The sequence below is a fragment of the Pelmatolapia mariae genome, linkage group LG15, assembly GCF_036321145.2.
Source record: "Pelmatolapia mariae isolate MD_Pm_ZW linkage group LG15, Pm_UMD_F_2, whole genome shotgun sequence".
In the NCBI taxonomy this organism is placed as follows: Eukaryota; Metazoa; Chordata; class Actinopteri; order Cichliformes; family Cichlidae; genus Pelmatolapia; species Pelmatolapia mariae.
The window spans coordinates 19,377,215-19,449,303 of NC_086240.1; the positions used below are offsets into that span (position 1 = coordinate 19,377,215).

The window sequence follows — 72,089 nt, forward strand, 5'->3', positions numbered from 1 at the left end:
AAATTGTCCTCACATTTATTTTGAGGCATCTGTGTCCAGAGAGCTTTGTGTTAGAATGAAAATGAGGAGACATATTTACTTGTGATGGGATCAATACAGAAATGTCTCAAAACAACAACAACAAAAACACCCACTTGACCTGCATTTTACCCAAACTGCCACATGAAGGATTCTCACACTTCTCAAAAAGACACTGTGACATTTTTACACTTCCACGTGTTATTTTTATTTTTTGTTGTCTGTTATCTGGGGGGCAAATCTTCCACTTTATTGGGGCTGGCATTCAACTACCCCCATGTTTACATGAGAGCCGGGGTGGTTACCATGGAGACGGAGTGCCCCTCTTAACTGGTGCACTCAGGAATAATGCATTGTTGAACAGTGCCTGAGGCTATCCACGCACACACCCATACACACACACTAATCCTTAACATCTGCTATAGCGTATGTGTGTGTGTGTATGTCTGTCTGTGCATATGTGTGTTTGTGCACATAAAATGCACATCAGTATTTCACTTGGCAAATTCATTGATAATCAGAGTTAAGGTGGACTCCATTAAGTTCAGTGTTGTTTTGCTACAGCTGTATGCACATATACTGTACACTATGCATGCGGCTGTGGGTGAAATGGACAAAGTCAAGGAGTGAGTGAGTGAGTGAGGACTGACATGTGTGAGTGTTTTCCACACTACTGCTGCTCCCTCTAGTGGACTGTGACCCTTACTGCTCACACACACGCACACACACACACACAAAATACACATACATGGGAACTGACACACAAAGGCAAAAAAAGAGCTAAAAAATGAAAATAGTGATGGGTAATTGGTGACAATTTAAAACGCACACAAACACATACTTAGACGGAGTAGTGACGATGATAAGTAAAGGAGATATAGCCACTGAGTGCCAGTTTGGAGAAGATCTCGGGATGGGCTTATTCAGGAGTCCAGACAGATCCTGTTGGGAATCAGGTCCTCGTCCTGAGGCACTGTACCTTCCATAATTACCCTGCCCTGGAAATAAGTTCATAAGGGACTTGCAGCCCAGCTACAAAAGGCACCCATAGTAAGGGGAGGCTCCAAGGACAGAACCAACCCCATTAGCAAGTTTCAACTCACTTCTGAGGAGACGAAGTTTATCTCCTCTGACTGCAGTGTTGGAGTCTGGAATGAGTCAAATATGAGAAATAAAAAGTCAGTTAAAGAATGGTGAGATGTTTTAAAAGTATAATTGGGTCATTTGGAATTATAAGTGTCTGAGGCGTGCATGGCAGAGGAAATTAAAAACCTGAGTCGACCTCAACTGATGGAATCAGACAAAAACAGAGAAAGATTCCTCCACAACAAAAGCTGTTTAACAAGGGTAATTGCTGCTTGAAATTTGCAAAAATCAAATATTTTATGCATGCAAGCTACATTTAGGTGATGCATTCCTTGTTTGCAACTTCCCAGAATCAACAAAACTATTTTCTTTTGTGTGTTGTTATTGCTTTGCCGACATTAGGTTGCTCCTTTCATGGCAATGAACCTTGTTTAAATTTGAATGTGAATTTGAATTTTAGAGGATAAATGAGGGAGGGGATGAGGGGTGAGAGAAAAAGAAAGTGGGGAGAGAGAGGGAGAAAGAGAGAGGTTGTCAGTTGCCTGTCTGTGTTTAATGGAGGTCCCTGGTGTCGCCCTCAGGCTCCTTCACTTCACAATTAATGGAGGATCTCTCAAGGGAAAGCCATGCTTCTCAATAACACCTCCACACACCCACACGCACACACACGCACACACACACACGCACACACACACGCACACGCACTCACTCACGTAGCAATAAACCTTCTGGTTTAGCTGAACTCTGCACTGGAGCGCTGCCTCAACGTGAGCCCCATCTCCAAGTTTGTGCTGTTGGTCCCGAGCACCACCCGCTGCCGGCTTGTCTTTTCAAACCTTGAACCGGGTCTGTTTGTGCCAGCCTCACCATCCGCTGTGTGAAGCTCCACACAACGGATGGAAGAGAGCACAGTGGTGGTAAAAGATAGTATGGAGATGAGAGGAGGTAAAGGAAGGACGGAAGGAAGGCTTTTTCCTCAGAACTCAGGATTCATTATATCATCGCTCTGATCTGCCCGCTTTGGTTTTTCTCCCACATCTGCAGCATGAGCATCTCCCAGTGTTGCTCTGTGTGTGTGTGATTATGTGTTTGAACTATTCAAAACACTAAAAACACTTTTATATCATAGTGTAATAGCAAGGCGCGATATTGCAGGGTTAGACATCCACTCATAAATATCTGTTAACGCATCCTCCATTAATGTAAGGAGGGTTAAAACCAACAAGAGGCTGAAGTTAATGCTGTATAAATATTACGCCCACAGCTGTCATCTTTGTCACTGCAGTTCATTAGAGTCAGTTTGATTTCTTCACTCTGTAAACAACCCCTTAGGACTTAAAATCTCTGTTAGTTTCATAGTTTATTGTTAGAGTGGAAACCCTAGAAAAACAGACCATCAAATTTAGTTCACTGTGCCATGAATAACAATTTATTTGATCCAAAATTATTTTTATAATCCTGGTTGCAAATAGTCTTCTTAGCAAGGTCCAGTTTGCTAACAGTCAAACTGAAGGCCCAGTATTTGAAAGGCATGTTTAAAGTGTCGCTAATGCCTCACAGAGGTTTTTGGGGGAGATTTTTAGGTTACTTACCAAGGGAAACGCTTTAGTGTTCAAATGTTCTAATATTTAAATGAGAATTCTTAACAAAATAATGGCACAAATACCTTTTTACTTATCGTTTAACTTCAAACGAATGCAAAGTGTCTTCTGTCTCTTAATATAATCCCACATGGACTCAGTGAGTTTGAGATCAGGGCTTTGCAGGGCCATAGTATCTGATGGAGGACTCCTTGTTCTTCATGCTTCTAAATATTGTAAGACTCTTTAACAGTGGATGTTTGGATTTCTTATTGTACTGCAGTGTAATGTAGCTTTTCATCAATCAGACACCCAAACGGTGGAATCTAAACCAGTGCTGATCTATCTTTAAACAGGCCAAGCCTCTTACTGACTGACAGGTGGCCATCTAAACTTTAATGTCTTGAAACAAAGTTCAAAATCTGTAAATAAAGGATAGCAGTGTTTTGAAGGTAGATTTGTTAAAAGACATGCATGTTTTCAAGCTTTTACTATATGCATTGGTTGTCTTAGTCAAAGGTAAAAAAAAAAAAAAAAGGATCCCATTACACAGCAGCACACATAGCAAAGTTAAGACTACTCCAAGAGAAGTGCAGATTAAGAGTCCAGATTAAGAAAAAATAGTTTAAATTAATGCAACAGAAATATTAAGAGTTTAAAGCACATTGTTTGTTTGTTGTTATAATTGTTATTGTAATCATAGTTGTATGATTCATCAGTCTGTGATTAAGTTTAAATGTAGTTTTATAAGCCTGTAGGAAGTTTGAATATCAAACTTTTATTTATAATCCATGGTTTGATGTCTGTTTTTCACCTTTTGATGGGATTAGATTAACTAAACTAAATAGCAGACTTAAATATGAAGAATGCTGATATGAGGTTTGCCAGATAGTTTAAATCTTTAAGGTCAAGGCAAGGAAGTGGTGTAAATTGTGATGTAAACATTAGTCTTCATCTAGATCTCAGTCTTTATGATTGTACGCATTAATTGCATTCATAATCATGACGAGTTCCCTTTGATGCCATGAGATGCCAGTCTGCCACGCCTGGACATCGAGTGCATGCGTCTCCGACTGGTGAGCTCTGGTTGATCACCTGGACACTGTCGCTTTTACTATTTACATATTCATCAGATGGCTCATGAATATTGATAGCCTGACTGCGGGCGCAGTGGGTGCCCAGTGGCTGCAGGGCATTGTGGGAAATTAGCCGCATCACTAATTGTGATCCACCGCCCCTCGAGCGTGTCAATCAAAATCAGGAAGGGTGATACTTTGGGGGCACCTGTAGCTCCAAATATGTATGCATGAAGGGACGGCGGGAGAAAGAGCGAACGTCTGCCTGTGTGTGAATGAGTGTGTGTGTGTACATCCAGGGCCACAAGACCACTCCGTTGCCATGGTAACCTCTACCATCAGAACACAGGAGGCTAAGGCCTGGGATCTCAGAGAGAGTGATGGAGTGAGACTGAGAAATGAAATGAGCTATGTGTCTGTCTGTGCATCTGTCTGTCTCATGGTGTACTGTGTTGCTCTAAATTAGAGACAGACTGTACGTGGAGAGGATGAGGAAGGATGCATACCTGTTTTATCATGTATACGCAAACATGATTTGCCTTTTTCAGGCAGTCAATGCAGCCCTTTGCCTTTAATGAAGGTTTCTTTTTGACCTTACCAAAAAGAAAACAGCCCAGCGTGAGGGTGAAGAAAGAGCCTTCACTGCTTCCCACCACAGACTGTGTTATGAAGCTGCCAACAGCTTCATTTCTCCGACATTCACTGGAGATCATCGGTACTTTGGTGATCTATATATGTTGATGCTGGCGTTTGAGGTCATGTTAAAACCAGAACTGTATCCAAATGATGGACTGTGACTTTACCTCTTAAGTTATGGACTAGCGTTTTGATCAAGTTTTAGCAGCGTGGCATCTTAGCCATGTTTCTGGAGACAGAAGTGACCATATTTGAATGAGAAGGGGAGTGGAATGGACAATTCTGAGTGTATAACAGCAAGCCTTTCTGGCAGACGGTATCTATAGACTGAATTGGTAACTCAGATTAGCTGAGGTGAAGCCTAACAGTTAGCTACCAGCCTAGTTGGTATTCACCTGTCATTCACAACAACCAAACCCCTAATGGCTCATTTTAAGGCTTAATAAAACTTAAATGGATCGGTTTAAAAAGTTAATCATCTGTTCAGTTGCCATTCAGTGAGAAATTGGCCACAGAGACCAAGATATATATATATTTTTGGTTCAGGGCCTTAAACGCATTTCTTTCTGCTTTAAAGTTGGGCATTTTAACTAGAAGCCTGTTGGGACTGATTTACTTTTGGAGCCAGTCTCAGGTGGCTTTTTGAGGACCTACATTTTTTTTTAACTCTGGAGGGCATGAGGTTACCTCTTGAGCAAAATAAAGCATATAATAATAAATATCTACAGATCTGAAGGATGTGATATCCTTCAGATCTGTAGGTTCCATGTTCCCAGTTCACAGAGCTTCTTTTTTTTAGAGTTATGTGTTTCTGCTGTTGGCCCAAAACTTTGAAAGTGGAGAATTTACTCCTGTTTGAGCAATATTTGCTGAAATACTGGTTGTTTTAGGGCCAGAGCAGAAAGTATACATAATACAGAATCATGTTGGGGTTGAAACTGAAGAATACGTGGTAAACTGTCATCACACATGAAAATAGAAGATATTTTAGACTTAGTCACATCTGCCCCCTGAGTTTTTTCACTCTATCCTCCTTAAACAGATTTGACATTTTGTTCTCAAGGTTAAACAGAGTTTATTTAGTAAAGACTTACTGCATTACAACAACAACTTCATAGTTTTCCCCACAGCTGTCATGTACGTTCTATTTATTCTTTTTTAGCCCCTCCCCCCAACCCACTGTGGTAGATGGCTGCTCTTCTGTGAGCCTGTTTGTGCCAAAGGTTTATTTCTCTTAAAAGGGAGTTTTTCCTTTCCACTGTCACCAACTGCTTGCTGCTAGAAGGTCTTATGATTGTTGGGGTTTTATCTCTATTATAGTACCATATTTACCTTACTGTAAAAAGTGCCTTGAGGCAACTGTTGTTATGATTTGGTGCGATATAAATAAAACTAGACTAAATTGAATATCTTCACTAGCTGGTGTTAATGTGGGGGTTTTTTTTAATCTTGAGTAAAGGATTTATTATGGATAAGTGGTCAGAAGCTTGACAAGTTGTAATGTTTGCAAATTGTTGCAGCTTGCATAAATACTGCAGTCATCATTTCTATCAAGGCCACAACTTGCTTTAATTTCCCCGTTGAAATTTGCACACTAGGCCAAAGTATACACAAGATACAGTCTGCTGCACTGAAATACAAGGATCTGTACTGAGACACAGAGTGAGCCTTAAAGGAGACATATCACACATATTTCCAAATCCCGTTTCTTATTCTTGGATTTTACTTAAGTAGATTTAGATTATTCACAATTTAAGACCACTCTTAGCCATCTTAGGGTCTAGGTGTGCCCATCTACCTAAAACAAACCTTTTCAGGTCCTCTTTTTTTATTTCATGCTACTTTAAAGCTTTAAACTCTCTTCTCACTGACTACCCTTTGGAAATAAAATATTCAAAGAGCAGTTTAGTATAGTTTCTGTTCTAACAGCCAGAGTTGTGGGTCTAGGATGAGTATTTTAAATATGGTTGTTTTTGCTGACATCATAAAGACCCAAGAACAGAAAAAAACTGTGTGAACTGAGAGTTCAGAGCAATGGTAAGGCTGAGCTTTTGGCTCATTCATATAAACTGACCTACATATTTGACATTTTAGCCATACTGTGTATGTGCATCCACACATACACCATGCACAATCCACATTGCAACAGTATGTGTATGAAATAAAACAAAGAAAATCGTCACAGGTCCCCTTAAAATAAAAGATTTATCCATAAAAAGTGTTAAATATTAAGCACCTGTTTATTCACCTTTAGTAGGAACAAACACACATAAGAGCCATGATGGGATTTGCTGACAGTTGCATAGTTACACCATTAATCTACTAAACTCAGTATTTTAAAAATATTTAATTTTAAACTTTGCTTAAATATGGATGAAACAAAAAACATATTGTTCTACCATCACCATTTATTACACATTTTATTCAGTAAGGACTCACTGTATTACTGATACCTCTTGTACTGACAGTGCACAAGAATTTATATGTGGGGCAGGAAGCAACATGTTAAGTGTAGACATGCTACAATAAACAGTGTGTTTAAATATGCATGGGATCATCCATTGCAGTGACTAAAAACACATTTCCATCGCATATTTATACATTATGTTTAACCATATCCCCATTCAGCTACACTTCACCTTTGTATTTCATTGCATGTGTAGACTTTACTGTAATTCCTCCTCCTGAGCACAAGCATACAGCACATTTGAGATTTCACCATCCTAAAATCGAATAAAAATATATATATTTGTCAAAGTGCTCAAAATCAGTATGACATGTGTTAAAGATATGCTAAAATTACACGCCATCTTGCATTTTTTACCACTTGATGTGACACTTTTTGACATGAGTACGTACGTTTGTGTGTGTGTGTGTGTGTGTGTGTGTGTGTGTGTGTGTGTGTGTGTGTGTGTGTGTGTGTGTGTGTGTGTGCGCGTGTTCGGGGACAAAGCATTCAGTGTTATTTCACCACATCTCTCTCTCTCTCTGAGTCTTCCTTTTTTTTTGAGTGGAAGTTTCCAGAACTACGTCTTGATGAATTGCATGGCCCGGTGTTGGAAGTGCAAGATACAACAGTGTATTGCAGGTGAGTGAAGTCATTAATATTTCCTCTGTATCAATATCACTGGTGGAATGGTGTGTGCAAAAATGTGTGTGCTCCAGATTGACAGGTGGATGATCTCAGTGAGTAGAGCACCCTGGGATCGACTGCATAATCAGGGAGACAAAGGAGCAGAGGAAGAGACGAAGAGAGAGAGAGAGAGAGAGAGAGAGAAATAGAGAGAGAGAGAGAGAGATGGTGTGTGAGAGAAAGAGAGAGAGGGATGAGAGAAACAGAGAAGTGCGGAATAGTAAAATTCCCAGAGGGGTGAAGGGGTTGTGTGCTCTCGTCTCTGTTTATTTCCCTGCATTCGTTTGAAATGGTTTGTGTGTGTGTGTGTATATATAAGTTTCTCTAGCTCTTTGTGTATGTGTATGTGTGCTGGTATATGTAAACCATCAGCCTCTGCGTGTGTGTGTGGCAGGTGTTTGATGGTTTGCAGCAGTAAATGGGTTCATTGTGAGAACAGCAAAGGTTCCACATCAGGAGACTTCCCTGATAATTATACAGAAGCAGTCAAGTAAAATGCACACACATTCGTTCCCCCTTATAGGCTCCTACCAGAGTTGTTGTGGTGTGTTTCTTGTGTATTGCGGCATGTGAGTGTGTAATGTGGGTGTTTGTCTGTGATCTCAGGTGCATTTGTATATGCTGCGGTTGACATCCACGCTGGTTGTTACACAGTAAACAGGATTTCCCTGGCAGCCGATGACTTAAGAAAACAGCGTAAAAGCTTATGGCCGACCAAAGGCTCAAAGCCGGCAGAGTCTTATAATTGACCACCTCTGCTTTCAAGTTTTCCACCATCTCTCTCAGTCCTCTCTGCTTACTTCTGGTACTGTTTTGTCTATTCCATTTTTTTTTTGTTTTGTTTTTTGTTCCAAATCGGCCTCTGTTACATTTAAGGATAAACAAAAACATCACAGGCCAAAAAATACAACACTGAGAAGCAGCTGAATTTGACACTGGGGGGAAGGAATCAATATCACTAAAGGCGGTTGGTCATGTTGCAAGAAAGAAGGTTCTTATTAGACATAAAACTCTAAATTGTGTTTATTTTTGTCACAAAATTGACTTGTTGCTGTACTATTTAGTGTAAAGTTTGTTTGGTTTTTACACTAGGATGTGTAGGATGTGATTGCAATGAAAGAGTGAAAACTTGAAATTATAATGTGTTTTTTTCCAGATTTGGTCACCATGAGGGAAAGTTGGAAACGCTTAACACACTTAACCCTAACACCAAGAGTTATAAATCTCAAATCTCAATGAGACTTTTCACCCGGATTAAAAAAAGGGTAATAATTATAGCAACAACAGTAACTGGAGATGAGAGCCTACATGCAACTCACTTTGCACTGGACAAAAAAACCCACTAACATATGGAAATTATTGCTACTGGAAAAGGCTAGCATACTGTATTTTGTTTGGAAAATGGTAAATACCTGCTATGAAAAAGTATTTGTCCTCTTCTTAATGTTTTGTATTTTTTGCACATCGGTTAAGTGTACATGTTTCACATACTCAAATAAATTCTTATATTAGACTAGGATGCAAGAAATATAGTTTTTAAGTGATGGTTTCATTTATTAGGGGAAACAAGCTTTCCAAACCTTCCTGGCCCTATGTGAAAGGGCAATTGCATCTAAATTTAATTTGGCCACATTTGAGGGGTTTATTTGTTTTGAGCATGAATGATCTGTTTAAGGTAATCTCAGTGTGATTTTTATACATTTTTGGAAGCAGAGTTCAGTTTCACCAACTACAGCCAGGCCTGATTACTATTACACCTGTTGAATCAAGAAATCACTCAAATAGCACCTGTTTGACAAAGTGAAGTAGGCTGAAAGATCTCAAAAGCAGATCATGCTATGATATGAAGAAAGTCATATCATGTGAAATGTATCAATTCAATTGTATTTACACAGCACCAAATCACAACAACAGTTGCCTCAAAGGGCTTTTGTTGTAACCCTACAATAATTGTCAGTATTGAATGGGTTACCAAACCAGGCTTTGGGACTCCAGTGAACCACAGTGAGAGTTATTATTCATAAATGGAGTAAACTTAGAACAGTGTTAAACCTTCCCAGGAGTTGCCAGCCTACCCAGACTGCACTGATGACTCTTCCAGGAGGTCATAAAAAGAACCCAGAACAATACTTAAAGAAGTGCAGGCCCCATTTGCCTCAGTTAAGGTCGGGGTTCATGATTCAACAATAAGAAAGAAAGTGGGCAAAAAGTCTCTTTGGAGAGTTCCAAGGTGAAAACCACTGATGACCAAAAACCACACAAAGACTTGGATGAAAAACTTCTTAAAAATTCTCAAGACTGTTGGGAAAATATTTTGTGGACCGATGAGACAAAAGTTGAACTTTTTGGAAGGTTTGAATGCTGTTACATGTGGTGTAAAACTAACATAGCTTTGCATAATATGGTAGTGTCATTATCTGGGGCTGATTTTCTATTTTAGGACCAAGGCGACTTGCCGTAATGGATGGAAGCATGAATTCTGCTCTATAGCAAAAACTCTTGAAGGAGAATTTCCATCTATCAGTTTGTACCATGAAGCTCAAGATCATGCAACAGGGCAATGACCCAAAACACACCAGCAAGTCCACCTCTGAATGGCTAATAAAAAAGAAGATTCTGCGGTGACCAAGGTGGTGCAACCAGTTAGAAGGTTTAGGTGCAATTACTTTTTCACACAGGTCCAGGTAGGTTTGGATTGCTTTTTTCCTTTAATAAATGAAATCATTTAAAACCTGAACTTTCTATTTACTCAGATCATCTTTGTTATCTATTAAACATGTGTTTGATAATCTTAAAAATGTAAATGTGCAAAGAATAAGAAATCAGTAAGTATGTACATTGTTTTTTCACAGCACTACGTTACGGTGATTTATTGAAATATGTGGAAACATACATGTAATTACAGTATATAAAGCCAAATGAATGTTTGTACAATTCTAACAAGGTTGAAAGTCAATATTTGGTACAACTACCTTTAGCCTGAACTCCCTTAGTCAATTTTCTGGTAATTTATTTAAGTATTCTTCAGGAAAAGTTCTGCAGACTTCTTGGAGGCTATTCAAAGTTCTTCATTGCATGTTGACTGTCTTGTGTTATGTTCTTTGTCAGGATGATCCCACATTGCTTCAATAACGCTGAGGTCTGGGCTCTGGGGAAGACAATCCATGACTGAGAGTGCTCCACTCTGTGTTTTTCTATCCAGGTGTTTATTTAGTGCATTAGCAGCATGTTTGGGATCATTCTTAGGCTGAAAAAGAAGGCAGTTCCAATCAGACACTTTCAATCTATTTTTCCGTATTTATAATTCCATCAGTGTTGAAAAGATGCCAGACACCACTGACTGAAATGCAGCCACAAATCGTAACAGAGCTTTAAACACTCATTGCTGTAACCTTCTCTGTGCATATTGATGATGAATTAAAACAAATATTTCACCATTTCTAATAAGACTTTCGCCCAAAGGGCCAGGTGCATTTCTCAGGTCCTGTGTGGGGTCTTTTCTTGATTTTTTTTTCCTATTTCTTAAGGAGATGACTTTCAGATACTGCTAATCTGCTGTAGATAGTTTTCAGGTCTGCAAGTTGTCTAGTTTCATCATTTTTTAAGGATACAGTGCATACCTTGATAAAGTATGCCAAAGGTGTGTAGCAGTTTGGGAATCACTTTGTTGGTGCGAAATACTATTTTATGCCTGTTAAACTGTGTTGCATTTGACATTTTTAAAATATTCAACTAAAGAAATGGAAGAAAAGTCCATGTTTTGTGACAGGCTGCTTGTAATGATACAATTTAAAATTGATTCTTTGCTAAGTTGTCGGTTATGTGCAGAAAACACCAGTTCATCATTTGAGTTTGGTGTCTTTTATGCTTGATTGCTTCATAGGCCAGTCTTAAGTGGCTTAACACACAAACAAACAAACAAACAAACAAAACGTCCCTCTGAAAATAATGTATATGCACAGATTTTAGTGAAAACTGGTATAAATGACACGTTTTTAATCTGAATCAAGGCTGAACTGTAAAAATGTTCATCTACAGTCCATCTATACACCAAATGCGGTCCAGCAGATATTCCACAAGCAACAAAATGAAAGTTTACACTGTTATTTTATTTATTTATTTTTGCAATGGTGACATTTGTTTGCTTGAAGCTGGATTTTGTTGTAGTCAAAGAAAAAAGGTTCATATTTAATGTACAGACATGAAAATTCACTTTTTTTCGCTCTAATCCATCTGTCTGGGAAGAAAATAACAAACACAACCAAAAAATGCTGAGCTATTTCTCTGAAATGTACAGTTCATGGACACTTTGGTAGCCCTGCTATATAACCACAGTTATGACTGATTTCTTGCTGAGGACATTTATTGTATGTTGTTCTTATGTCCACCTTTTTTTCCCTGTTGCTTCGAAATATCATCGTTAACTGTCAAACAAAGAAAATATGTCTTTAAATTGTATATGTAATACATATGAATGTTTATGGTTTGAATTTGACAAAATACAGTGACAGTTGTAGTTTGTCATCTTTAACTAATCTAATTTTTGTCTAATTATCGAAATGTCAACTTAAAACCTCTCAGTTCCCAAATATATTTATTTAATGTTATTTTTTTCTATATTATTTTTGTTCATGTGTTAGCTTGTGAAGATTCGATTGCATCCTTATTGCTTTTCTCTGCCCATTTTCTTGCGTGCCTAACCATCTTTTTGGTTTTTTCTCCTGTGATGGAGTTTGTTGAAATAAACATGAACAAAAAAAAACCCTCTGAATTATCTGCAGTCCAACTTTTCTGGAGTCTTGTATCCCATTGTTACAATCACAAGTCGTATAAAGTGACCAAATAAATCAAGAGCCCCTTTCCCTTTGCCCTTGTGTTCCTCTTGCTTTTACTTTACACTTCAAAGGAGGCAAAGAAGTCAGATTTCAATTAGTGTTTTTTTAATGAAATCTGATAGGTTTACCAGTGCAACCATGTCTCATACAGGACCAAATCTCTCTACAACAGCAAGTGTCACATACACAAACATCTATGCAATCATTACCTTGTTTACACCTAAATAAGTTCTAGCTGCCACTTCTTGGTCTGGAAAATGGTTCAGATCTTAGAGGTTTACCTATAGCATTACCTTAACTTCATACTGGAAATAACAACCTGAATCAACAGGTTTGGGCTGGCTTGAGCTCCCGATGTATGCAAATCCCCCCATAACAAAGAGAAAGACAACACATGAAATAAAAGCGGAAGTTCTTATGATTAGACTTTATTTGGGTGTATCCTATACAGAATATATTGGTTTTAATTTGCAGTAATTACAAGGAACAGTGACCAGCTGTGAAACATGAGTCAAATAATAAACAATACATCAACGATCAAAGTATGCTGCCCAAAAGCCTTTACAGTACTTTACAGTAAACACTGTCCTCCAGTTGAACGTGAACTTTTAAATACCTTAAGCGGACATCTTCAGATTTCATGTATCTGCTCATGAAATAGCTGCCCTGTTGCTCATTTCTCACAGATTCACATACAGAATAAAACTAAATATATTTGTCTGTATTTGTCTGTCAAACTGCACTGGATTGGAAAAACTGAAAGGGTGAGTGGCCAGATCATTTGATTCTTAAAGATTTTCTTTTAGAAGTAGCCTCGGCCTCCACTTCATCCTGTTAATTCAATGTACATCGAGCATGTCGTCTCTCACACATTCACACAAACACGCACACACACACAGCATATATTCAAACAGCTCTGCTTTAAAAAGATTACAGAGATTACACAGGAATTACACGATCAAAGTAATTGAACCTGCATCGCCCCCCTCCTTGCATGTGTACACTTATAGTAGCTTTGAAAATGAGTGAGGGTATGAATCAGTGTGTAAGAGTGAGCGAGTGTGTGTGCCCTCTCTTTTCTCAGAGTCCTGCAGGTTAATCTCCCCTCAGGCTGCACTGCCAAAGCAGCGCACTCTGCTGGCTGGGACATGAACAGCCAAAAGGGAAACACATCCATGCTTCTTGTTGCACAATAACAAAAACAAAAACACTTTGTGAAAACGCGTGCTTTGACATCACGCCTGGGATTATTGTTAAAATGCATGCCACAGACTGGCTGTAAATAAATTCAGGTGAGCTGATTCACTCTTAGTGAATATTTTGTTGCCCAGCTGCCCCAAAAGCACCAATGTTGTGCTGTTTTCAGCACGGTTTCTGGTAAGATCTACCAACAGGAACAGGATCTTGGCTTACAGTCAGTTCTTGTGAGTCGGAAAAGCACATTGAGTTTAAAGGTTATGGGGACTGAGAAATAAAGTATTGGAAATACTAAAGATTGAACAATACTAGAACAGAAGCAGGGAAAGGAAAAAGGTAAGGCAGTATAGATATATATTTTAAAAAGTAAATGCACACCATACTACTTTGGTTAAGGATAAAAGGGGTTAGGGTAATTGCAGTAACAGGAAAACGTGTTAATTTTAGTGATTTTTGTTCTTCAGGCTTAAAAATCACTAAATAAAATAAAGAAATGAGGATTTATTTAATCTATTCACAACCAGTACATTTAACCAGATGTAAACATCCCATTGTTTTAAGTGCTGAATGGACAGAAAGGTCAGTCATTTATGCCTTAGAGAACAACAAAAGGAATTTCTTGATATGATGTGAATTCAGTAGGTAGTATAAAGGGAAACAACTGCAGAAAGCTCAACATTAAATACCATAATCAAAAGGGCTGAAAACCTACATCTGCATGCAAGCTATAGGAATAAAAAGGCAGACCTATGATTTGTGTTTGCTGCATTTATGTGGCATTTGTATCTCATCTGCCAGCTGAGATTTTCCTCAAATCATTTTTGAAACAACACTTTGGATCCACAACAAGCAAGAAGCTGCATCCACTGCCAAATTCAACAAGATGTAGCAGCTGATGGTTGCTCAGTTTGACATCAACTGAAAATGATTGCAGTGAAAATAAAGTTAAAAGGTCAAAGACCCACTTGACTCTTGGCATTGAACTCACCATGCAGAAGAAAGCTTCTGTTGGAGCCTCGAGCCATATCTAAAGTAATAACCGCACATGCTTATTACCATTATTCTACTTTTTAACACTGGCGTGTAGTTGAGTAAATCTGAAACCCAGCAGACACAATTGAGATGCATCATCTATCAAAACAAATTGATTCATTTACTAATTTAAAGTCATAAAAGTCTGATTTTTTTTTCTTTGCCTGTTGCATCTCAAGCGCTGCAGGATCTTAAAAGAAAAGAAAAAACAGAGGAACGGGGGAAGAAGAGATGATGAAAATCTGAAAGTACGTTTTGCTCCTTCCTCCCATCCGTGAATTACAAAAAAAAAATGGATGGGAAAAGACTTTTAGCTTTCGTGTGATCTTCAGGAGCACTTCAGAAAACTCTTGAAAAGAGAAGTTAATGAACATCGATCGACGCGCACTGAAACACACAGAGAAACACACACACACATACACATATACACCAAGCTTACTAATCCAACAGCTGGTGAAGTTAAGTTTGAGAGATCAATTTTACAGCTTCGGTTATACACGGGTGATAGCTGTGATCGTTTATTAAAAATACAGTTAATCATTCACCGTATAAGACCATTAATTGATGGCCGGAAAAAAGAACCCTTCAACCGACGCTTTAACAGACCAACATTAACCGCTTGCTAGTTAAGTTGCTTTTGTGTGTGTGTGTGTGTGTGTGTGTGTGTGTGTGTGTGTGTGTGTGTGTGTGTGTGTGTGTGTGTGTGTGTGTGTGTGTCACTTTGAAAAACAAAAAGTCATAAAAGAATCCACAAATCAAAAGAAAAATCGACACTTTTCGATTTTAGCCACAGCAGACAGAACGGCCCGTGATCCCTTATAATTATTATTGCAATAGAGAAGTCTGAGGATTATATTTATCCAATATGTTGGTGAGTGACTGTCCGTTGGCAGCAGATTGTCCTTTTCTTTAGTTTTTCGTAGCAGCTGACACGTGTCTGACCTGAATTGAACTTCTTCAGGAGTAATTACGGTCACAAAGTACAATAATTAAACACGCAAACTAGCTACACAAATCGTGCTTACATCGCTATATGACAAGTAGGCAGAAGAACTCACGTTATTCCTGCGTTTAGGATTTTCCGAAGAACTGTAGTGTCCTTAAAGTAGCCCAAATGTCCTGCGGCTCTATGTGTGTGAGTGGGTGGGGTAAGTTTGAGGGTGTCACCCTGGGGCGATAATAATTATGATATATGCACTTGACAGGGTGTGGATGTATTTTATTATCTATTACATTTGTTTAAATCGCTGTTAAGGCAGATACATGCAATCTAGAGTAAATTTCGACCAGGCTGGACAAGATATACTGGTCTGTTTCTGCTGGACTGTCCTGTTAACAGCGACCACCTGCGTCTCGCCTCCTCTGCTCTGCTCACCTCACGCACTGCATGGGGAGAAATTAATTTCCTGCAGATCTCAAAAGCTTAAACAAGGCAGTGACGCCCCGGCCCCTCCCCTCCGCAAACCGACAAGTAAATCCCCACAATTAGCAGATCCATATTAGCATATTAACCTGTGCTTCCTTCCGAGGCGCATCCTTTATGTAGGTCAGACACCATTTTCTTAATTGCTTTTGCTGTTGACGGAGGACAAACGTCTTCTGGGCCGTTTGTTATTGTTGCGTTCATTATATTAGTGGTTATTTTAAGCTGGAAAGGTGCAAGCAGGCGCGTACACACACATATGTACACAGCTAAAGGGACCGAGTTAACGGACGTTCGCAGCCAGATGAAGCCGGTGTCAAACCGGTGCTGATTAAAAACCAAACAGACTCACAAACAAGGCCAGCACATGTGCGTATAGACTGCAAGCAGACAGCATTGTGAATTTTGAAAGTCCGTCTTTCAATCAAGAGCAGACTGTTTACACGAGTTTGCAAGTGTCCTGTCATTACATGTTTAAATACTACTTTTTTGTCACGCGTGGCTTGTAAAAAGTGGTACAAACATTAGCTTGTGTGGTCTGTAGGTCCTTTAAAACTCAGCATGGATCCCCATGAAATGCATCATCGCTTGCTGCAAGTGTTAGAATCTGACACAATATACTTAAAGTAGTGTTAAAGCCTATAAAGGGATTACTGCTTACACTGACAGCAATGGACTAAATGACTGCAGGCTATATAGTGATCTATTATGAATAAGTGTTGGCCCACTATTAACCCATTTAAACCGATCAGATCTGATACTAAATCAAAGAAGGACGAGCAGATAATGACATTTATATTTTAGGTTAAATGCAATATGATAAATTTAGCTATTTGATTAGATTTTTTTTGTTTAGTTTTAAATCTAAAACTGCACCGGAACAGTTAGTGACATAAAAATAACCATGAGACTTTTGCTTTTAGAAAAATTTAAATTTCCACAGCGGCCCTGTGAGCTCAATCCTAATCTTCTGCCTCTCCATGCTGTCTTATATGGCAACATGGCCCTCTGCTCTCAGCGGTCCATCTAGGAACCTTGGGGCTGATCTAAATTCTCGCCTCTGGGCTGTACTGTGCGGGGTTTCGGGCCTTTCCCTGCCTCGTCAGGCGGCAGATGGACTGGCTCCTGTCCGGAGATCAGTGCGCATCTGGTGCGGCGCTCCCAGCCCCCGGTAAAGCGGGGCCACTCGTCGGCATTAGTCCTATTAGGACTCTACCGTGCAACTGGTGCCTCGGGTTGGAGGCGACGGTGGCTGCACAACCTGCATACACATATATCTGTTCAGGCAACAGCGTTCACCATGACAGGAATAAAAATAAACCAGATCCATGGGCTCAGTGATCTGTTAGGATACTGGTCAATTTAGTGTGGAGATTTAGGGGCAAGCTGATTCCCATTTGAATGTAAAGAGTGTATTTGGCCTTAAAGCCATTTCTAAAACAAATCAGGCCAGCTGACTGAAATTCACAGACCTACACCTTCAGGTAAATTTATGTCTTGTCATCCAAGTTTTTCTAACGATGTAAGAGGAAACAGGTTAAGTTGCCATTCTAGTAATGTGTCAGCACGATTTGCTTCCCATAGTTTGATCAAGCTTGCCCCTCCACACTTTCTTTAAAAAAAAAAAAGAAATCAAAAGTGTGTACCCTCGTGGGGGCATTTTGTCACTGAATTCGGGTCAGTTTTTGTTGCTGTTTTCTGGCCGTAACAAGATAACGTCAGAAAATCCTGATCATATGATCAAATTTAGCATCGTTTAAGGTACTTTAATTGACACCACGGCTCTCTCTTGCTCCCTCCATCTCTTTTTGCCCGGTGGCCTTCCCATTCATCCCCCCTCCTCACCCTCCTCCTCCTCCTCTCCCACCCTCGGCCCCCCCACCCCTTTCTCTCTCCGTCTCTTTCGTTTTTTAATACCTGGCGTGCGACAACCGGCCTTCACCGATCTCGTCGTGCAGAGGTTTCACGTCGAGCCTCGAGGCAAAACAATCGCTATCGGTTAATTAAAATATAAAAGGCCTTGAGAACTTTTTAAAGGAGCTATTTAAGGCGGCCCCTGCACCGCCCGTGTCTCCGCCCGGGCCGTTTGTGTTTCTTATGAGGACTTTTTCAGACTTGACTACAAGAGTATAAGCTAAATAGTCTTGATCAAGGAAAAAGGGAAGCTCTTGTAGAATATTTTAGTTTTTCTGTCAGTGTGTAGGTTTTCCTTTCTTACTTTTCTTTCCTCTTTTTTTTTTTTTTTAGCCATGTCACCATATATGATGACTCTATTTCCAATATGAGAAAAGACACAATTTGAAGAAAAATCTGTAAGAACTAATGTAAAATTATTATTGTTATTGTTATTATTATTATTATTATTATTATTATTATTATTATTATTATTATTGGTGTTGTTGTTGTTGTTGCTGCTGCTGTTGTTACCGATTAGGACAGAGAAGGAGACGCATGTAGTAACAGATGGGAGGGGAAATAGTTGCTTAATTAAACTGCAGAGTCAATCTCGGCGTCCCAGCGTCTGCACGGTCACTGTCTGCACTTTAATAATATCAGGGAGTCGCTTTGGTTACAGTTACAGCTGAGTAGAAAAAAACCCCCCATCCAAAACAAGACTGATTAGGGCTTATCTCTGCTGTGGGTTGCAGCCCCCCTCTCCCTCTGTGTTGGCTGGTTTGTTTTGAATGGCAGGAAATCTGACAGACAGAATAATTCTCCTCTCCTTCTTTAGTTTTCCCCTCCTCTCTCTTTTATTTCCTTCTTTGCTCCTCTTCAGGTAGTGGCCACAAGCTTTGGCTTCTGCTCTCTCTCCCTCTCTCTCTCTCTCTCCTTTTTTTTTTTTTTTTAAGTCTTATACGTCTATTACTTCCCGGTTGGCCTAAGGGCAAGACAGCTATAGATTGCGTCTTTCTGTATATTTAAAGTCATTATAGCTTGGATTTTGATTCATGCGGCTCTGTACACCTGTTACTGTTTTATGCTTTGTTATCCTATAAAAGGTGCAACCTGCTTTAAAATTAGAGAAGGCAAAGAAGAGCTTTCACCTGATTACAGCGTCGATTTTTCCCCCCAATAAGCTTTTCATATAATTGTTTAAAAAAACAACAAAAAAAAAAAACATCTTCTGCCATCTTACTTTACAACACCATCACGGCTCCGTGCAGCTGGGCAGGACCACCCCGAGGGCGCCTGCTCAGGTGAGTTACAGCACGAGGAGAAAGGCAGAAAGAGAGAGAGAGAGGGGGAAAAGGGGAGAGAGAGGGGTCACGAGGCTGACCGACTGACCGAAAAAGACATAATAATAATAATAATAATAATAATAATAATAATAATAATAATAATAATGTACATGCACACACCTAACATTTATACAGTGCTAATATGAAAAACGTTGGTTTGTTATCACAAAGCAGACCCCCCCTCCCCCTAAAGAAAGAAAAGAAAAGATATGGAATGGGAATGAGACCCTTCAAAGGCAGTTTTTCATGCAAAAGCAAAAACAAAACAAAACAAAAAAATAAATGTAAATAATGATAATCATAATAATAATAACTAGACCTCCTCCTTCGATTTAATCCAGTCCTTAAGCACGTGAAAGTAAATAACTAAAGCGATAATTAGCAATAATGGAAAATATTTGAAATTGGTGTATACATTCAAAAAGTCTGTGAGAGCTTATTTCTCTCTGTGTGCATGAAATAAATCTGCACTGAAACCCGCATTTAAATTGTGCCATAAAAACAGCATGAGAGCAGCAAACGATAGTAATTCATCTAAAAACATTTGATGCATGCAGAAAGCGCCGAAAACCTGCCGATTCATAATTAACCCCCCCTGTTAAAGCTCGCAAAATTCATTACAAGTTTGCTGCAGGAACAGAAGAAAATCTCATATATTTTTTTCTACGTCCATTCCGTTCTTAAATCAAAATTAGCTTTAAAATATGTCAAAGCAAACTTACATTTCTGTTGAAAAATCCGCACATTTTTGTTTGTAAAATGACTTAGCCGATGTGGATAAAAAAATAATAATATTAAAAATAATAATAATAATAATAACCCGACGAAACCGAGCAGAAGACCTCGTGAAAACACAAACGGGTCAAAAAGGAAAATGTCCACAAAAAGCGTAGAAAATGTTGAAAGAAGCGCTTGGTTCCTTATTAAGGCGAAGATACAATATTTATTCCGTGTCTCCTGGGATGCTCCGCTCCGTCTATTGTCCTCCCATTCCTCAGTGCTGATGCTTAATTTTCAAAACTTCTATATTACCAAGGGACCTACGACATCAGCCGAGAAATACCCTGCAAGTACAAAATCCGTGAGCCAGCCCCGTCCGTGCAGAGGGGAGACGCTCGCGTTCCGCCAGCTTTCTACCGTTACCGAGAGCGCGCGAGGGGGGACTTTTCCATTTCTCTCGCTTTTTGGGGATTTTAAGGCATTTTTATTATTATTCGATCCGGCCAGAAAGGAGAGGAAAAAAATACGGGTTACTTTGGAGAAAGCACAATGTCAGCGACCTTCCCCGGACTTGTCCACGACGCAGAGGTAAGGCTCATTTATTTACTTTACAGATTTTAATTTGTGAAATTACAGCAGGTGTGTGGTGGAATAAGTACTGTTTGGTTTGAAGGGAGTTACAGAAGCATTTCGAGGTAGCGTCTGCTCGCAGGGAGTCTCTAAGTGGAATATAATTTATCGCAAGGATATTAAAGAGATAAAAGTATGCATGGAAGGAGAAATGAATCGGTGCAGCTCCCGGTAAAAACGAAGCTTGTTTTATTACTAGTGTGTGGAAGCAAAGGGGGCTCGTGTGTGTGAGCCGGTAACGGTGTGATTAGGACATTTTAGGGCGGAACACTCCGCTGTGTCTCACTCTGCTTACCTCCCATCCACAATGAGCGAGAGAGCTGGGACAGTAAATTTGCCAGCAGCTCGGTAATAATAATAATATATAACAGCACGCCTTTTAAAACGCTGCGAGGAGAGTGACAGGCATGCCAAAGGGAGGAGGAAAAAAATACCGATGGCTCCTGTTGCCGCGCGTTCGTTCCCCTCCCGGGCGTGTGGAAATGACATCTCCTTCAGGTGGTTTAAAGTGGGGGGGAAAAAAGCGCTTTGAGTGTGTGAGTTGTGTTTTTGAGTGTGTTTGGGAGGCAGAGAGAGGAGACACCGGCTGATGCTAAATGACACGGCTCATATATTTCCCCGTCTCTTTATTATCTTGTAGATACGTCACGACGGATCAAACAGCTACCGGCTCATGCAGCTCGGCTGCCTGGAGTCCGTGGCCAACTCCTCGGTCGCCTACTCCTCCTCCTCCCCGCTCACCTACCCGGCACCGGCGGGGACGGAGTTCGCCTCACCCTATTTCTCGGCCAACCACCAGTACACGCCCCTCCACCACCAGTCCTTCCACTACGAGTTCCAGCATTCCCACCCGGCCGTGGCCCCGGAGGCCTACGGCCTGAACTCGCTGCACTCGGGCCAGTACTACCAGCAGATCCACCACGGAGAGCCCGCCGACTTCATCAACCTGCACAACGCGCGCTCGGCCCTCAAGTCCTCGTGCCTGGACGAGCAGCAGCGGCGCGAGCTGGGCTGCCTCGACGCTTACCGGCGCCATGACCTGTCGCTGATGACGTCACACGGCTCACAGGCCTACGGCGTCGGTATGCACCACCCGGACCAGAGGCTGCTGCCCGCCGCCGGCCTGGGCCTCCCTCCGCCTGCGGCGGACGACCTGCAGGTACCGGCGGCCTCCACACCTCTCTTTCTACACTCTCTTCTCCACACGGCTCGAACACGTTATTGTGCCCCCTTCCTTCGGCTTCTCTCTCCGGTTTATTAAGTCTGCTCCATATAGGATAGCCGACAATAGGATACAGAAGGGCAACAGCCCCTCTTAGCTGTCACAAGACCCAGTGCCCCAGTATCCCTGCCCCACTGGCCTACTATTGAAAAACTTTACCCCCCTTTTGTAGCACAGCAATCCCAAAATATTGAACAGAAAGACAGCGCCAGATGTCTGTCTGTCTGCCTGTCTGCCTCATCTGTCTGTTGTCTATGACACTCACAAAGCTGCACTGGTCTGTAGTTATCCCCATCCAACGACTCTGTCCTACTTTTTTTTTTTTTTTTTTTGTAAGTCATAATGGATATAATCTTGAGATAATTTTGGTGCCAAAGCAAACGTGACTGTAACAGGCTAAGTAAATGTCAAGTCCACACGGCACAGTGCATCTGAAAAGCAAGCCTGTTTCTAAAGGTTAATTGACTGGCAGTCTATACAATCCCATTGTGAAATCCGCCCTTTATTTTTCCACAAACACACGTGACCCATATTTTACATAATTCTTTTCGATGTAAAGAAATGGTCGAGATGAAAATGGATTCGCACGGTTCTTGAGCGTGTGTGTGTGTGTGTGTGTGTGTGTGTGTGTGTGTGTGTGTGTGTGTGTGTGTGTGTGTGTGAAAGAGAGAGAGAGGGCGAGTGTGTGTGTGTCCGGCTGTCTGTTGAGGCAAAGAAAAGCCGCTGGTTGCTCTATTCTCCGGTAAAGGGCGGATTAACGGATCGGGATTCAGGGCACAATGGCCTGCTCGAGCACCATAAAGCACCGTAGTTTATCCAATTACCGACTTAACGTCAATCAACTTTGTTACTTATGCAGCGACATCTGAGCTGCTTCAAACGCGGCTCTAGTTAAACACAATTTAACACAGTGGCACATAATTTCAGTCGCGTTAACTATTTACCACCTCTACTCGAGCTTTTATCGACGCATTTTCATTACGAGGTATATTTAGGCATACAGTGAACGCAACATTGTGCTTTTTTTAGTGTTACAATATTTATAAAGCATTTAATTTTAAGGAATAAAAATATATAATGTTATATATTTGTAATATATTTATAGATGTATAAATGTATATTTGTTAATAAATAATATGGGGTGTGGCAATATAACCCAGGGATTATTCTAAGTCTTCAAATACATTTAGGAGCTTATAGATATAAATTTATAATGCAACCTGTTTTTAAAAAAATATTTTTTAAATAAAAATTTCTACATATGATATAATACATTTTAATTTACTGATAATTGCAACATATTTTTGCGTAACATTTTTCATATTTTATTTTATTTCATTTTATGCACTCTCTTTAATGCAAATATTAGATTTATTTCGAGATTTTTTTTTTTAAAGGCTTAACAGGTTTGACCATTTTTTTTACACTAAGAAAGAAACGGCTTGTGAACCTGAGCTTGCACGAGGCGGATGTATGGACGGAACAGATGCGCCTATGGTCTCGTGCAACCCGGTCGCATCTTTGAGCGGGTTAAAGAGATTTTCATGCTCAACAAAAGCAGCTGCCACACCTTTCTACCGTCACTAAGCTAATTCATGCAAGACCTCTGCGTTTTGTATATTGATTTTATAATCACTTTAGCTTCGGAATAGAAGAAAAGAAACAGAGCAGGAGCTGGTTAAGAAGGAGCAACAACAAGCTCTCTTTCCCAGTTAATTTTAATCGGGGGCTTCTGCGTGGGCCAGGCCTAGAGGCTCACGCGGGGGGATTAAGCATTTTCTGAATAAAAAAGCGCGTGTTCTCCTTTCTTGATGACATTGTTGATAGCACGCGAGTCTGATCTGCGTCTTAAAAAATGGCGGAGGTAACAGGTTTTCGTGCACGTAGGCCTACATATATGTTGAAGCCTGGTTGCTTATGTGTACACAGACACTGATGCCCCAACAGGTTGGTGGTGGCTGCAGTAAATTCTGCACACCTTTTGCTCATTTTTGAGTCTGCGTGAGTTGTGCTGTCCTCGGTTATAGCCTGAAGCCTTTCAAATTAAGCTCGTTTCTGGGTGAGCCGTGAGCTGCATGCTTTATTTCGCTGTGCCCTCAATTTTACTCAAAGCCTGCTAAGTGATGTACACTTTCTAACAAAAAGGCTTCCAACACTAGAAAACTGCTCAAAGGGCGTGCAATAGGGGCCAGTGTTTGGACTCAGTAAGGTGCTTTTTTCCCCTCCCTTCTGCTGTGAACTTTGCGGTGCTTTGAAGGAGTTTTAATTGTATAGATGTGGTGGTTTTCAACCTGTGGGTCGCGGCATTCCAAAGAGGTCACAGGATAAATCTGCAGGGCCCTAATATGGAAGAATTAAAGACACATGGAAGCCTTCAAAATTCATTTAAAATGGGCGAGTCATTTAAAACTACAAGAATGCATCATTTTTATGCATTATAGGATTGAGGCACTGATCTATGTCTGCACGGGCACAGAGAAGCTTTATGGTGTTACTTTCAAGCCTGACATTATACCTTGGATTTGTATTCTTTGTTTGCATTGTATATGGATCTTGAATATACATAAAACCGAGCAACACATGCCCAGTGTTTGTTGTCACAGTTTTATTTATTCTGATATACTCCTGTGACTGCATGGGTTTGGGTTTTAGTGTGTGGCTGCAAGTGAAAAGAAGGAGAAAAAAAAGGGGATTCACGTCCTGGATGTCCTTAAAGAATGACTTCACCGCATACGGAGAAAAAAGAAACAAACCGCACTAATTGTTGCTGCATCTGAAGCCTGGCAGCTGGGAAGCTCCAGCGGTGTACAAAAAGAATCTGGTTAAAGTGATTTCACCTCCCCGCTCGTCCTAATGAGTGCGTGTCTCCGCAGGGCTCCGTGGAAGCGCAGTGTGGGCTCGTGCTGAACGGCCAAGGGGGCGTCATCCGGAGAGGTAAGGCCCCCGTTTATTCTCTGCTGCGGTTGTTGTTATTCTTGCTGCTGCTGCTGTACCGGAGGCCGTGAACACTCACGGGCTCGACACGACAAGACAGCGAGCAGACAGACAAACAGGCGGAACACTCCTCTCTTGTCTGCTGTCAACACGCTACAGCAGGAACGGCCCCGATTTGTCGCCTATTTAAACAGCAGCGCTGTACAGGCGCAGAGGCAGTGCTCCCCACTTCCAGCATGTCACTCAACACCCACGTTTTTTTTAAATACCAGTCATACCAAACCCTGGCTTTGAGTGTTGCCGACATGATTAAAATGCCACGAATTAATGTGATGACTTATATTTCTAGTGTACTGATACAGTTACCTATAGGCCTTGTACTTAAACGCGCATTTGACACATGCCCTGTCACACTAAAGTTACGCCAGAAGCTTTTATTTTGAAGTCAGACGTATGGGTAATATTTTATAAGACTGACGGTTTGCGTTTGTTTTCATGTAATAATAATATTATATGCTATTAATTTAATATTCATGGTTGATTTATCATAAATTCAGTGTCGATTTAAAAAAAAAAAAGAAAAATGGCGCAAAGTCTATATGAAAGCAGATTTAAATAATCGATACTATTACAATAGAGAAATATTGTTACAAATGAGTAAGATTTGGGTTTAATTTAACAACACAATTCTGTATCCTCTAAATGTTTATAAATGTGTACATTTATAGTAATTTAAAAATATTTTTGAAATGGCCAGAAAGTAACCGAGTATTTAATAATTTCGCAGCTGCATTTGTGGACTTTTTTTTTTTTTTTTAATTTACAAGTAAATTTTTTGTGGGATACAAAGAAGAGCAGTCAGGTTTGTGTGTCTGTAATGCAGCTGCTGTTTTTATTTGTTAGCACCTGTGTGTTTAATCTGGCACAACAACCAAAGATGTGGCGGCTAAGGTTAGCTTTTCCAAGGGGAAGCTGTGGATGTGTTCCCCGGCCTGCATCCACCCAAAGCAGGCCAGCCAATTTCCTCACGAGTGAGTTTAAACACGCTGTGGATCTTTTGCTCCATGAAAAGCATTGTTTTTATTTTATTTTACTTTGATTTTTTTTTAGAGGGGACTGTGTAATTTTCCACACTGAGAGGAAAGGCTGTGTCTCGGGTTTAATTTTTCATCAGCTCTACCTAGGTGTTGGGGCTTTTCTCTCGGATTGACGCGGGAATCCCTTCGCTATCACTTTCGGTTAATGGTGCGCCGTATTTGGCCCTGAGCTCAGCCGCTGCAACCATCACAACCAATAATCTTTGCTTTACCTCCCGCTCCCGTATCGATAGCTTCTCTCGCCTCGGGCGGACGCTTTGATATGCTAATGCCGAGCGGGGCCCCGGATTCAGCCGAGATCATATTAATGTTGTTCTTTCTGACTGCGGCTTTGGCGGCATGAATATTCACATAACCTTTTTCAAAAGAAAATCACTCAAGAAATGCGGATCCTACTTAGGAGGAGTCGTCTGTGTTTTTAATCACCCTGCTATCCCTTTTCCAGTTCAGTTCTAACAGCAGCTTCACAGATCAAGCCGATCTGTCAGACGCGCGCCCCCGCTACCACATCCCGTGCACGCACAACCCTCTCTTCTGTCAAGACATTGGCGGGCTTTTTTGGGGGGAGCTATAAACATTGTTGTTAAAATATGAGGAGAATGGCATTTGGCCCTTGTCTCTTTTTCTTTAATTTTCGTGGCAAACTCGTAAAAGGCGCTTGATTCCGCGTGTGATCCCGCCCGCCGCTCGCGCCGCAGCCCGAGGCTACTCTCCGTTGCTTAAATACCGTTATCGCCTCTGGGCCCGCGCGCTCCACTGACTGCACTACCGGCAATAGCTCTTTTCGATTGCCCTTGGCAACATAAAATACAAACTACTTTGAATCAAAACATTTTTAGGGGAATTAATATGATGTGAACCCGCGGCTTTCAGAGACGCGCGCCCCTGTCAGAGCGCGTGAGTCTGACAGACAGGTTTGCCCGGTTTGTGTCACTTATAGAGACACGGGCAAGCCGGACCGCGCACGCGCGCACACGCGCATATAAACACACGCGCACGCACACACCGGGGCTCAGGCTTAACCAAAAGTATCAATCGATTCCCTCGACCTGCAACCGTCCATTTTTTGACAGGCTGAGTGAAACACAGGTCCCACACAGTCTTGTACAAAGTGGTGCCCGCTGGAGTACAACAGGCTTTTGTTTCCACACCATTATGATGTTACAGTTGTGCTGTGGGCATGAGTCGCTGTCCAGGTGCTGGAATGAAAGGTGCGAGCCGCTGTCCATGGTGCTCAGACCGGATGACATGTTTTTGAGGCTGCATGTCTAACCTCAACCCTTCCTGTGGCCAGAAAATGATGCGAATCTAGCACATTTCAGCAGATTGTGAATAATAGATTCTGAGAGCAGAAATATGGGTTACAGCTGGTCATATATGAGGCTTAGTTGGTGGCCAAATTGTGCCCTAAAAAAAAGAGAGAGAGAGAGATTGGCGTGTGCAGCCAATCTTCGCCTGCAGCATTGTTCTCTTCGGCCTAAATGGCATCCTTTTTTCTCCATTTCATCATATCCAGCACGCCTTAATAACAACGCGACACACCCTGCTGTTAGATTTGATAATGAGGCAGATGAATAATAGAATATAGCCTACAGTACATCAGACAGAAACCTTGCGTTTCGGCTGCTTGGGACGTTAGTTCAAGTGAAAGTTTAATAACGATAGGCCCACTCAGAACAGTCGATAAATTCCAGGAGGATCCAGTAACACTGATTCAGACGCAATTAATAATGTGAAAGGGCCTTCACTACACAACCAAAATCATTTATTCACACTTTCAGGAGCCTCAAGTACACAATGAAATCAACATGGTAGCTGGTGGTGGATGATTTAAAGAAGGTTTTGTTTCCCCCCCCCTCTTGCAGAAACACTATATTATTGTTACATAGAGAGAACCATTGGGCTGAAGCAGGCATATAAATATATCTACACATTAATAAAAGCATTTAATATTTAACTAGTGAGGAGGGCTGAAAGACACATATTGATTGTGGAGAATGAAGATGCTCGATTATTATAGGGATTCATTTTTGATTTAATAATATTTACACATATATTGCATTTAAACATATAGGGAAGCTGTAAAAGATGGACAATTTTCTTGGATGGGTTAAGAAAATACACCTTCTTAATATAACGACTAAGCAAATTCAGCTAATTTATGGGAATAAATTAAAAAAAACTGTATGGACAAAATACGCTTAATCTTTAATGTATTTAATGGCTGACATGATGGAAAAAAACTGTCTCAAACAAAATGGTTTTATCATCATATGAAAGACCTTCCAAATCATTCACCCTGATGCAAACTGTTATTATTAACCAATAATTGGACAATAGAGTTCCTGTTTGATGTGTGCACAGTTCACCCAGTTGGTTTTTATTCTTTGTATCACATCTTGAAATGTGGGATTCTTTGAAATCAGAACCAAGGAGACCTCATGCAAAGTGTGTACACAGCTGAAGCCACCCTCTATGAACAAAGGTGCAAAATATTCTGCGCAGTTCTCCCTGAGGTAGCATTCAGTGAAAGCTTTATCCAGTGAAACTTTTCCACAGAAAAACACACATTTGCATGATTTCCAACCAAGCAGACATTTCAATCTGTCATTTGAGCAACGCTGATCCAAATACTCAGTGAATGCTTGCTGGTTTATACTTTTGTGCACTCTTTTCTGTCACCAAAATGTTCATGTGTTTTCTGAAACAAGATTTTTTTTTTCCAAGGTCCAACTTCGTTTTTAATAAATGCATTTTTTTAAGTATTTTGTTGCTTTTTGATGAAATATGACTTGATGCATTATTACTGTAAAAACTAACATTTTTGTTGCAGAACTTAAAGAGCAAATCTTGTATTGATACTTTATTGAGCAGTAATGTACTATTAACACGACTATAAAATCTTGCAGTTCAGTGACAGACATTGGTGTAGCATTCAGATCTTGGATCAGTTTTTTTTGGGGGGGGGGGGTATTTTGCTTGTTTTTTCTGTTTTGACAGAATAAAGCATTAAATGTGTATTATACAAAGCTGTTGCCTTCATTAGAACATTTTGTACAACCTTCTTACAACACTGAATAGCAAAAAGTAGCCTAAATTTGGCAAACTAGTCCTCTCAAACCTTTACAGTGATGCTGCTTTTTCTTGCACCTTGTTGTAACAAGCTTCCTGTCTCTGTGTGCAGGGGGAACATGTGTGGTGAATCCTACAGATTTGTTCTGCTCGGTACCAGGTCGGCTTTCGCTGCTCAGTTCCACCTCAAAGTACAAAGTCACCATCGCTGAGGTGAAAAGAAGACTGTCCCCGCCAGAGTGCCTCAATGCTTCCCTACTGGGCGGCATACTGCGTAGGTCAGTATGATGCACATACAGGATATTAGTCTGACAATATGCCTAAGCTTCATCACAGCGTCTCTAAATATAACTACACTGATTAAAGAGAGTATATTGATGTATCAGTTTGAAGACAAATCAGACTTATCAACTGTTTTGAGAGTTCGCTTAGTGCGGCTGAAGTTTCTGTCTCATCTTACTGCAACATTATGGATCTATATGCTGTTATGACAGAGCTGCTTACAGCTCTAAGGAACTTCAAACTCATTAAGAGTCTAAGCCTAAAATATCCTCTCACAAATAAATCCTAAATCCACTGTGACCACTGGCCAGTGCCTTGATGAGTTTCAGGCATTCATCAGATTCTGATATCTAGTTCTGAAGTATCACTTTACAGGTTAATCAGTATCATCTCCGGAGAGCGAGAAACCCAAATTTCAAATGTGTTTAATCAGTAGCAGGGTTGTTAACGGCTTCATTTGGCAGATTAGAGCAATTTCTAAAAAAAAAAAAACCAAACATTTTGACATACTTGTGGTGTAAAAACATCTGAAAAATCCTAATGTCTCTTTTGGTGCATCCACACACTGTTAAATTCTAGCAGCATGTAATGATATTGGAGTAAGGAGGTGAGTGTGATGGATGGGGACTTTGAAAGTGAAAATATATATTTTTTTAAGTGTAAATCTGGCTGGTGAGCATTGGAGAGCGCTGGCTGAATCTTTGTAGCCCTCAGATGAAACAGAGGATATATAGCAGCGCCCACAAAGACTATTGTAGGCGAATGAGGGCCGGGGCTGCACGCGCCGCCATGCCCAGGGAGCCAGAGGGAGGCGAGACCAGGCCAAAGCATGCCAGGATCAGAGGAACCAGAGGAAAGCAAGAGTTGCCAGCGCTGTATTATTGATGAGGTGGAGAGAAAGGGAAGGGGGGAAGAGGAACGAGCAAGCACAGAGAATATGGCTGGTCCTACAAGATGAGGAGTCAACAAAGTAAAATAAAATAAGATAGATGTGCAAATAGCTACTGTTGATCCTCGTGTGAAGAATATAAACTGCAAATCTCTAACAGATGAGTATCTGGAATGTGTTTAATCATGTTGTGTCATTTAATAATAATCACTTCACTAAGAACAACAGAAATGTGCAGAAAGTTGTCTCGAGTGGAACTGCAGGTTTAAAGTTTTATGGCAGAGGAAGGAAGCGCATATGCTTTAAAAAAATAACATAAAAGACTGAGGAAGCTTTGTGCCTCTGCCTTAACCTTATGGCTTTGTCACATCAAAACAAATCCATATTCTTGCCTTGTTTCTTGTGAGACTTAATTAAGCACATCCTTTTCAGTAGAACAAGGAGTTCACATTAATTTGATTGTACTTTAGTTCTATGAAAAATGACTGGCTGATCGATGCTGCTTCTGCTCCTGCTGCTGTGCTCCATATATTCAGTCTTTTGGGGTCTTGTATAATTCAGTTGCTTGACTTTGTAGGATATGTGATGCATAGTTCTTTACTATATGTTTCCAGAGCAAAGTCTAAGAATGGAGGCCGGTGTCTTCGTGAGAAATTAGACCGTTTAGGGCTCAACCTACCAGCAGGACGGAGGAAAGCCGCCAACGTAACGCTGCTCACCTCCCTGGTGGAAGGTAAGCAACTTTTCTGCACATTTTTTTTTTTTTTGTCATTTTCAATTTATATTGCACCACATTAATTTCATAATACAGTTTAATTGTTGTCTCATCAGTCTTTTTTCCCTCTTTTGTTTTCTTTCAGGTGAGGCGCTCCACCTGGCGAGGGACTTTGGCTACACCTGTGAGACAGAGTTTCCCAGTAAGGCAGTGGGTGAACATTTGGCGAGGCAGCACAGTGAGCCGAAAGAAACCAGCGCGCGCAAGAAGATGGTCCTGGCTACAAAGTGAGTGAAACACATGCAGCGTACAGACACACACTAAAAGAAGATGGCAAGAAACAAAAAACTTTTGCTACTGCGTGGTCACACAGAATAGGTTTATTTTGAAATTCTGGAAATATAAATGTTTCTGAGTGATCAGGTTTCACTTAATGTTTGTCTGTTCTTTAAGGCATGGACAAATCTGTCCCTGTCAAATGTCAGGGAGAGATATTCTTCTTAATGATGTGTCCTTAAATTTTACTTAAACACTTATATTCCTATTTACAGCCATTACCAGCCATTACAATCCTTTGATTTAAGAAAATCTTTCAGAAAAATGATTAACAAGCAAATATAATAACAGTAGGTAAGTTTTGGTGTGACTTCATGCTCAAACTGTTGTAAACTCCTTCACCTTACAGCAGTTTCCTGCATGGAACACCTACTGTATGTGGAAAATATTGTGTTCCCACATTCAAGGGGTTAGAGCTTATATTTATATAATTGCAAGAGCTTTATTTGTAGTTCCTTCTTACAGTATAAAACTGTATTCTGAATATGCTGAAGGGGAAATAAAACTCCCACTCTTTTCCAGATAAGTTGATTTTGTTCCAATAAAATCAGCCCAAGAGTTGCTATAATGCTAAGTGAAATGCAAAAAGACAAGACCAGAAAATGCTGCGTGGTGCAGAATCTTTGGTATCATGTTAGGAAAAACAATGAACCAGTGGAAGTAACTTAAATCTGCATGTGGGTGGATCCAAAATGATGAGGGTGGGTGCAGAAAAGGGAGAGAAAAAAAGCCTCTGAGATTGTGATGGTTTTGTTGGAGACAGATGGTAAACCCTCAGTCCCTCCTTCTGTCCATCAGGCAAATCTGTAAGGAGTTCCAGGACTTATTGAGCCAAGATCGCTCTCCTCTGGGCTCATCCAGACCAACACCAATCTTGGACCTGGACATCCAGAGACACCTCACACACTTCAGGTAACACGTGTGACACGCATAAGAAAATAATGGAGCGTTTCTTTTTTTTTTTTCTTAAGGATGTTGCCAATCTTGAGTCACTCTCGGCACTAAATCTACTGAGCGAAGACAGTTTTCTTGCAGAGCCTCGCTCTGTGTTTTCCCACTGACCTCTCTGCCATTTTTGAAAGATGCAGCTGTGCAGTTTGATATTTGGCACAATTGACAGAGGAGGAGGAAACAGCGCCTTGTTAGCAGAAATGTCACATCTATGGCGTCATCATTTGCAGAATATACAACATCTTATCAGACCTCTGAAGGGAGCTGTACTGTAGACTGCTGGGCAGAGAACCAGGATGTGAGCTCAGTGGTAGAAAGAAAGTGACAGATTGAACAACAACATCCTTCTGCCAACTTAAGGCTCTGAGCTCAAGGACGAGCAGCTATTTAGCTCTGGACAAACCGGCATGATGATCTGATAGGACAGATGAAATGATATCAGACTTAAAAACTGATTCTTAAAAAGTGTTTCAATGCACATTTTACCTTGTATCATAATCCTGCAATTTTGTAGCGCTTTTAAATTTGTGTTGTCATGAATGTTCAGATTCTGATGACTGACTTTGAAAAGAGAGTTTATCTCAAATAAACTACAAAAACACTGTTGGCCAGGACTATCACTACACTACAAATATCACTATCAGTACAAATACAGATATGGGGATATGATATGACTTTTAGCCAGTGTGTCTAACGCCACTAATGATTTTTTTTTTTCAAACATTTTTTTTTGTAGAAGAGTCTCTTTCAAAAGTGATAAAAGTCTAAAGTGAATTTTATTAAGACATCACCAGCAGTTCAACAGCCAAGATTAGAATCACCTTAGACAAGAACAACAACAACAATCTTATGTGAAATTTCCTAAATCGGCAAAGCTCTAATCTGTATTTCATAGTTTAAGCTGGACAGTGTTCAGGCCTTTGCTAAAACAGGAGCAGAAACTCTGTTTCCCAGTAAACTGCTGTGGAAACAGATCATCACAAAGCATCACAGAGAGGCTTTTCTGACAGACTAAAGAAACTTCTTTCAGAGGATTTGAAGCTCCATAATGCAGGAGGAAGGTTTCACCGCAGGTGTGAGAAAATCTGCGCCACTTCAGCTGTTAGTGTCATACAAACTCCCCAACAGCTCCACTGATTCATTTAACCTTCACTTCTTTGGTTTGTCATCGCTCTAATAATCATTTCCCTCTCTTCCCATGCAGTCTGATCACTCACGGGTTTGGCACGCCGGCGGTCTGTGCAGCTCTCAGCACCTTCCAGACAGTGCTGAGCGAGATGCTCAACTACCTGGACAAAACCTCGAGTGGGAAAACGAGCGGAGCCGGCGACCAACAGATCAACAACAGCTCGGAAAAGACGCAGCTCCGGAAAACAGCCGAGCCCCAGAGCAAAGACGGGAAAACAGAAAAGACTGAGTAGCCCCCACCCACCTGGTCCCCGTGCCTTGGAGCGCTGCATTTAGAAGTGTGCGTGTGTGAGTGTGTGTGAACGTGTGCACTCTGAAAGGGGATCTGTTATTTCCCATGCATTGCTGTATCTTCTTTGGGACAATTCCTATTTATTGTTATTTATTTATCTTATGTTGAAATGTAACACTAACTGAACTGTCCCAAGCAAGACATCCTGATGTGTGAGCGAAAGCAGCACATCCAGTGTAAATGTGTGTGCGTGCGTGTGTGCGTGTCGTGACAAAGAGGAGCCTTGCCATGGAGATGGCTGTGACTCATCTAGTACTTTTTTTCTTTATTTATTAATTCTCAAAGCAGGAGGTAAACAACACAGTTTCCCAGGACAGGTTGGGGGGGGGGGGGGGGGGGGGGGTACATATTACACACACACACTCAGGGTTTGTGGGGATGTAATCTAAATCCAGTTAATTCAGGTGTGGATACTCTGCAAAAGTACAAAACCTGGAGCTGTTTTTTTTTCCCTCTGAAGAATCATTTAATGTGTTTTTATTTAAACAATAAGAGATATCAAACACACGAGTTACAGTTTTGCTTTTTGTGCAATTTCCATCTGACTGAAATAAAATAATTTAATCTCCCAAACATCCTCAACAACAGAAAACTGAATGCAGCTTTCACCCAAACCCTGATGCACACATACAGACAGTCTTTAACACTACACACACACACAGCCACACCCCCTTCACCTGTATGAGCACTTGAACAATGCCAAGCAGACATTTTTTTTTTCATTTTTACACCGTACAATCAGTGCCATAACAGCCTGTATGTTTACCATGCGGATGAAAGATGAAGAGAGTGTTTCTGGATGTGACACTGATGGAAGCCACTGCCTGGGGTAGGCTTCGCTGTGGTGTGTGTGAGTGTGAATGTGATAAAGAGAGTGAAAGCGAGAGAGAAGGATCCAACTCAGCCATTTTGTAAAAGGTGACTTTGCAGTTGCCAGCATTACTCTTCCCTGTGCATGTCTATCTTTGTACACTCCCCAGATCGCAAGTTTAGCCGACACGAGCTCTCTGACTCGCTCATGAACATTTGTAAAGATATATATAAATATTTAAATTACTTTTCTTGTAGGCTTTCAACAATATATATGTTAAATCCCTACCTTCTAAAATGCTGGTGTTCAATAAAGACAGTTGCTACGTGTTCTACAATTTACCTTTATATGTCCTGCACAAACACACGCACACACGCTCCACATATAAAACATACAGGAGGTGACAGAGCAAGTACAGACTAAAGAGAGGCAGTCTAGATCAAAGCAGCCAGAGTGAATTATCCATACGAGTTCATAGTGTTCAAATTATTGAAAGCCAGGGTTCCTCTCTAATGTTGCGAGAAAAGGCTCTACCTACAGAAAAAGTTCAAAAGCCTCCTTTGTGTTCACGAGCATGTGTGCTTTCTTTGTTTGAGCGACTTCTGTCAGGTTTTCTGTTTATTTATATTTCAAAAAAAATATATCTAATGATAAAACAGAGAGGAGCAGCTGCCTGCTGGCGTCTCCATCCGGGCTCTGCAGGTTCTGTTTACTTTTTAATATTCCATTCATTTGAAAGGAGGTCACGTTCGCTGCATAACACAAAAATACATAATCAGACAGGATGCATTTACAGTGATGCCTGCACCGGTTTGTCACCCTGAATCAGTGCAAGCAAAGCCTCAGGTGGGAAAGTAATGGTGGCTAAGAGAGATGTAAAGGAAGGTAGTGACATGGGAGCAGAATATCAGTATATTCCCAGGATTGCTGTTATTGTTCGGCCTGGTATTTGACAGATGGCGTTATCATCCAAATCCAAATGCATGCAGTCGGTGTTTTCCCTCAGGTACGGAAGTGTCTACAACCCCTGAGCTTTAAAGGTTAACTAAAATTGTTTAGAAATCAAGAGTGTTTTTAAACCACTAAATGAAGATATATGCACAATACAAAAGCAGCGGTAAGCGAGGTGAAATAACTACCAAAATATTTGAGCTGGAATTACAAAAACGTATATAATAAACACAGTTCTAGATATTTTAGGGAACCGCTTGACGTAACACGACTGAGTTAAATCCACAAACCATTTCTTTATTTCTGGGTTTCAGTGATCGTGTGCAGCGCTGTGGAGGTGGGGGTATGGTTAATGGTGACAAAAGACTAACCCAATCCTCCGACAACTCAAAAGACAGCAGCAAGGCAAACTTTCAAATCACTATCAAGCAATTCTTACAACATTTTATGTTGGAGCTGAACGTCAATTACTTTGTTGTCAGCAGGCAGACAGTCAACTGTCAAAAATTCTGATTATCCTAAATGAAAGATGCAAAACTGCCTCCTTGTTTCCAGCCTCAAAGTTCTGTAGCTTTCCTACGATTTTCTATCAAAACTGGAGTGTTTTTTGCAACCTAGATTGGACAAAACAAGCATATTTAAAGATTTAATAAACAGAAACCCACACTGGTGGTAAATCCACTACAAAAGCTGAAGCCACATTTTCACTTTGTGTTTCTATTGTTGCTTTAAAGACTCTGTCACAATAGCAGAAGAGCAGCTTTCATGGCGTTGATCTAAAATCCTCTTTTATAATCTGTTCTGAAATGCTTCATTATGTCAGACTGGAGATGGGTTTGCCACGACACACTGGTACTAATGATAAAACTGCACATACAACAATATTGTGAATAATCTTCTATCTTATATAAAGTTAACTCACATGTTGGCTATTTATTTGTCAACAAAGGAGACAGAAGACAAATAACATGATAGCACTTTTAGTAGATATTGCAAGAAAAAAATCAATATTATGGATTCTTTGGGCCACGATTATTATGTTGCAAAAATCTTTTATCGAGGTGGCTGATGGCACCTGCCAAACAGAAGATTGATTTGAAAGTTGATCTGATGAGAGAGCCCGAGTTTACCGCTGCTTTAAGAGTTAAATGAGTACATGAGGGTTCAAATTTGATTTGAGACATTTTCCTGACATTTAATAAGCTACAGACACATCACAGATCCTACTGTTTTGTTTTTGGAGTGACATGTTTCAGTTGTTTTCAATCTCAGCAACATCAGGAACATCAGTCACGTAAGCAGCTGATACGCAAGAATCAGTGTGATATAAAATCAGACTCATGGTACTCGGTTGCAGTGTGTGCAAAGATGTAAGAGGGAAATGTCTATGAAACAAAGCAGGTCTCTGAACTGGTTCTTTGATGGTTGCTGCAGCTCTGAGGGACAGAGGTATATACTATACACACCTACACACGCAGACAGGTACACATTTGCAAATATACACTCGGACGTCACAACCTAATCTCACTTTTGTTTGTTATTGCGCTGCGTGATAAACATGTAATCCCTGAGAAAGACGTCCTCGCCGACCCCACATCAGAATAATGAACGGCTTGATCAAAATTAGCTGGAAAATGAAATCAATACGTTGCCTCTGCCGGAGTTTCTGTAAATTGAAAAACGGACTAGAATGAATCACAAGCCTGACAACAGCAATGCATAATGTGATGGGGCAGCTGATGCATAATTCACACAGGCTATTGATCGTGTTACAATGCAACACTCAGTTATCACCACATAAGGAATTAGAGTATAGAGTCTGTTTTACTACTCTGTTCTTCAGCCTTCAGTGTGGCGTGTTGTTTATTTTTTGATTTATATACACTCTTTCTTTTTTTTTTACTGTTAATCTCACTGCAATTCTGATCTTTTACATGCAGTAATGTTTAATATGCAGAACACACTAAAAGTGTACATCTCCCAACCAGAAAAGCATGCAATGAATACAGCCATTTATATGGGCATGAATTAGACTGTCTGAGGTCTCAGTGGGACTATAACTCCTGCTGAGTGAGCCCCACAGTCACGAATACCAAACTCTGCTAACTTCTAAGCCCCATTTCTCCAGTCTCTGAAGCTATAAACCTCCTCCTCCACCTCCTCTTCTTCCCCAGATTCGCTGCTAAAACCTCTTCCTCCTCTGTCCTGATCCTGTTCAGTCCCAGGCCTTTTCTGCTCTGCTACCGTCCTGCTTACTGTCCCCATCACTGCCTGTCAGGTGCACAGTACACACACCTCATGAGCTACTGCAATTCATTTAGGACTACAAGACACCAGACAGAGCACCCTGTTTTCCATGAAATGATGATCTACTTCCATTTGCCAGATCCTGGGAGGCATAAAGGACTGGTGGATATGTTTGAGGGAATGCAAACTTGTGTCTTTTGATGAAAGATGCAATTTTTTATGTTTCCTGTCTCCTTAAAAATGCAACAATTCCTGCTTAATTATTACTTAAATCGTTACTCATGTCTGAACATTGTTATGATTTGTTTGACATTTTTCTGGACTAAACCATGTTGCCAGCAGTGAGTATCCCAAAACAGAAGCAAACCTACCAACTGAATAATATTGTTTTCTTATGTTACTTTGGAGGAAACCTTGAACCTGTTGTGTCTTGTTGTTCAGTTGAAAGTGTATTTTTAAAAAAGTGTAAATCTGATGATAATTGGTCATTAAAAAATATGCTTTCTTCTTCAGAACCTTTACCTGAGTCCACACTTTCAATCTTTGTTCAGATGGTTTATCAATCAAATCGGAATCCAGCTATTCATGTTGCTTCATAATGCCCCATCACTTGCTTTCTGTGGTGTTCTAGTGCGACCTATTGGTCACTAGATGAACTGCAACTCCAAATCTGATTTTTTTTTTCTTAACCCTTGTGATGACACCTTCAGCGTTGAATTAGTTTTACAAAGAAATTCTCTATAATATTCTACAATACTACAAAAGGCTTGAGCCACCTCCTGTTTCAAAATAATTTACACCCAAAGAGGCATACATTTTAAAGGAGTCTTTAAAAGTAGTTCTCTGGGCTTTCTGAAGATCTTTTAAAGTTTTCTTTGGACATTGGCTGTTTTTTTACTCATTTTCGGTCCAGTCCTTGTTGACCATTTTCAAAGGAATATTTTTGTTATTTCTTGACCTGTGAATTCAAGCATAAAAAGGTACCCAAGTCAATTCAATTCAATTTTATTTATATAGCGCCAAATCACAACAACCAAGGGATGAATACTTTGTGTCTGTACATAACAAACAACTTAGCAAATAACCAGTTTTAAATTGTATTGCACTTTGTTACTAGAAGGTTGTTACAAAAAAGTGTGTTCCAGTGTATTTCAATGAATCTATGCAAAATGCCAAAGACAACATAGTTTGACGGGCATAAAACTGTATTTGTGCACCAACAAGTTGATTCCTATAGAGAGCTATTAGCAAAATCCTGAAAATATACCTCAACATGGTGTTCAGTGTGTCCTTAAAAAATCTGAGAAAACAGGACAAGTGGAGGACAAAAAGAAGGGGAAAAACAGCAAAATTTTTAGATGCATCTAGCCCTTTGGTTGATATATCTAATGTTCACCGAAGCCTCATTAGATGCTCTCAGTGGATTGGTGACTGCCAAGAAGCCATAAGGAAGGAAGACAGGAAGAAAAGCATGCCCAAGTATGCCAAAAATTGGAATATAAATCAGTGGCAGCAACTCTTATGGAGTGATGAACCCATATTTGAACTATTTAGTTCAAATCACCATCAATGTGTACAGAGGCAGTAAGGGCAAAGGTACAACAGTGAGTGTCTACAGCCATCTGTAACATACAGCATAGGTTCTGTCATGGTTCTGTGCTGTGGTGTTGGAGATCTTAACAAAATCTGATGGAACACATAAAAGTACCATCAGATTTTAATGCACCATGCAATACCATCAACATGACAGTAAACCCAATCACACTGCCAATGCAATAAAAGTATACCTGGATAGAAATACACAGAGTGAAGCAGCATCAGTCATGGACTGACCTCCCTGGAGTCCAGACAGCAACATTAATGAAGCAGTGTGGGATCACCTCATCAGAGAGCAGAACAAAAGGCAGCCAACATCCAAATAAGTCCTTTAAGAAGCTTGGGAGAACTATTTAAGGACTATTTCTAAAGACTCCTTTAAAAAAATCACAAGAAAGCTTACCTAAGAGAGTTCAGGCTGAGTTGAGGAATAAAGGTGGTCCATACCAAGTATTGACTTTCAGCTCGTTAGAATTTTACAAACTCTGTTTTGCCTTATTGTATGTTTGCACATGTTTCAATAAATTGCTGCACGTAGTTCCCATTTTACTAACAAAATATAAAGACATGAAGGTGACTCAAGACTTTTGCACAGTACCGTATCTCCAAGAAAATAGCACTGCATAATACAGCTATAAGTACACAATATTTCTAAGTTAATATCATGGTAATCCTAGTTAATACTAATTATAAAATCTAGATTTTTTTTCCAAGTGTAGTCATCTTAAAGACATAACATACAACTCCTATAATGGTCCATTAGCATAGGTTCATTATTTATTTTATCTTCACTGCATAAATTAATGTCTGCATCATTCCTTTTTAAATATAAAGGGACGATTATTAACGTCTCTGTGGACTATTTCTCTAACCTCATTCACTGTTTGTGGCCAGAAAACAATTAAATGATGAGAAGTTTAATCGCTCGCACTTTTAAGCATCATACTCAGTTATTCATCATATTGATTATGCCAATTTTCCCCAAGCAACAATAGCCTAATGTAATTATGTAAATGCATGAGTGTTTATATGATTTGGTACTATGGCACAAAGCGTGCAGTGTCCTATAAAATGATTCCAATGATTCCAGAGGTTGAAAGAAACATCTTCACAGAGGTGCAAACTTGCAGCACAGCTAAACAACAGGCCAGACAGGTGGAAGCAAACAAACCATCCTCCTGTCTGAAAGCTCAGAGGAAGTCAAAATTAAACAAACGCCACTGATTTTTAGTTGCCTGTAAAAGTGGGGAGCACATAAAGCAGTATTAGTGTGGCATTTGTGTAATGTATGCTGATACATCGTGTGTCAAAGCCCTGCAGGATAACAACCACAACCATGCCTCCAGACTTCCAGACTGTCAGGACATCTGTTACTGCTGACAGTCATATGTCCTGCCATGTGTGTGTTTGTATACACATGTAACTGTGTGTGTGTGCGTGAGAGAGAGAGAGAGAGAAAGAGAAAGAGAGAGAGAGATGAGAAAAAAAAGATGGGTAGCTCTTTGGCAGCAGGGCCTTGCAGAGAAAACAGGAACAGCCGCGCTCCTTCAACATTCATGTCTGGTATCCTCAGTGTCATTTTTTCCCTTAATATTATTATTTATTTATTTATTTATTGCATTAAGAATCAAAGGAGCTCAAATGTGGCAACAATGTCAGAGAAAACACACATATATGTACCAGGACAGTACACTGACATATATATAGACAACTTCATGAGCTCATCATTTGAACTGGATTTAAGAACTGGAGCTAAACCAAAGTCATATTTTACAACAGCTATCAACAGATATGTGTATGCATATTACAGCACAATACTGTATAAAAGCCTTGAGTTGACATTAGCCAAATTAACTCAGTCCATCTTTTCATCTTCAAAATAATTCTCCTTTGCAGTCATAACCTTATCTTAGGAAGAAATCCAGCATTCCATGAAAGGTCTTTTGAATTAGAAAAAGTGCATGTATGGTGTAATGGCACTAGGGGGAGCAATTTACACACACTTGGGCAAATTCTCTTGGGTTACAGCATGGGACTGCTATAATTGAATTTGGCTTCAAATATTATTTCTGTTTATGGATTTAATAAGGAATTCTGTGCACTTTTTACAAAAAGCAGTGTGTCGTTCAGCTGGTGGATTTCACACTGACTGGTTCAGACTGGAGACAAACATAAGGTTAAATACAGGGAGAAATGGGAAATGGTATCAAATTCAAATCTATCAAGCCAGGGAATTATGAATTCATAGCAAATCACCAAAGTGCACAAATAAGCCTTAAAACTGGGTAAATCAGAATCACCTGTCTTGTGCTGTCCACACTCTGCAAGTGTTTCGCTTTGGCAGAAAAAGTGAATAATTTTCTGTCCTACCCCTTTTGCTTTCATCACATCACATGATGCTGTGCAAGAGGATGAGAAAATAACTCATAATCACCGTTTACCATCATGCCCAATATTCAGTTAGTGCCACAGAGAAACTGCCTTTCACAACTCGAATCAACAAGTTTTCCAGTGTGAGATCTTTAATAGTGACACATAAACACCATAAAACAGATTTGTTGGGATGATGATGTGATTCATAATGTGTTAGTTAATGTCAGTCATGATGGTAATATAATTTTGAAGTACCTAATGGAAAATTGTATCCATACTGAGCATGCCTTATATTAAAGCTGATCTGTCCCTTTTACTATGCAGCATCTGATCTTGTTACAGGCAGCAATGTGCCCAGATTGGGTTGATATAAAGTACACCTGTAACTACACATCACACAGGCTGAGCAGGAACTTAATCGTATATTTCTATCATAATCGTAGATGTGTAATTATTCCAAAGATGTTTTTTCCTTTATTTTTTCCTCACTGTTTGTCAGAACCCATCTTTTTCCCTAAAAGGCAATGCTATGGGAACTTGTGAGTATATGGTGTCACATCATACCCAAATTTAAATAGCAGTGCAATAAATGACCACATCTGAACATTTTTGAGGTGTTGTTTAAACCCTGCTCTGTTGCCCTGTGGGTGATGTGGTTTAGTCGTTAACACTCACAACAAGAAGGTTTCTGGTTCATATCGGTGCAGAGTTTGCATGTTCTCCCAGTCACTGAGTGGATTTCCCACAGTCCAAAGACTTGCATGTTAATTGGTTAATTGGTGATTCGAAGCAGTTAAATTTCACAGAACAAGGCTCTGTATTAATGTAGTAGTAAATATGGCTTGTAGTTTAAAAATGTTTAAAGCAGTTAGTAAAACTAAAACATGGCAGCCCATTTCTGTGAGAATGTGTAAAAATCCCTCTTGCTTTAGTGCAGATTTTAGCCTTATACTGTAGTCATGTTGCTGGGTCTGTTTATTTCTGACCTGCAAAGACAACTTTCTATAGCACAGTATAAACACTCCAATGCAAGCAACTGTACAGAGGGAACAGCTCAAATGGATGAGTGAAGGAAACCAAATGCAAGGCACAAGAGCTCACTGATCAACCAGTTTTATGTTGGTGAAAATGACATAAATCTTTCATATTCAACAAAAAAAAAATATCAACCCATCAACTCATTGGGGATTTCTTTTTTCTGAGGAAACATCATCATATTTTTGGAAGGATGGTGTTCATGCCTCCAGTGGGGCTCAGAAGAAAACATTGGAAAATGTATTCCTAGAGCCATGAAACTCCTCAGGAAGACTGCAGTTTTTTGGGGGGGTTTTGTTCGTTTGTTTGTTTGTTTCGTATAACATCATAATGTAAATCTTTTTTTTAAAGCACAGTAAAAGACATAAATATATGGATTTTATGGGTATGTTTTATGTAAAGAAATATTACAAAATAGATGCAAAAGAAATGTTGAGAAAAAAATTAAACTTTATGACATTGTCACATGTGTATGTAGAAATCTACTAAGTATCCCATTAGTGTTCCATTAGATAACGACCTAATTAATCATTTTTATTTATTTAATTTCGTTGTTTTTTTTTTAATCACACATGATTAGAAACATTTACAGTGAAAGAGACGAAAGTCAAGGTACAAAAAATATCTAACAATGCATAAGAGTTGCATAAGTGTCCAACAAGTAAACAATCTATATGTGGTTGAGCGGTGTGTACGAAGATACACATCACACTCGTGTATTAAAGTTACCTGCTGCTTTTAACCCGCCCTATTATTATTATTATTATATAATGTTACAGCAGTGGAGTCCATACAGGGGTTCCCCATTCACAAAGCCTGTCTGAAGGTACGGAGGGCGGAGGGAGGGAGGGAGAGGGAGGGAGAGAGAGCGAGAGAGGGAGAGAGAGAGAGAGAGTTGAGGCATCCCTTCTTCACTTGGCTGCATTCGGTTTACCGACACCGGAGAAGCGACCATGCTGTGGAAACTAGTTGAGAATGTCAAGTATGAAGATATTTATGAGGTAACGTTACCGTCCAGCTGTTTGTGACTCGGGGGAAATAGACTAAATGAAGTTATTAGACATGCTTTTGGAGTTCATTTGTTGGATGCTGTTGAGTGAAGTGTTTTCCACGAGGCTTTAAGGCCTCGTATTTATGTTGCGGTGACTGTGAATATGAATTGGAGAACCATTTGGCACATGACAGATTTATTCAGGCATAAAACGGATTAATTTGTGCTGAAATGTTTTCAAGTGCTCACATTATTTTAAGCTGTGCTTGTCGCTGTGGTGCAGTGTTCAGTTTTGGGTACATAAAATATGTGACACTGCCTACATGAGGGTTGTAATCAGTTAGATTTTACTTTGGGCTTTGGAGTAAATTAATATTTAAAGCAATCTAAATATCTTTTTTAACATAATAAAAAAAATAATAAGGTGCAAGGACTATAAGTTCATTCCCAGGACCTCAACGTGACCCAGTAACTAATGAAAAGCTCATTTTGACATTTTTAAATTACAGCGAAAGACAAATAAGGTGGAGAACCGCTGTGTCAGAGCAGGGTGATGATGTGTAGCCTATGGAGTATGTAAATGACTTGGCTTTGATCCCAGAACAATCATTTAAAAAAAACGGTGAGGGGAAAGGAGAAAGAAAAAAGTGAGAAATACAACGCGCGCGGGGGCGCAAACGCTGCACCGGCTCGCGCTGAATGGGCTCGAGCACAAAGCAGACGAAGAAAGGGTATAGCTCGCGAGGCCCCTCGGCTGAGCCCGGTGGGAAGCCCTTGTCTCGTGCCACACATGGTTTTTCTCCCACGGCGCGAAGGAGGGGAGGCTATAATGTTGTTAAACAAGTCACCCAAGAGGGCAAAGAGGAGAGGCTGAACGGTCTACAATGCAAAGTTTAATCGCTGCTTCTGAGTTCACACGAGCCCCTCACGCGTCCTGCCTTGTCTCGGGTGTGCGTTTGTTTTCGGTTGGCAGCTGCAATATGACTTGAGCTGCCTTAAAATTTCAAGAGTGTGAGTGTGGTGGGGTGAAGTTGGGGTGAAAAGTCAGAGTAAAATCTGAAAGCGGCTAATGCGCTCTTTTGCGGTTACTGTGGGTTTGTGCGTCCGCTCAAAGTTCTTTTCTCCCTTTTTTTTGCTTTAGTGGATGCATTTCCGCTGTGTTTGGCGTTGACTAACCCGGCTGGAAGAGAACTTGAAAACCTGGTGTTAATCGTCTCATAGTCGACCCAACAAGGCCTGTTTTTATTGCCATATTGTCTTCTATTGGTTTCTTTAACGTAAAAAGTCTGTTTGCACAGAAATTATTTGCGCAAAAGTGTCTCCACTGGCAAGAAAGTGCTCTTTATTGCGTCAGCTTTTACACATAAAGGGGCCCCAGAGCGGTATTTTATGTGACAGAGGATTCCTCACGGGTCTGGATACCCTGTTCGTTTTCTCCTGCGAGAGAGAGTCCTCTTTCAATCTCCTGCTGTTCGCGCGTCGTTTCGGCTCTCCACGGAATTTCAACGTCACTCACGGTTGCGCGAAAGGCTTCACGCTCCATGTGTCGCCAGTCCCCTGCCTCGCGCACATTAATATTCCTGTAAGTCTCAGTCATGAATAACAATTACACCGTATACCGGGGGTAGAGGAGGGAGCTCGGTGCTCACACTCAGAGCGGCGGCAGCTCCGGGCGGAGGAAGGTTCTGTATGGAGTTGTAGATCGGGCCGTGCCTGCAGATACTCTTCATTCTTACCTGGAATGATTTTGGCTGTATCGGCCCTACACGCTCCGTCCTACACCGCTATTCTACCGTGAGCCCGCTTGTGATACACCGGCAGAAGGTTTACAGATGTTAGTTCATCCCTACTCTACCGCGGTGAGTTTTCTTCAGAGTATTTCAGAATTCGTTTGCGCAAACGGTGAATCCCGTAGATATGGCTGGCAGGTTTTTAGTTGTGAGACAGTTTAATTTAGGCTGTGACATTTTTTTCCTCCAGGCTCTTATGTGTTTTTGTTCAGGAGTTTCAGTGCCAGTTAGGCTTCTTTGGCTACATCACCAGAGGCAATTTGCAAAATGATCTTGGGCCTTCGTTTCTTTAAATTGTACTTCCAGTTCTACAACTGGTTCAATTTTTTCTGTTCTTTTCTGCATCCTGTTCAAGGACCGGCATGACGGTGTCTCGAGCCACAGCTCGCGGCTGTCCCAGCTGGGTTCAGTGTCGCATGCGGGACCCTACTCCAGCGCGCCACCGCTGTCTCACGCGCCTTCCTCGGACTTCCAGCCGCCGTACTTTCCTCCGCCGTACCAGCCGCTCGCTCACTACCAGAGCCAGGATCCGTACTCCCACGTCAGCGACCCATACTCCCTGAACTCCCTGCACCAGAGCCAACAGGGAGCATGGGGAGCCCGTCAGCGGCAAGACCCCACGGGGGACCGGATGGAGAGCTCCGCTCTGCTGGCGCAGCCTCGGGCCTCGCTGCCCCAGCTATCCGGGTTGGACCCACGGCGGGACTACGGAGGTGTAAGACGGCCTGATGTGCTTCTTCACTCCGCTCACCCCGGACTGGAGCCCGGTATGGGAGACGGACTGCTACACGGGCTGCACGGTATGGAGGATATTCCGGTAAGTTAAAGGCACAGCTGAGATTTGCAGAGATTGAAGTGCACATATAACATAATTTCAGATTTTCCTGCTCCCATTATGTCATATCATTTTTAGAAATCATGTTTAAGAACAGGCAGACAATGGCAAATCCTCAGACTTGAACCACCAAGGAGAAAATTCGCCCTACTTTTACACGACAATTTATTGAATAGTTCATAGTTTTTAGATATAAACAACGTACATTATAACGATTAATTTCCCCATTTCCCCTGACAACAAAAACACTTCAATTTGAACTAAAAAAGACACATTTACAACAACCAAAAATAAGCAATAAATAAAATGGAAACTAATTTTCACTGGAAGAAAAGAAAGGCTATATGTTGACAGTTGTCTTTTTCATTGTCTACGCATGACTCTCGTGCCTTTAGAGTTAAGGTCAGTGAACTTGGGGCAGCTCCCTCAGGGCTGGATGCTCACAGCAGCTGTAGCCAAACGGAAATGGCTCAAAGCTTTAAAAAAAAAAAAGAAAAGAAAAAAAATAAAGACTTGAGATACCCAAGAAAGCCTTTTTTAAAAATCAAAAGAGAAACATATGTTTGCAAATAAAGCATCATAAATCTGGCTTTAGGCAATAAATTAAATGTTCCTCGCGGTTTATTTAAAATTTCATTTTAACGTAGTTTAACACGTTAGACATAGTTTTCAATGAAGATAACAAATTACGCAGATCAAATGACATTAAATTATAACAAAGTAAAGAATATTTTTTACTTTCGTTTTTAACGCAATATGTATTATTATTATTATTATTATTATTATTATTATTATTATTATTATTATTATTATTATTATTATTATTATTATTACTTGCTGCTTATTTTCTTTCTTAGAGTCTTGCTTTGCTGCTAAAACGCTATAAATTCACAGAGCGAGATACTAAAGACTTAGTGAAATAGGTTTATTGTAAAGCTGTGTAGGATTTTCATTTTCTACTCGTTTCCCCCCTCAGGGCACAGCCATCACGAAGTGTTTGCCATTTAACCTCCACAATAGATTCTCATTTCGGGCTTTCCGTGTTTGTGTTTTGCATTTATTAACCCCCATATAAATTTGTTTTTGTATATTTGTTTCTTTGTATTTGGCTGTGACGCATTCGTGACAACACCCGGTCTATTTAACAATTTATTTGGCAAGATGATGAATGACACTGATGAATGATGGGGGTTTGAATGTGTGGGAATAGCTGCTTCTAACCACGTCGTGATGAATGAAAGCACTGCATTATGAGCTAGATTGGACCGATGTCTGAAAACAAATAGCTCAAACGTGTATTCCGCCCCCTCCTTTTGAAACCTAACATGAATCTTTTTTCTTTTTTTTCTTTTTCTTTTTTGTTTTTGCTGGACTGTGTGATTGAGGCTTGTCAGGTAAATCACTGGTTAACTTTGTGTACAGCAGGGTTGAATGTTTTGCATTTATCTCCTCTCTTTTTTAAACAGACCGCTGATGACACCAACGGGACGAGCATCCTGGATCAATCAGTGATAAAGAAAGGTAGAAACACACATTCTCTCTTTAATACAAAGACACACATCTCTGTTCTCTGGGCAATGTGGCCTTACTTTAAAAAAATAGTAATAATTGAAGAGTATCACAGGTGGAAAGAGGAAATACGCGCGCTCTATTCTCAAGACAATTTATTTGGGTTTCTTCACTCCTGGGATGTTTGGATAGGTTCTTATGAATTATAATGATTTATTGTATGGATATGTGTGTAACCTCCGGCCCAGTCCCTCGGGAAATGTCATGATCAGTATGGTTGTGACCTTAACTGGAAAAGGCGTTCTCGTCGAGTCTATTCATGGAGTTTCCCGTATTTTGGGGGCCGGGATGAGGAGTCTGAAGCCGAGGTAACGACCCTGGTATATTGACTATCAGGCAGTGTGTCGCTGACAGGCTGCCACGCTGCCGCTCTGATGATGTGCGGTGATTTAGTTACGGGATGTTGAGTGACTGAGCTCCCCGCGGGGCATTTAAGCCGCTGATGTAATAAATGGCATCGCTCACGGAGATCTCGTGAGCTCGTTTAGAGCTAATCTGCGGCATTATCCCCCGTGGAGCCATCAAAACCCCCTCGCACTGGCCCTTATATGCGTGCATCCACGAGGCAGGCTGGCTGGCGGTTTCCCCTTTACTTCACGACATTAACAAGAGCATTAGCGCGCGGGATGAAGAAGCATCCAGTGCTGCTGGTGGGTGTTAAACCGGCCGTGGAGAAAAGACAGGGAGGTGGTTAATGCGATTTGAGAACGTGAGCCAATCAACAATCGATAACGCTGTAATGAGAATGTCGCGCGACATTAAATAACAGCAAATGCCCGGCACGTGGGCGCTTCATTAGGCCAGGGCCGCCCCCTGAGCGCGCGTGGTCTCACTGAGCAAAGTTTGGCACAGAGGAGTGATGTAAAGATTTCAAACTTGTGCCCCCTGAATGTGAAAGCATGTTATGTAAGAAATCCACTCTAACCTTCCTCTTTCAGTCCCCATGCCACCCAAGAACGTGGGCTCCCTGATGCTCGGTAAGGACGGGCTGATCGGAGGAGTGACCGTGAACATAAACGAGGTGTTCTGCTCGGTACCAGGCCGCCTGTCGCTGCTCAGCTCCACTTCAAAGTATAAAGTGACCGTAGGTGAAGTGCAGAGGAGACTGTCCCCGCCCGAGTGCCTCAACGCCTCCTTGTTGGGGGGCGTGTTGAGAAGGTACGGATGTAGCCTTAAAGCATGTTGACGCACAACGTGGAGTTCAGGAATAACCTCTAGAAACTATGAGGAAAAAACTTGTGTGCATTTAATTTGCAGGAGCAGCTATTAATGAAACTACGAGAAGCATGAAAAGCTATGCCATATAGATTTTTTTAACATTAACTGGGAGACGAGATCAAGCTAAATAAATGTTGTCCAGAGCACACATTAATACATTGTTTGTTAATTTGGAGCGATTTATGACATTTCGCAAACATGTGTGCGCCGTAACTTTTACTTTAAATACAGTTCATATGCTTTCCTCCTTTTTTCTGCAGAGCAAAGTCTAAAAACGGTGGGAAATGCCTGAGAGAAAAGCTGGAGAAGATTGGACTGAATCTACCTGCTGGGAGACGCAAAGCTGCCAATGTCACACTACTAACATCTCTCGTGGAAGGTGACTGACTCGTTTTTTGGTGATAAAAGCCAAATCTTTATTTTAATTTTATTTTTTTATTATTGTTTTCAAGAGTTTCAGGATTCCCCTTCTGCTTCCCCCTTACACCGCCACAACTCCCTGTAACTGGATTTCTGGCTATGAGCACAACTCAATATAGTGTCATTTATCAAAAAATAGATAAGAAAAAAAACCCTTTTTTTTAAGTTTCTATCATGTGAAAACTCGAGAAAAAATATATGAATTGAAAAAATCTGGGATTATAAAAGTCATGCTTGAAAATGCGCCTTTATTCATAAAATGTCTGTTAAAATGTAGCCAGGGAAATATTCATTACCGATAGATGTGTTTGAGGCTGCTAAATTAACGGATTAAAGACTGGAGGTTGGGCCCATCCCTTTGGCTACACCAACATATAGACCGAGTGTCTGTGTCTTACTAAAAACAGGTAACGTGAATTTACTTTTTAAAGAAAGTATTTCTTTTGAGTGATGACGACTTACTTTTAAATGTATAAACTGCACGACTGTTTTATTCGTGCCTGTACAGTATAACCCAAAATAAGGTGGATCATTTTGAATATTAGTTAGCAAGTAAAAGGTACTAATGTTTAATTTACATGATAAAAATAAATAAATAAAAAACTTAAAACGCTTTAAGTGTTTTTGAGTCAGCTGAGAGGACAACTGTGGGAGGTTTCTGCCTAAAAAGATACGGCTTTTAGTCAGTGACGTTAATGAGTTAAAAATGATAATAAGAATAATTAAATGACACCTGACAATACTCATACTTTTTTTTGAAGCCAGTATCTCGTGAACGGAAAGATCTTGTTCGTTTGTATTTATATTTATATTTACAGTTGCAATATATAATACATCTAATACCTCCCCCCACAGGTGAAGCGGTCCACCTGGCTCGGGATTTCGGTTACATCTGCGAGACGGAGTTTCCCACCAAAGCCGTGAGCGAGTACCTCAACCGGCAGCACGCGGACCCCAACGAGCTGCACACGCGGAAAAACATGCTGCTGGCGACAAAGTGAGTTTGATGGAGCGTTTGATTAGATTCTGTTCTCTCATAGCCTTTATGGGTGTTTTCTCTCATACAGGATATAGACTGTCTGCACTGCATCATATAGAAGTGGATGGAGGATGATGATGGGATTGAAGTGCGAGAACGTAACGCTGAATTATAATTCAAATGACTTTTTTAGGTATTAGGACACATTCAGACACAGCAGGACATTGTTGAAAGTAAGGTGTCAGAAAGACTGGGCCCTAAACCACCTTGCAATACTTAAAGTCAGCAAAGAAACAAGGAGTAAAAATCCAACAAACAACAAAAGAGCAACAAGAGAAATGAAGTTAAATATTTGGGTCAATATGTCTCAGATGCTTCTAATTCAGACTTGTTGTTGCAATTTAAATGTTTCAGATTTTTTCCATTAGACAAGGTTTACACATCATTATTGCCTTTTGGTAGCATTTCTGTTGTCCTTGTGTTTTGTTGTTCATTGAAATTGCATAACATTTACACATAAATTCTGAATAGCACAGGGTAATCACTTTCTGCAAATAGGTACATTTAGGGAGAATTAAATTATTATGAAATTAAGGCCAGTCTCATTTCCTGGGGCCTTTATGGTCCATTTTAAGAAACCCAGAGGGCGTGAACCCCTGCTATACTCTGTGCCTTATCCTATAGTCCACTCTGCCTTAGTGACATTTGGAGAGGAAATTGTGATATTTTTTTAATGAAACCCACTGAACTATATCTAACTTGTATTTAAATGGCTGACTGGGAAAAAAACTGCAATGCAGAAAAAACAGGGCAGTTAAAGTCAGGTCAAGTATTTAGGAAATGAGCTAAAATAAAGCCAAGAATCTTAAACAAAATTAACAAGACATCGGTTTTACCCTTTTTATCAGGACAAATTGTGCACACATTAGCTTCCTTACAAGCAGCTTTTTCACAGAATAATCTTGAGGTGAGGTGGGGCACTATTAACACAGCCTATAAACACAAACCCTGATGTTTCTATATCTGACCTCAGTTTCTGGTCTTAGAGATCATCTGTTTTATTTGCACTTTTGTAAAGTTACTTGTACTGATATATTTTTTATTAATAATTAGGAGATCCTGGAATTTAATTAAGGCTCTTCTGAGTGCACATGGGCAAGATAGTTTTTTTTTCTAAATAAGTGTTGAAGATTTGAAATTAATTTATAAATGTGGACTTAGTGGAATTAGAGTTCTTCCAAGTCCTCCACTCAGGAAGCTTATATTTTTAGCTTGCATAAGTGTTGTTGTCTGCTGGCCTGCATAAACCATCTGCCCGTCTATGTGTGTGTGAGTGTGTGTTTGTGTGGTGCTCAGTATGTACAATGTGTTTGGTGGTGGATGTCTGATGCTCAGATTGAAACCTGTTCCAATACTGTGCATCAGTGCTGCCTGTTAGAAATTCATTATTTAGCAGTGGAGTGTTTCAAGTCGTCAGAAAACAACAGCGAGAGCCTTGAGTGTAGCCCGGGGTGGCGGCTTCTCCTCTCTACTCCCCTAACCCCAGCTGGGCTCGGCCTGCACAGCCTGTCACTCATTTGCTGGAGCTCTGCCCTTAGGCCGCTTACAGGGTGTGTGCGCACGGGCTGTGCAAGTATGAATCTGTGAAAGGGGGGAGGAAGAGGGAGAAGGAGGTCTCTTGAATTTAAAATGTGGGCCTAAAACCAGGGGATGATTTAACAAGGAGAACTAGGTGAATAGGTTATTTTCTTTTACAGTTGCATTTGAAATCCAATGAAAAATTAAGATCCATGTTACTAACCACACATCCTTATATCTAAATATTAGTTATTCATTTAGAAAACTCTTAATCGGATGATTTTTGCATTATTTTCACTGAAGGGGTATGCATTTTCTCCATTATGGAAATATGTAATATATGAAATTACCCTTGTTTCTCTGGGTTCTGCTATATCACTGTATTTCACATCCTCATAGATCAGAATGACTGATCTTTGAGAATGATTGAATTACATACAATTCAATTGTACTGAATTGTATGTAATTCAATACACGTTTTAAGTGTCAAAAGTAGTTAGGAAGAAAATGTTTATCTTCTCTACAAAAATAGGGAAATAGGAATGGTAAAATGCTTATAATATACATAAAAACACAAACACCCATGCTAGAACTGAACTCTTGCTCTCCCTGTGTCCAGGTGCAGGTGTTAATCACAGACTGCTTTTATGTTCATTCTGTGTTCATGAGAGTTAAACAGAGTTAAACAAGGCAAAACTAAAAGAAAATATGTAAGGGTTCAAGGGGGGAGCACTGGGAATTTCATTCAAAAGAGTTAAAAAAAATAAAGGTATAAGCATGATTTTTTCCCTTGGGATAAGTCATAATACAGTTAATTTTTGTTCTGTTAAGTTTATTCATTGAACACGATCAAAAGGGAGTCGTCAGAGTGGTGGGTTTTTCTCTGTGAGGTCGTGAGGTCTTTAATATATAACATTACTCTGTGACGTTTAGGTCATTCTGAGTGATGATAAGTAACCTTAGCCTTCATCCTCATACTATGGAAATATGTGAATTTAGCTTTTGAAAAATGTTCTCCGAGTCTAAACATTTAGTGACAAAAAAACAAAACAAAACAAAAACTGTAAATTTCAATTTAGAGGGATATGGTTACGCAACACTAATGATGGCTACTATCAATTTGTTCTAAATAAATAATACTGAATGGAATTTTAAAAATACACACACACACACAATCATCTTCCTCTTCCAATGCGTTACATTTTAAAATAAGCTTCAATTTTTCAAATTATAAAATGAGCTGTTTTATGTATTCTTTCCTTTCTGGAAAGGTGGGTAGAGCTGTGCCGCCTTTAGGAGCTGCTAAAGAATTTCATTAGTCTGGGTTTTGGAACTGTTCTGAATAATTTTGGGGGTCTTTTCCAAGTTCGCATCTATACAGTTTGCTTTGCATTATTTCAGCCGTCTACTAAACTGCTGAAAACTTAATGCAGCCTACTCGGTGCACAGCGCTCTATTCTGCAAGCAGTTTTAGTTTGAGTGGTATTGCTTTCATTTTAGGGAAGTCTAAAACTAACATTGCAGTTTAGCATTCATGCCTCCAACATTACTGTCTTTGAGTTGTGTTTCAACAGGGAAGTGGTTGTCCCACTTTTTTTTAATGTGCCCCTTTCAAAAGCTGGGGGGGGGGGGGGGGGGGGGGGGGATGGATCACACCCTACACCCCACACTTTTAAAAATAAAAAATGATCCAACTTGAATTTTAGTTTGATAAAACACTGCACAATTGTGTCAGCAAACTCAACAATGAAATTAGTTTCATACCATTTTCCCCCCCCCTGGTCTTCCTCGCCCCACCTGCTGTGGTTTTATGACCCACAGTTTGAGAACCACTGCTACAGGGCATGATTTTCCAAAAATGTGAAAGTCAAACCAGCATGGAGATTTGAGTCAATTTGTTTCTTTTTGCAAACACTGAACTGTGAAATAGCAACATGTGATTCCAGCATATGAACTGATTGTATTCACTGCGGTTTCCAGAAGAGCTGGAGGAAAGTCTGCAATCAATGCAACAAAATTCCCTCACTGTCACTGAGGAAGCTCTCAGTCTGCTCTTGGGGGACATTTAGTTACATTTTGCAATTAGGCATGCCTACACACTTTACATCTGGAATGGGACTCGGAAAGTCTTAAGTACTGTAGGATCAGGTAAAGTGTTAGATCTACTTTATAAAGCTCTAGTGTTAAAAATGCCTACAAAGAATTTCAATAATCAAAATTCAAATCTAATTATGTGCAGCTAATGTTTTGGGGCCCCAAGGAAGTCTTGGGCTCTGAGGGATGTTCTTTATTGTGCCTGTGTGGTAATTTTCGAATATTGGCTTTTAGAGATTTTTAATATGATGTTGTCTGCTCTGCATTTTGTGTCAGCTTTGTCATTAATAACATTCTTGAGGAAATCCTGAATAAATCATCAGTGTTTTGTTTTAATGACAGCAAACTGGCAGTTATTTGTCATATATCAGCTTTCCAAAAACCCTTTTGGGGAAAGCCTAAGATGATGCAGAGCTCCCTCCTGACGTCTTGTTGTGTCTTCTCTCCTGCAGACAGCTGTGTAAGGAGTTCACAGACCTGCTGGCCCAGGACAGGACTCCCCTGGGCAACTCAAGGCCCACCCCCATCCTGGAGCCTGGCATCCAGAGCTGCCTCTCCCACTTCTCCTTAATCACGCATGGTTTTGGTTCACCCGCCATCTGCGCTGCACTCACCGCCCTGCAGAACTACCTCACCGAGGCTCTCAAAGGACTCGACAAGATGTTTCTCAACAACCCTCCCAACAACCGGCACGGGGATGCTGGCAAGACCGGCGACAAAGAGGAGAAGCAGCGGAAATGAAGCAGGAGAAGGAGGGGAGTGATGATCGAGAGCTGAGAAGGAGGCAGACACACAGACAGAGGCGTTACACCGTTACTTCTAGCTTTACACCCCTGCGACTGACCTGCCACGCACGGGGCTGAGGTGGAGGAGGAAGGGGAAGGCTCGGCAGAGAGAAAAAGGCAGAGGAAGACACCCGTGGGCCAGTGTCAGAGAGCACAGAGGGATTTTTCATCTGTGTTACGTTCTTTTCATTCCCCTGAGGACATGGTGGTTACTGTGTTACATTCATTTCGCTCCCCCTGCCTGCATCCTGTGAGACTGAGATGCTGTGAGCAGCCAACAAACAACATTGTGTCTGTGCGCCTGAGTGAGTGTGTGCCTGTCTGTGTGTGTGTGTGTGTTTGTCTTCACACAGAAAAAGCATTGTGAGATTGGGTGATGAGCAATCTATATGTGAAACAGGGTTGTCTGGTTATTTAACACAAGAGGAGGGAGAGGAGGGGAGGTGTTAATTTATGTGTGTAAATATTTATTTATATTAATTTAAATGGATGGCTGTGTAAATAGGTGCGCCAGCTATTTTGGAGTAGGCCTATTAATCTGTGATTTGACCTTTGTGAGCCGTTTGGGGGACAGGACTCATCCAGTGTTTTTCTGTTCTTATAGAGCTGTTGTCATGGTGCTGATGATGGGTAGACATGCTTCTAATTGTCCAGTGATTTCATTTCTATCATATTGATAATAAACCATGTGTTTTATTATGCGAGGTGTGCAGCCTGCGCCTTTTCTCCAGGGAAATTCCAAAGCAGAGTCTCGGTAAAGGCTGGGGTTCAACTTGTATTCATTTGTATTATGAAATATTGAAGAAGAGCAGCTTTCTGGAAGAAAATTCAACTTTCTGAATGACCGGAAGTGGATTGATGCCAGGATTTTAACACTGTTGTTCACTGTGTAATAAGTCAGATTCACAGGTCAGGCATCTTTGGGTGTAGGAGGAAAAAAAGACTGATATCTGCTAAATGGGGGCCAATGAAAACACCGAACCACACAAATAAATGACTGGCTACACTGACGAATTGTATTCCAAATTTTAGAGATACATTAGCATCAAGCTTCTCCATCTTCTTCCCTTCAGCTTTGTGTTTAGTGTTTTGTTCACTCTAAAAGGATAACACAACAAAACTCACTACCTTAGAGATTATCGATGGGTACTGATTTAGCTATGGGACGTTTCAGACCTTATCTATAACAAGAGATACGCGTGTCAATCATATTGAATACATTCCTTAAAAACAGTTGAATGGCACACGACTCTGCTAACTCCCATTTTTAACATTTTTATGACTATAGGATTAAACTGAAAATATAGAAATTTGGGCCAACAAAGGAGACAACAAAGGAACTTTACAATGCAATTCCCTCAAAAATTAGACACAAGTCAATTCACAGCTTTCCCCATCTTCAGAGGAGAAGTAAACACAACTTTTTACAAGAGCAAATCGCCAAAAGACCAGCATTATTGTTGCAGTTGTGAGGTAATTTAAGAGCTTCAAGTAGATTCCAGAACAGAAAAGCCCTTACTCTAGGGCCAAGATAAGCAGTTAAGGTTAAGGTGTGTTAGGCCCTAAAGGTCCCCTGACCACATTTCTGGTAAACTATATTTTCTCCCATTTAAATATTACGGACTTAAATTGCAAAGGGGTATGATACTGCATATATTTCTCTTAGTATCTTTATCTTTCTGCCAGGAATAAAACGAGAAAACTGCTGGACTTACGGATATTTAAAGGCGCAACTTTTGCAACTGCAAATAAAAAAGTCAGCACATAAATTCAAAAAGAGGGATGGAGCCACTTTAATCCTAATTAACCAGGCATTAAATCGGCCTGTGAGTGCATAACTGCAAGTTAATTGTTTGCTGTTTGGTTACACCATCTGGAGTTGTAATGCTAATTGGGGAGGGCAGGCTTTATTTCTTTAATGAACTACATATACTCCCAGAAACTGCTGATTATTGATTGTTTTGTGGTCATGAATATTATATACCCTTAAAGTATCATTCTTCTTATTATTCATGCTGTTATTGCTGTTTTATTATTCTATAAGTAATAGCCTTGCGAGGTTTAAAATGTCCATATATTGCAAGGTCTGAAAACACGCCCGCCCGCGCGCACGCACATGCACGCACCATGATGGATACTGTCTTATTCCAGGGAGATAATTGGCTGTATTTTCCAGCCAGTGAGGCCCTTTTTTCAGAGAGAGGCTTCTCTCTCACACGCGCACATGGGGAACAGAATCGTGCCTCGCGGGCTCGCTTCTCTTCTGCGGTGGGGATCTACCGCCGGTGTGCTAATGACGAGTGAGCGCGAGACGCGCAGCGAAAAGCAGAGAGGGCCACAGAAAGAAAGCTAATGAGAAAAAGAGACAGTGGAAGGAAGAAAATAAGGCAAGAGAGAGGGAAGAGAGGGAGCCCGCGGGCTCACTGTGACCCGTAGAGTGGAACGCTGCGTGACGCAGGTGCAGAGTTCAGCACCCGCATGTCCGCGAGCGATTCCCGTTCAACAAAGGCAGGAAGCTGCTGAGCATCAGTGGCCACAAGAACGGCAGGTCCGCTGGAAAAACAAACAAATAAGCCAAAAACAACAAAACAACAAACGCGAGGAGAAACCTGGCTTTTAAACAAATTAGCTCAGACCGCACGATAAGTGTGACAGCGTCGATTTAAATAATAATTAAAGGCACTCGATATAAAATAGTTTAATTGAAATTTTAATGTCGCCCTACATTCCACCGTTAATCAAAAAAGATAGACTGTGTTTCGATTGATTCGCAGCAGATGGTTCACTGTGTGTCCTACAGTTTTAAGGACCTATATCTGAAAACAAAAAGTATCGCAGAATTGATTTATAAGAAACAGGATTAAACACGATTGCACTGGACAAAGGTGTGCAGTAGGTGTGACAAGTGCAGCACTGGTGCTGAAAAAATAATCTAAACAGCATAAAGACATGGCAATAAAGTAAAAGGACATACAGAAGAACACTGTGCATGAAATGTGACTGTTTTATAGTGATAATTAACTCTGGATTTCTCTCTTTAAAATATTACTTCAGGGTTTTCTTTTTCCATTACCTACAAAGTTGGTTCTGCATATGGGACCTTGCTTCTCTTGCTTTAGTTCAGGCTCTTCCTGTGGAGTTACTTTGCGTTTTTCTTTTGTCATATTCTCTAAGGAGTTTCCTGCACACAAATCAAAGATTGGTGTTTAAAATTATTTTTTTAAAAAGGCATAAAGAAACAGATAAAATGTGTAGAATACGCAAAGAGAACTGAGAAGCCGCCATTAATTAGAAATGTTTATAAGATTAATAGAACTTGAGGTTAAGATTTATGTTTTGACATAACTGTGAGGATACAATTTTCAAAAAGTAATGGTATAGGATCAGTGCACTGTAAAAGTCTCAGAAAATAACAGTCATGTTTAAGCTGACACATAGCTGTACATGTGTCTAACTGCCATTTCTTAGAGATTTTTAATTCTTTCCCAACATTGTTTTTAATGTTATTTCTTTTTAATTAGTTATCATAGATGTGAAACAGTTTAAAGACGTACTAAAAATCATCACCAGATAGATTTTGTAGTAGTTTATGAGGTTTGTGTAGTGTTTTGTTTATCGTTAAAAGGTTACATATGAAATCTGACCAACCTGGAGACAAAGTGTGTAACGATGTCAAAAAATAAGTGCAAGCTATAACATTAGATGTGTGTTTTAGTCACATCTGTTACTGCTTACAAATATTTGAACAGTCTGTATGTTCCCCTCACATAATTCTGCAGACATCCATTTTAAAATACTTTATGAATCCACGTTTAACATGATTAATATATAATTAAACTGAAAATGTATTTTTAAAAAAGAGCCAGGTTTACAGAGGAGTCAGAATAATGTTCTAACGTGTCCCAGTCAGCCTCCCATGTTCAAATAACAAGGCACTAATCAATTCAATTTTCTCAATATTTTCACACAAGAAATAATTTCAGCTTCTACAATAACTAAAAACCAGCGTTATTGAAGTGTTTAAAATATTGTTGTGATATTGTAGAAGAAATTTAAGGTGTTAACCTAAGGTCCAAGACAGAAAAGTTGGACGGGACAAACAGTTAAGACTGAGGTGTGTTAGGCCCTGAAGGTCCTCTAGCCACATTTCCATTAACGCTCATTAAATTCATTAAATATCATAGGTGTAAATTACAAAGTGCATTTCTTTGTTTCTTTTTTGTGTAGTTCTGCACAATTCTGTGATCACTTCTCAGTGCATGGAGGGTTCTCGAGCTGCTGAGCGTTTAAAACTGCAAAAAAACATCCAGGAGCTCGATACAATATAAATCACTTGTGTCTGATGAATTGGTGATAATGATAAGCAAAATTTATTTTTATGAAAGTGTCAGAGGTAGTTACGCGACTAGGGGGAGGTAATCCAGTTACAAACAGGGACTGAGATTATGAAGACAATGAGAACATTTGATAGATGCAAGTATGAGAGCAGCGCTGACAGTCCTTTCTATATGCAGTTATGTCTGCATCTGGCTGCATCTGCCTGTCTGTCATTTTGCCAGGAAGTGAGCGAGGATGCCCCCATCAGCAAAGCCCCTCGGCGTTCTGTCACGCAATGGGCTGTAAAAATGCTTATCCAACACACACACACACACACACACGCACACACACACACACGCATGCTCAGGTTATCCAGCATGCAGACAGCCGAGTGCCGGTTGGGAGTAATTCCTGCTCGGGGCACTGTGCTCCAGGCAAGGCAGGCGCGTGCTGGATATTTCATTATTCATTAATTTACTGTTTAACAAATCCTGTCATTACTGAGTCCGAGCTGAGTTCACCCACACACACACACACACACACACACACACACACACACACACACAAAACACACACTTGCAGCAGCAGGGGTGTCAGGCGTGGCAAATCTGCCTGTTTGATCCCGGCCTTCTCAACAAACGGGGAGAGAGCCATGAATAATAAGAAACGCGAAGCCTCGCCGGAACGAGGGAGCGTGACACTGTCTCACAAAAAGCCCTTTAGCATGGAGCAAAGCTCCGCCGGGGCCTCACCCAGGGCCCAGGGTTCATCATATGAAAAGACAAAACAAACAGTTGGCACAGCCATGATCGATATGAAAGGCAAAGCTCCCACACACACAAAGGGCAAAAGTGAATTAGTCATGTTTGACAAAAGATGCTGCACTGTTTCCTTTCTGCACATGGAGGAGTCTAGCATGGCTGCTGTTTACTGTTTTCAACACTCACTCCACTAATGGGATAAGGATTAAAGCAGTGAATGTGTTTTTGGCTGAAGTCCCTACGAAAACAAAGAGGTATCTTCTCGAGCTTCCCGTGAAACAGTTGAACACAGGCAGAATGATGAACTCATGCGCTAGAATAATGACTTTTACTTTCCCTTTTCAGTCTAGTTCACTTAATTAATTAACGGAGGAAACCTCCAGGCTACAAATATTCATTATTTCACAGGAAGAAAAACATGTATCATAAATATTCTAATGATATATTTGTGTTGTAGAATTAAATTTTAGTCTAAATAACTCAGTAACTAAACTCATCGTGTCAGATAGTATGCTTTGCGGCTGGAGAAGGTGGAGAAAGGTGACAGACTCTTGGCAGTGAGTGCCACAGCGAAGGGATCGGACTGATGTTCGAAGGAGAAAAGATTGTATTTCTCAATCTGCTGCCCTCAAGTACGCTGCCGTCTGTGGGTGGCCATAGACTTGATGTCATTAACATGTGACATATGTAGAGCTGACTGGGAGTGGCTGGAGGCCAGTGTTTGTCTCCACCGCTGTTGTATCTGCAGGGCCAAGTAAGCAGAGTCTGGGCTTTGTCAGCACTCAAGCAGCCAGCCATCCAGGCCACTGTCTGCTGCTGTTGATAGTGAACACATTTATCAGTATGCATGACGGACAACGGGCATGAATGTGTGTTTGCTGGTAGCTCAGGGCAGAAGTGGAGGGTAAGAGGGAGGAGGTCTGGCTGGTTGTTCCATCGGGGTGGGGGGGGGGGGGGGGGGGGGGGGGGGGGGGGGGGTCCTGGTTGGGCAGGGACACGGGCAGTCCGGGTCCCTTAAGGTTGGACTGAAGATGCTGAGTTGAAGTGACACAGCTGCTGCTGCTGCTGCTGAGGCAAGGCTGCCTCTCCAGACGGGTCAAGGTTACTCAGAGGAGAATACACTTCTGGAATATAGCTTGATGCACTCACTAACACAGAGACACCCACATACTAACACAAGAATATGAAGCAACGCTCCCTCTAAGCTAATATTTCGTGGGCAGGTACATCTAGTTACTTGTTTGTATTTCTATAATAAACTTTTATATCATTTTTCACACTAAATTTGCTAAGAAGCTAGTCAGAAATAACTGCAGCTTTTTGGCTAGTCCCAGCCTCGAACAATAGATGTATTCTCCAAGTCTAAGAAGAAAAGCCAACAAAGAAGGGCCTTAAACTGGCACTCTTTTTAATTTCCCAGCAGGAGGTGGTTCCTCTGCTTGCAAACAGAGTTGTGATTCTATAGAAGTCAATGGGAAAACAGCCCTCAGCTTTGTTCTGTGATACGAGAGCACACTTCACTATGACTTTATGGACTTGACAGCTAATTTCCAGTCATATTCAATATGTGAAGACATTTATGTAAATTATGGTATATTAGAGTCAAAAGGGAGGACAATCTGGGGCTGTTGGTAATCACAACTCATTCAACAATGATACACCCCCCTCTCATCATGTCCAGCAAGATGAAGAAAATGCTCACAGAAGTTCTTTTATGTTTTATCTTTCCTTTTTTTGTTTTGACCATCTTTTCTATTGTGGTTCCTCCCTCTAAATAAGGTACCAGTCCTGCTGTTGTCATGTCTTCCCTTGTGGCTGAAGATGTGGCAGTATCGAGATATTCCAGAATAAATGGACTCCGTTACAGCACCATTTTGATTTCAGGAATACATTGAGTAGCAGGTTGTCATGTGAGGGTGACAGACAGAGAGAGGATCAAAAATGCAGACAGGCTTAACTCAACTCAAACAGCTTTATTGGTGGAGCTCGGGAAAGAAATACACAACAACAGTAAGCGTTGGCTAAACTGAAAACTAGAACTTAGTGCTTACATAACTGAGCAAACAGTGCGCACACTAACACAAGGAGGGAATGATGATGACGTGACAAAGAACAGGGGAAACCGAGGACTTAGACATTAGGGATATCGTGGAAATAGACACAACTGGGGAAAAGAAGGAGCAGGTGAACAGAATCAATTAACGGAAGAAAGATAATCTGAACACAACACACACAGGAAACGAGACTATCAAAATAAAAGAGGAAGCTAACACTGAGACTAAGACACATGAACTTGACAGGCCAAAGTAAACACAAAGACAAAACTGACTAAACAGGGGAGATATCACAGAAACACAGACTAGGCATGGGGAACAGGAAAGACTTAATAACTAACCAGATCACAATGAAAACATAACCTATGCAAAGGTAATATCCAACCTGAAAACTACAACGTCAAACTGAAAACTGGGTACAAAACCTGGGATCATGACACAGGATTACACCTTTACCACTACTAGTTGCTTCATACAGACATTTGTTGTTTAATATAGCCCTACTTTCCAAACCATAACTAGATGCTGAAACGTGTGTATGCTCGCATTTTGTTAGCAAAACTCTCTTACTCAGATAAAATAAACCTGGTGTGTATGGGATTTAATGTGCACTGTTTTTATAGCCTGTGTTCATCATGGTTGTTACATTTCTAGCTGATAGACTGATAACTGATGAGTCTGCAGCATGCAAGTCCAAAAGGTCCACAAAAAAGGGTCTCATTTTGCACTTATTTTGCTTACTAATCTTGCATTTGGCTACTGGCTTCAATACAAAGCTGGAGCCATGAGACTGTTAGCTTAGCATGAATGCTAGCAAAAGGATAAACAGCTAGTCTGCCATAATCAGTGATTTTAAAAAACTTGCCAAAAGTAAATAAGACCAAAACAGAGCTGAGATAAAATAAGGCAGGGGGCTGGATGGTGGGGCTAAACTTAAATACAATCCATTAAGTTCAGTTGCAGTGAAAGTGTAATGCTTTTAAAGGCTCTAAAGCAAAACACTGTGTAAAATAATCAGATAATTATTTTGTCTTCTGTCATGAAAATATAAGATGAAGCAGAGAATTACAGCATTCATTTTACAAACTAATCTACCATTAATATGTGTATGCAGGTATTTGTTTGGCAAATGGAGCATCTGATTGGATATCAATCACCATACTGTGAAAGCTGAGCATTCTTCATTTGTTGGAATTTTAGAATATACAAAATATTTAAATTCAGCACTGCAGACAGACTCATCTTCAGTCTCAGCAGCTAATATTAGTTTGTTTTTGCCATGAGGGCAATGACCTTTTTCTGACCCTAACTGAACAGTGTTTGGTGCCTTGATGTAACAACCCTGTTACCATCACTATTTGCCATGGACATAATCTCTCCCGGTCAAACACTTGTTTGTTTCAGCTATTGTCATTATTATATCATTATCCAACGAATAGGTAGTACTGCAAATTTTGGTGTTGATCGGTACCAGGTAAATACAGGACCAGTACTGCCAATACCAGTAATGATACGGATATTTTAACTTATAAAGGCAGCTTATGTAGAAGACAGCAGTGTGTCATAAGATAAGATAACCTTTATTAGTCCCACACGTGGGAAATTTGTTATGATTTATGCGGTGAATCATTATCAATTTGCAAATTCTGAACACATTTTAATGATCACTAAATCACTGTGATTTTTACCTTCCACAATAATTAGTTAACACAGTAAAACACAGCTTTTCATGTATTTTAAAAGTGCATTTTTTTGGAAATGTACCTGTCTCTAAAGTACTCTGGGTCTGTTTCTTGTTGTTTAAATGTACTATAAGGTTATGTAAAAATAGACATTTTCAGATATTTTAATTGTACATTCATATTTTTTTCATTTCCCCCAAAAACAAATACTTGAATTGAATAAAATAAAAAAGTTTCACAAATTTCAGAGGGCTGCATACTGAATGTAGAGGATAGTTGAAGGATATCAGTCATCTTACCACAGGCTACGAACACATCATATTCATTGAAGTTGAAGTTGTTGAAGTTTTTAACTGGAAAGAAATGCCTGTAAAATCTACTAATGGTAGATGGAGGTGTCTTAATCTAAAACAATTAAGGCATCACAGGAATATGGAAAGAATATGCAGTTTAGAAAAATCAAAGGCATCACAGTGGATCTGTCAGAGTTGAGGATTACTGCAGTAGATGTACATCACCTCGACATAACTTGAGCTTGTGTGTGCATTATTACCTCCCCATTTACCCTCCCCCACCGAAAGACACACAGTCCCCTGGTAGCCAGTTATTAGTTATTAGCTGTTGGAGGTATGCTGGGGTCATACCACTTACAGAAATTTCAACAGGGAGGCAGGACCTCACTTTCAAAAGGAGAAAATAGGAGAAAAGACATGAGACAAGATATTGATCACAGATACAGATTTCAGTGAAGAGGAAGGAAATTAATACTTCGAAACCTGTCAGTTCATCTGTCTTCTTAACTGCTGAACTGCCAATCTGGGGACATGTGGGGGGGGGGGGGGTTGTTCTGAATTCTTCCAATGTGAAACTTTATAGTATGCACTGTATGAATATAACATTCATACATTCAGACAGCAATTAAAAATGTGAAACTCAGTTTATACTCTATATTGTGAGCAGTGAGTTTAGCAAATATTTCAATGTTAGCTGATTGTCTTTCCTTGACTTGAAAAGTGGTTCCAACATGAAAGTTGTGACATGTCAGATACATGACATCACCTGCTGGACCTCCTCCTTGAAAGCTTATACACATGAATTGTTTTATGTTATCAATTTCTTTATCAATCTACTCCCCCTCTCATCTTACTATTTGATCCAGACCCTGATCTAACCTGACTATAGTTTTTTTTATGCTACCATTTTTGTTGAAATTTAGACAGAATTTGCATATAAATCAAAGCAAAAAGCTTCCAGGTTGTTTTTATATTTTTAAAAAGCTTTGGACTTTGTGGAGTGACCATCTTCATGACACTCGCATGATTTGGGGATTTCTTTCTTTCTGTTTTAAACTCGTGAATTTGGATTCTGCTAGGCTTAAAGCCAGGGCTGCAGCCATTTTGATTGACAGCTGTCCTGACACAAGGAGATGTAGCTGATAGCTGTGTGACCTTACCTCTGAATTACTGAGCTGGAACTGTTTGTGCTGTTGCTGCCTTTTGGCCCATTATCTGACAAATATTACGAAGAAGTTCATGCTCCAATTTTGGTGACTCTTCTATTATTAGTCTGTTACTCTGCAACAGTTAACATGTATTTGTGTCTGTGTGCTGCACCCGTACAGTTTCGGGATATTAGCAGATAACTTAGTACTTTAGTTCTGGCACCAAAAAAATAGGTTAAATCGTGTGGAAACAAAAAAAAAATTATTGTACCCAAACATCCAAAACACTATAAGCTTTATCACCATATTTTTCTCATGTTAAACCCATTTGGAGATATGAAATCCACCTCTTCATTGGGGCTTACTTTACCAGACTTGTTACCCAAGTTCAAAATGCTTATTTCTATATCCACCCTGATCCACCCAAGAACACTGATTTAATCTGCTCTGTAATGAATAATCTCTAGACCAGAGAAACAACAGATTTTTTTCTACAAATTACAGTAATTTACTTTAGATGTCTCACCTTTTAGAACATTATGGTATATTCCTGAGTATCACAGTGGAGCTGGTCTGAGGTCCAAAAGGTTAGCCCACTTCATCTCTCAACCATGGGAGATCCTGGAAATGCATTTTTCCCACAATGATCTTTAAATATCCATCTTAGACTCCAGATCCAAATCCAATCAACCATGGTATCCCGCTTTTGACAAGCTTCTTGTGGAAATCTGAAATAAATTAGGATACACACCACCAGGTTAGCTTAATGAGCTTAATTTACTTTTACAAAGGGGTTAAACAAAAGTACAGACAACATGACAGCAGTCTATATGATATGTTTTTAATTCAGAGGGATTGCAACCCTAAAATATTTCTAAATAGAAGTTATCTATCTGCCACGGTCACAGAATGCATTGTGTGCAAAAGATAAGTTGTACACCAACACGTGATATTTCTGACAGATTATATGGAGACAGAATATAGAAACTTTTATTCAGTAAGGTCAAGGTAAAAAATTTCCATTATGGGCTTGAAAATGCCGAGAATGCAGACACCAATGAGAGATGTCACTGTGGACGCATCCATCTTTCATATACAGTCTGTAGGTATAACCTTTAGGTAAATTTGCTTTTAAGCTGTAGTCACATCTGGTCATCAAACATGTGTTTCATTCACTTGTATTTATTATGTATATTTAGAGTGAAAAAATAAAGATTATGATCAACTTAAAAAAATATATATCAAAATGTAGAAAAAGATTCAAAAAAGGAGGGTGATGCTCTGTAATAGAGGAGGATATAATAAGGATGGAAAAAATTGTTTGTTTTTTTATTAGGTACAAACATAATAAGAATTCTTCTTTGGCTCACAAAGTGTGTGAGACAGTCAGAGAGAGATCTGGCCTAAGGGCAATTGAGGGCTCTGTTCAGTGTCTGGACAAAATGCCTAGTCTGATCGAGTGAGCAAGGCCATGAACTAACCATCAACCCCTATAGCGTCGAGCCCACCATCACAACACTTTTACCAGTGTGTGTGTGTGTGTGTGTGTGTACAGCCAAGTTTGTGAGTTAAGGGAGGACATAATCATTTCTCTGACATTTAATCTCTGATGAGACGTATATAATTCAGTTTGTTTGGATGCATATTTAATGTAGAACACCCACCATATGTTGGGTTTAATGTGATAATGAATATAAATGGATAGGGATTATTTTCAGGGGAGGACAAAGTTATTCCTACTTTGAATTCAATTAAACTTGGGTGAAAATTGAATAAATAAAATTACCAAACTTCTTCTAAAAGGTAAACAATTTTTACAGGAATTTGGTAGAAAACAGCAGCATATCTGCTTTTATTCCTCATATTTATCTTCATTTTTTTGTATGAAAATAATGTCTTAAGCTAGCTGTGATAATCAGTGTTCTCTCCCAGCAAACAAACACAACACAGATTCTTGGAAACTTAAATTGCAGTTGAAATTTGATTTAGTGAAAAAGATCCACTCAGGGCAAGATCTATCAGCTGTTTCGGTCCCCAAAAGACAACGTGGGCTTTTTAAGACCCATATCAACTGAACTCAGTGTGTATCTGAGGTAGAGTGTATGACACAGGGACAAGGAGACAAAGGGGACACTGGTGTGGCCGATGGGCTGTTTGTGTTAGTTTAGATGGCAGCAGCAGGGTTTTTCTTGATGCTGAACCAAGAGGACAGAAGAAGGCCCAGCAATGACGCTCATCACATCTGAAGCCCCCATCTGTACTGGTGTCTCCCCACCAGTCAACTAGCCAACACATACACACAAACACACATGCCGCTAATCTCTTCTGACAGTGCTCACATTCAGTTAGGCCCCACAGTGCTTGTGCATGTCACTGACCATAAACAAAACATACACTACTCTGCAGGAGACACACCACAGGACACTGGGCGTGGATACCCGAGAAATACCACAAGACAGGGGTGTGGGGTGTGTGTGTCTTAAAAGTGTGTGCGATGTTTATGATGTGTGTTTGTCCGACGCTTCCAGGGAAGGAGAACAGATGCCTGCAGGTCATGTCATACCTCTGACATTAGGGCAAAGTCGATGGCAGCCGAGCCAATGGAAACAAAGAGACGCAAGTTAGCAAGCAGCCAGCCCCTGGGTGCAGCATGAGGTCACAGTGTCGCATTATCATGTATATCTGGTTTTCTTTTCAGTATTTGCTGAGGATTTGAGTTTCCAGTACAAAAAGAACTTCACAGATACACATCTCGGACATCTTGAACCCTGAGTTTCTAGAATCAGCTTTACCCTCAGGCTCAGAAAGAATGACAATGCAAATATGAAACACGAAATAAGTATTCCTTTCACTACCTGGGGCCAGATGTATAAATGATGTGGTTGCACAAAAACCTTTCCCGCACATTATTTATTTATAAAGGAACAATATGCGGTGCATACCTCACACATACTTCAGATTACATGTACACGTTTTTTTTAGAGCCGAGTCAGTGAAATGAAGGTGACACAGAAATCAAAAACAAGACAGCCAAGTTCACAGAGCTTGAATTCGTCATCATTATGTTTTTGTTAATACATGAAAACCTATGAAATGTTTTCATGTCCATTCAGTTTTTATATTGTTGTTTTTAATTTTTTTAATTTCACTATGTGCTAAAATATTCTTTTCATTATTATTTATGCTGTAATTATTAATATTATCAGTGGCATTTCCTGAACTCAGAGAGCTGATACTCTCTACTACTTGTTTCGTTCAACAGATTCTGTTCTGTTTGTTATTCCACAAGAAGTTAAAAAATGTAAACAATTTCTTTTCTCCGCTTTGCCAATGAGTGACTCAGGCAATGAGTTTTGCACCTGGTGAGATTCATCACTTCTTCATCGCTGTTATTTTCATTTCCATGTATGAGAATTTGTGGTGCAAGCAGTGTTTTTATGCACAAATAATGGACACGCTATATCAATTCACAGCTAAGGATTAAAGTGGATATCAGGTTCTTGCACACGTATAATTGTATTTTAGGCCTTACAAATCAGACTTAAAGAATATATCGCTACTTTTCTGCCTATGTGCCTACACAGAGTGTAAGCCATAAATCTACACAGAACTTTATGCATCCAGCTCATGATCTAAGATGTTTGAAAGTTCGGTCATACTGTATATGATTGGAGTCATGCCATATTAACAAAATAATTTCCAAGTTATATATACGATTTGGCCCTGCGGCAGACTGGCGACCTATCCAGGGTGTACCCCGCCTCTCGTCCTATGACAGCTGGGATAGGCTCCAGCACCCCCCGCGACCCTGAAAAGGATAAGCGGAAGCGAATGGATGGATGGATGGATGGATGGATGGATGGATGGATGGATGGATGGATGGATGGATGGATGGATATACGATTTGCATCAACAACCACAAAATGACTGTCAGACTACTTTTGTTATATTCTCATTTTCAATATGTAACTAAATCAGAATAGGTGACACAATATTTAAGTGTATTTTTCTTTATTTTGCATAGTTTCTTTTTCTTTTCTTTCCAAAATTAAGTTCTGTATATAGCTTACATGCTCAATGAACACAAATAAACAAACTGCATATAATTTGGTTATACATATGTGCGTGAAAACCAAACTGTATATGGATGGTTCACAAAATTCTTCATAATTAAAGATAATAATTAAGTCAGATTTAGTGTTATACTCTGGTTTATTCCTCATATGAACAATTATATGCGTCTATGACTCCTGATTTATGCGTCTTGCATTGTTTGAGCCAAAGCAGCAAGCAGCATGGTTTATATTTACATACAGTAAATGCATGTAAAGCAGGGGTGTCCAATTCCAGGCCTCAAAGGCCGGTGTCCTGCAGGTTTTAGATGTGTCCTTGATGCAACACAGCTGCTTTAAATGGCTAAATTACCTTCTCAACATGTCTTGAAGTTCTCCAGAGGCCTGGTAATGATTCAGGTGTGTTGACCCAGGGTGACATCTAAAATCTGCAGGACACCGGCCCTTGAGGCCTGGAGTTGGGCACCCCTGATGTAAAGCAAAGAATAATAAGATTCTAAGGCCAGGATCTGACTTATTACCAGCAATGCAGATGTCCCTGTACAATGTTGCAGCTATACAGGGTCGTCTGAGCAATGGGCCAGAGTGCCCGTACTTTCTAAGCACCTCACACAGAATAATAATAATAATAATAATGCATTGGATTTATATAGCGCTTTTCAAGGCACCCAAAGCAATGACAACAATGACATTATTCATTCATACTCACACACTGGTGGAGGCAAGCTACGGTTGTAGCCACAGCTGCCCTGGGGCAGACTGACAGAAGCGAGGCTGCCATATCGCGCCATCGGCCCCTCTGGCCAACACCAGTAGGCGGTAGGGTAAAGTGTCTTGCCCAAGGACACAACGACCAGGACAGAGAGGCCGGGGATCGAACCGGCGACCTTCCGGTTACAGGTGCCCTTCCCAATCCCCTGAGCCACGGTCGCATACCCCAAGGGATGCATTGAATGTCTTCTCAAAGACCACAAAATACATGTAGAGTGACTGGGCAAACACCCACGCGCACTTCAATATCCTCCAGAAGATATAGTGCTGGTCCAGTGATAAAAATCTTACTCGTTTCTCAACTGGAGGTTCTCCGATTCCCCATTTTAAAGATGGGAACCACCACCCATGTCTGCCAGTACACAGACACTGGTTCAGATCTGTGCCAACCCAGACACCCCTTCAACATCCAGAGTCTTAAGAAACTCAGGAAAATCTCATCCACCGTAGGATACTGCAACCAAGGCGTTGTTTAACTAACTCACTCACCTTGTCACTAGTGATGGACAAGTCACCCCCCCTTGTCTCCAGAATCTTATTCCTCTACGGAAGGCATGTGAGTGAGCTAGAGGAGATCCTCCAAGTATTCCTATAACCACCTGACTACATCCCCCCTGAAGTCAACAGCACCCTACATATGTGATCAACACATGTGCAAGTAATCACTGTTAAGCTATCAGATGAAAAGTTGGCCAAAAGGGAAGATGGTGTTAAAGAGAAGCGAAGCTAAAACAGCTCTTTTCAGATAGAGGTTGAAACAAGACCACAAATAAGGGTTATTTTCAACTGTAAACCATTCAAAGTCACTCTAGTCCAAGAATAAAAGTATCAACATAAATACAAAAAGGCCTTTTTGACACAAACAGCTGAAAGCCATAGACAAGGGAATGTTTTCCATTTCAACTGTCAATCCCAAATGAAGTAAAAGGAATGTTCTCTGATATTTGTCTCACTGGGAGTGCTGCAGATTGACAGTAAATGTTTAGTTGAAATGTTGGGGGCTTCCATGGAAGCAAAAAACATAAATCCAAACACATATTTCCTTGTTGCTGGGCCAAAATGTAAGCTTTATCAGTATACCACAGTCTCTTGTTGGTATGAATATATAAATAAACCTCTTGTTTACTTCACATACCAATTCAAGGTCCTAACCTGATTGCTAGCAATTTCACCACTGTTTGTTTGCTGCACAATGTACATGATCATAATTTCTCATTCATATTATTCCACCACTTTTATCCAAAAGTTAAGAAAATGACATTTTTAAAACAAAGGAAAACGAGATAATTTTTATCCTGTTTCGAAAAAATATTGACACGCATAACCCCCTGAGGTTGTTTCTCATATTTTTAGCGACTGTCAAAAATGATTACTTTAAATTTTTGGTGTTGCGTTTTGTGTCGATGAGCTTCCAGTGTGAGTCCCTGGAGAAACAGTTTGAATCCCACCGCGCCAGCTCTTTGGCTGCTGGCTGCTTAGTGAATGGAAACACAGGCGACGTTCCCACCAGAGAAACTGTGCTGTTTACAGACTGTTTTAAAGCAATTGTAGTCTAAGTGAGACACAGCTGAGTGCAACGGAGAAAAGATGGGAGAAAGGCGAAGATGACATAAACAATAGAAACAAGCTGGATGTAAATGGTATGTGCTTTTAGATCAGTTCTCAGTCTAAAAATCCTCATACCTAAACAACAAAGCAGCTCATTTGACTGTGTGTTCAAAAACAAAACAACCCCTAAAATTATGATGAAGTTTATGCACCCAAAACTACTTGTATGGTTTGGATAAGATTACCTTTGCAGTTACCAGAAATAAACAGTGACTGCTAGCAGGAGTTTAGATTTAATTAAAGGTTTCTAGAGTGAAAAATAGCACAGTGCTTAAGAAAACACACATGACTTTGCTGTTTTTGAAGTGTGCCTTCAGGTACAAGTGAGATGAACTGTGATAATGTGACAGTAAATCTATATGTTCTACTTTTGTTGAAGAGACTATCCTCCCTTCCAAAAAACATCCTTGATGGAAAGGTGTGAGTCACCATTCCATGATCAAGGAAACTGAGCGGTGTTCACTCCATGTATCCCATAAACATGTGTTTATATTGTAAGGTGGTCTATTTTTACTCATATGGTGATC

The 72,089-nt window shown here is 40.3% G+C and overlaps 2 protein-coding genes across 3 annotated transcripts; both read left to right on the forward strand.

The window, feature by feature from the left end:
* The first annotated feature begins 20,373 nt into the window (after nucleotides 1–20,373).
* tfap2d (transcription factor AP-2 delta (activating enhancer binding protein 2 delta)) lies at nucleotides 20,374–33,865 on the forward strand. The gene is made up of 8 exons (XM_063495608.1): nucleotides 20,374–20,563; nucleotides 21,246–21,764; nucleotides 24,701–24,761; nucleotides 29,043–29,208; nucleotides 30,716–30,834; nucleotides 30,962–31,103; nucleotides 31,951–32,064; nucleotides 33,308–33,865. The coding sequence occupies exons 1-8, from the start codon at nucleotides 20,525–20,527 to the stop codon at nucleotides 33,522–33,524; spliced, it is 1,377 nt and encodes a 458-aa protein (XP_063351678.1). The 5' UTR covers nucleotides 20,374–20,524; the 3' UTR covers nucleotides 33,525–33,865.
* Nucleotides 33,866–43,521: 9,656 nt separating this feature from the next.
* tfap2b (transcription factor AP-2 beta) lies at nucleotides 43,522–55,572 on the forward strand. Of its 2 annotated transcripts, none has more exons than XM_063495968.2 (7): nucleotides 43,522–43,597; nucleotides 45,733–46,194; nucleotides 47,679–47,733; nucleotides 48,720–48,939; nucleotides 49,260–49,378; nucleotides 50,275–50,416; nucleotides 54,523–55,572. In XM_063495968.2, the coding sequence occupies exons 1-7, from the start codon at nucleotides 43,550–43,552 to the stop codon at nucleotides 54,809–54,811; spliced, it is 1,335 nt and encodes a 444-aa protein (XP_063352038.1). In that variant the 5' UTR covers nucleotides 43,522–43,549; the 3' UTR covers nucleotides 54,812–55,572. The 2 variants fall into 2 exon arrangements, with proteins under 2 accessions (XP_063352038.1, XP_063352039.1); XM_063495969.1 differs by lacking the exon at nucleotides 43,522–43,597 and adding an exon at nucleotides 44,931–45,446 and having other exon boundaries at nucleotides 54,523–55,571.
* The last annotated feature ends 16,517 nt before the right edge of the window (nucleotides 55,573–72,089 follow it).

Excerpts from the sequence above, each read along its gene's own strand:
- tfap2d (XM_063495608.1), top strand. The coding sequence starts at position 20,525 with ATGTCAGCGACCTTCCCCGGACTTGTCCACGACGCAGAG. Across the intron at positions 29,209-30,715 it reads CTGGGCGGCATACTGCGTAG|AGCAAAGTCTAAGAATGGAG; the intron begins GTCAGTATGATG and ends ATATGTTTCCAG. Across the intron at positions 32,065-33,307 it reads AGACACCTCACACACTTCAG|TCTGATCACTCACGGGTTTG; the intron begins GTAACACGTGTG and ends CTTCCCATGCAG.
- tfap2b (XM_063495968.2), top strand. The coding sequence starts at position 43,550 with ATGCTGTGGAAACTAGTTGAGAATGTCAAGTATGAAGATATTTATGAG. Across the intron at positions 48,940-49,259 it reads TTGGGGGGCGTGTTGAGAAG|AGCAAAGTCTAAAAACGGTG; the intron begins GTACGGATGTAG and ends TTTTTTCTGCAG. Across the intron at positions 49,379-50,274 it reads ACTAACATCTCTCGTGGAAG|GTGAAGCGGTCCACCTGGCT; the intron begins GTGACTGACTCG and ends CTCCCCCCACAG.